At 48.6% G+C, this 71,688-nt stretch overlaps 2 protein-coding genes across 2 annotated transcripts; one reads left to right on the forward strand and one right to left on the reverse strand.

The window, feature by feature from the left end:
• The first annotated feature begins 27,670 nt into the window (after positions 1–27,670).
• Positions 27,671–28,295, forward strand: LOC542694 (thioesterase family protein). Its single transcript, NM_001112210.2, has one exon. It carries the CDS (start codon positions 27,688–27,690, stop codon positions 28,195–28,197), a length of 510 nt encoding a protein of 169 aa, NP_001105680.2. The 5' UTR covers positions 27,671–27,687; the 3' UTR covers positions 28,198–28,295.
• Positions 28,296–28,340: 45 nt separating this feature from the next.
• On the reverse strand, positions 28,341–31,994 carry LOC542748 (Thioesterase family protein, mRNA). Its single transcript, NM_001112257.2, has 9 exons — positions 31,805–31,994; positions 31,349–31,582; positions 31,127–31,205; positions 30,789–30,922; positions 30,573–30,671; positions 30,385–30,489; positions 29,718–29,792; positions 28,831–28,917; positions 28,341–28,748 (listed from the first exon to the last, which is right to left on the reverse strand). Exons 1-9 carry the CDS (start codon positions 31,886–31,888, stop codon positions 28,713–28,715), a joined length of 933 nt encoding a protein of 310 aa, NP_001105727.1. The 5' UTR covers positions 31,889–31,994; the 3' UTR covers positions 28,341–28,712.
• Positions 31,995–71,688: the final 39,694 nt, after the last annotated feature.

Consider the following 71,688-nt stretch of genomic DNA (forward strand, 5'->3'; position numbering starts at 1 on the left):
TAAGTAAATACCAAACCTTAATAATAATAAAGAACAGTAATAGTAAAATAATCCCAAATGCGATGCAAATGTCAAATTAAATTTAAGTTCCATAATTAATCATGTGAGGGTCCGAGCCGCTCATGACCGTGAGCACGGCTAGTATACTAGTTTTACACTCTGCAGAGGTTGCACATCTTTACCCACAAGTCATGTTACCCATCTGCCAAGAGACGGCCAATCCCATACACCTCTACCGAGGAGGCGAGGCAGGGTAACACTACGAGGCCTTTACAAAGTTCGACTAGCTTCAGAAATCCCGCTACAGTTTATAGGAAGCTCCAGTGCAGGGTTCTTGTCTGACCGCTATCGCAGCAAAATCAACCCAAGGACCTCCCTACACTGACCACTCCCCTACTGCCCTTGCCCCTTTCGGGTAAGGAAGACCTCCACTAGCTTTCCTAGTTAATCAGCCAAGGGCGTCCCATTAAACCCTTGTGGTAGCACTGTTTTCCCGGGTGGTCGCTCCATGTTCCCATTAGTTTAATGATCTTAACATGAACAGTAATAATAACAAGATAATAACAGAATAATCATGAGTAGTATATCTCCATACCCAATCCACATAAAGCAATAGCAAGTACTACCCAAAAATATTTCAGTGGTGAACAAGGTATAAAGATAACCAAAACTGGGGTAACATAAAGGGTCCCATCAAAATTAACCTATGCAGATCATTAAAATTAATAAGAACATGGCTGGGAAAAGTAAGTGATCAAGGGCACAACTTGCCTTCAATGAGCTCCTGCTCAGCTACTTCTACTTGTTGAACCTCAGATTCCACAGTGGCTTGCTCGTCAACTCGCATCAACACAATACATACATAGTATAGCAAAAATTAACATTGCACCAAACATATAAATAAAATGCACAGTAAAAATCTACACATTAAAATGAAATCATAGGAACTGGAATCACTAAATTTGGAGTTATAGAATTCAAGTTATGAATTTCTTAAGGTTTAATGTGCTTGAAATAGGATTAAATGATAAATTAATTTTCTTACTGTTTTCATGTAGAAACAGTGATACTAAATGGTAGAGAATATTATTACAAAATTTTTGAAATTGGAATGGTTCAATTTGGAGTTAAAATGAATTAGATATGAATTTTCCAAGTTCTAGCAATTGTTTTTGCATTAAAAATACATTTACTAATTAATTTATTCATTTTAAACAGGTTCTGGACTGGGCATCAATTCTCAGAAAGCTCAAGGGTCTCTGCGCAAGATAACCTAGACTCAGGGAACAGTGGCCAATGGACTGCGGGTTTGTTATTGAATTGTCCAGGGACTCATATGCAAGTTTCCAGGGCCGAAGGGGTATCTTCTAATCTAAGCCCTACGATCGCAGATGGACGTGGCAGATTAGCTCTGAGCCGCGTGAACCGGTATCCGAACACAACCATCCGATCTGCAGCGAACGTCCTGGATTTAAAGCAACCAGATCCAATCGCGCACGCCCGATCACAAACGGACGCCTCAGATCGATCCTACGAACCGGTACACACGCGATTTAATCGGAGCCGCTCCTGGAGGATCCAACGGCTACCACGCTACCCGCCCCAATCGACCCAAGTCCGCGGCGGCGCCGCCCCGACTGCGGCGCACCCTCGCCGGAGACATCCAATTCCAGGCCCCCCCGACGCCCAAAGCTTGATCTGAACGCGCCTACACGATGCCAGGAGAAAAGGGAAACCTAGGGATGGGGAATTACCAGAGTTGTCGCGGTGAGGAAGGCCAATCCGCGGCGACGGCGAATTCCTCAGGTTCACGCAAGGTCCGGCGAGCAATTCGGGCCGCTTCCCCGTCCGGCTCCACTTGGCTTGCCCGCGGACAGCTCCACCGCGAACCCGCGACGACCACCGACCCGAACCTCAGTTCACACGCTGCCCGAACGTCGAGATGGTCATGCGGCCGCCTCTCTCCCTTCTTTTCTCTCGGCGCACGGCAATGGTGGTTCACGTTATGCGCGACGAGTTGCGCGGACCGGTAGGAGAAGGAGCTTTATGTGGTCGACCGAGGTTGGATCGAGGCTTGGGTGGTTGGACGGGGTCCGAGCTGTTAGCGCTAGCGAGATCAGCGGCGGTAGCTACGGGTTGTAGCGCGCAAGGAGGAAGAACGTGTGACCGCACGCATGGGCAGATGACAAGGCGGACCCACTCGCCAGTGGGAGGAAGGGAGAAAGCGAGTGCGGCGTGCGGCCGACGGGCAGGGCCCACATGTCGGCGGGCGTCTGCGTAAGGAAGACGGGCTGCACGGTGTGATTCCTCGGGTGGGCCGGAATTGGAGCAGTCGGCCCAACTGGCTTTTAATCCTTTTCTTTTTTTTTCTTTTCTTTATTCTTTTCTCTATTTCCTAGTTCAATTTGAGTTAAAATTTTGAATCCAAACCTTGGGCAAATTTGTTATCAAATCATATTATGAAATGAAAAATACAAATTCTAGAAATATATTTATATTATTTATATTTATATCATTTCTCTTCTTACTTTCAAAACCCAAATTTTAATTTAGGGTTTGATTTAACTTCTAGTATTTATTATCTTATTATCCTTATTATTATTTTTATTATTATATTTAATGCACAAACATAAAAACTCCACATGATGCATTTTTCTTTTATTTTGGTATTATTGGTTTTAATTAATCACTCTCAATTAGATGTGTGCTCTTTTTATGATGCAAATAAGGCACATAAAATGAGAAGATCTCTCTATATTCTTTATTTAGAATTTTGAGTATTACAGTTGCCAGATGGGACGCATAATGATCTTCTTTATATCTTCTCGTGATTTCAAGTTATTCTTCACGTAAAACCATTCCGTCATCCAGTCGCCAGGCCACCTCTTTCGAAAGGTCGGCACGGGGCAGCTTGACCCAGACCGGGAGCCGAAGCTGTAGCAGCCAAAATTGTTGTGATACTGTTCCTTACCCCAGGGTTTTGTTTCGTACAGCAACTCATGTATGTTGCAGAAGCTTTTTGCATCAGGTTCCAAGCCTTGGCTTCTCACGGCCCACACGAAGATATTCATCCTTATGATTGCTTCGGGGGTAAGTTGGTGAAGGTAGATTTCAAATATCTTCAGCACCTCTACAACAAAGCTGCTTAGGGGAAATCGTAGTCCAGCTTTCAAGAAGCTTCGGAATACCATGACTTCATTTTCCTCAAGAGTTGGACAACCCTTCTCTCCTTCATCAGCCCTTACAACGGACAAGTCCCAGAAATATCTGCCCCTCATGTTGACAAGATGATTTTCTTTAATACTTGATTTGCCAAAAACCGCATGGCTTGGTCGCCAAGGTCGATCTTCGGAGTCTTCACCACCACTATCCACATCATAGCTGTCGCTGTCACCAGTATCTTCAGATAAACCCTCCAAAATCTCTTTAGTAATCTTCTCTGTATTAGTCTTCGACATTGATTGAAGGAAACCCAGATGCATCTCCTAAGAAAGACTTAGCTTCGAATCACCAACATCTTTTTTATCTTCAGACATCCTTGCAAACACTGAGAAAGTGCTCTCTAAACTGAAGCTTTAAAATCTAAAAGGCCAAGCGAGTGTTGTTGCGCGCAGGCTAAAAGTTGGGTGAGTAAAAGCAGTTGGCAAGAGAGCGTACCAAATAAACTCGGGATGAGCTCTTATTTATACGCCCAGAGCGTTGAAACTGGAGGGTCCCGCTTGTCAAAGACTGTTGCTATTCTAGCAAAGAGAAGGTGTTTTTTCGGACCTTCGGCTTAAGGCCTTCGTCCATATCGCAATATGAATTTATCATTACAGCAAATTAATTGCGAGGGGCTACTATTGGGGGCCTTCGGCTTCCGAAGGTCCTCAAAAACGTGATTTGACAATGTTTTCTAAGTATGCAAGCAGGTATCTTCGGAATCAGGTTGCGGGTATACAAAAGCATGGTCAAGACGAAGCTTGACTGAAATGGAGGACGATCATGACGAAGGATGAAACGATCACGAAGCTGTGTGCAAAGGAGCTTCGGCATGACAGCAGAAAGGGGAAACCGACTTAAAGATGAAAAGCCAAATCAGCCCTCGAAGAATTACTATAGAGTTATTGATAAAAGTAAAGGGCATTAATGTAATTTTATACGGGCTGCGTCCCGTGCCTATAAATAGATGAACAGTATTCCTGTACTGTTCACGTTGACTCAGCATTGACATCACACTTGTACCCTCACTTTCCTTCAAGCCGAAGGTACATTTGTAATTTGTCATCATTTATATAAAAAGAATGAATAGAAATAAATTAATAGTAATGTTTAAAGTATTTATGTTGTTTTCTGTATTTTATGCATAAAACTTTTATTATCTTTTATTATGATTATGAAGGTATGACCTTCATAACTTTCGTCCGAAATTTATTATACCCAAGGGGAGATAATGTTTCGAAGGACGAAGGGCTTTAATATTTAACATTGTGTGTTGCCTTGTTCTTGATTCATAGCATTTGAGAACAAGTCCCCAACAGCGGCTGTCATGGCCAAGTCTTTATGTGACAGCAACATTACATTTGTCTGATCATGTATTGGTTGGTTGCCTTTGCTTTGCCGATCGACCTAGCTAACACTGCACTACTAGCTACTAGCAGCCATGCCTCTTCTCGGCTCAGGGGGTCTATCTGTCTACTAACAAACAAGAGCACTTGCAATTAACTAAACAACCAGAAGCAGCATACAGGATCGTTCATTTTTAGTGCACCTGCCCACCTCCGGTGAACCCTTTTTCGACCACCTTCGGCAAGCACTGACCTTCGTCATACCACCGAAGAAAGCTTCAGCGCCAGGGGCTGCCGCACTGCAACCACTGGACCCAAATCAGGAGACCCTTTCTCTTCGAGAGGTCCGAAGCCAGAAGAGGAAGGCCACTAGTTGAGAGCACCTAGAGGGGGGGTGAATAGGTGATCCTGTGAAACTTGAAAACTTAAGCCACAAAACTTGGTTAATCTTTAGCACAATAATTGCCAAGTGGCTAGATAGGAATCCTCAATAAAATACAATAACCAACAAAGATCAATCACAGATCGAGATGACACGGTGGTTATCCCGTGGTTCGGCCAAGACCAACGCTTGCCTACTCCACGTTGTGGCGTCCCAACGGACGAGGGTTGCAATCAACCCCTCTCAAGCGGTCCAAAGACCCACTTGAATACCACGGTGTTTTGCTTTGCTTATCTTTATCCCACTTGCGAGGAATCTCCACAAATTGGAGTCTCTCGCCCTTACACTTAAAGTTCACAAAGAAGCACGGAGTAAGGGAGGGAAGCAACACACACAAATCCACAGCAAAATGCGCACACACACGGCCAAGAATCGAGCTCAAAAGACTATCTCAAAGTTCTCACTAGAACGGAGCTCGAATCACTGAGAATGACAAACGAATGCGCAAAGACTGAGTGTGGATGATCAAGAATGCTCTAAGGTTGCTTGGTGTACTCCTCCATGCGCCTAGGGGTCCCTTTTATAGCCCCAAGGCAGCTAGGAGCCGTTGAGAGCAATTCTGGAAGGCTGATCTTGCCTTCTGTCATCGGGCGCACCGGACAGTCCGGTGCACACCGGACACTGTCCGGTGCCCGATCTCCTTCCTAAAATGGCACAGCCGACCGTTGCAGATCTGGGAGCCGTTGGCGCACCGGACATGTCCGGTGCACACCGGACAGTCCGGTGCCCCCTTCTAGCCGTTGCCTTGGCCACGTGTCGCGCGCAGATTTCGCGGCCGACCGTTGGCTCACCGGACAGTCCGTGCACACCGGACAGTCCGGTGAATTTTAGTCGTACGCCGTCGGCGAATTCCCGAGAGCGGCCACTTTGCCCGAGCCAGCCTGGCGCACCGGACACTGTCCGGTGCACCACCGGACAGTCCGGTGTGCCAGACAGAGCTGAGTCTTGGCTGTACACAGCCAAGCCTTTTTCACCTCTTTTCTTTTCTTCTTCTTTCTGTTTCTAACACTTAGACAAGTATATTAGTACACAAAACCAATGTACTAAGGCTTAGAAACATACCTTTACTCTTGATTTGCACTTTGTTCATCCATGGGCATAGATTCACGTTTAAGCACTTGTGTTGGCACTCAATCACCAAAATACTTAGAAATGGCCCAAGGGCACATTTCCCTTTCAATCTCCCCCTTTTTGGTGATTTATGCCAACACAACATAAAGCAACTAGAACAAGTGCAATATCACTTCAAATAAAAACTCAAATTTATTTTGATTCAATTTGGCATATATGGATCATCCTTTGCCACCACTTGGTTTGTTTTTGCAAATCAAACTCAAAATCCTATCTCTAAGTCAAATCCACTTGTAGAGACATAAAGAGAGGTTTTCCAAAGACAATTGATTCAAGATTCCAAAAACTCCCCCTTTTTCCCATAATCAACACTTCTCCCCACAAGCGGCCAACTTTTAACAAAAGAGACAATGCAAGAGTTTTGACAAACCAAAAGCTCTATCCTACTGTTTTCAAAGTTTCTCAAGTGGTAGCTGATCCATTTATTGCTTTGGCCTTTATTTTCTCCCCCTTTGGCATCAAGCACCAAAACGGGATCAAACTTGGCCCTTTAACCCCATTGCCTCACCAACATCTTCAAATAAGAGTACAAAGGCAATAAGAGTTAAAAGATGAACTTGGAAAAGTTACTCTTTTCATCGGAGTGCAGTGGAAGTCTTGCATGGTCCAAGTCCACCTTTTCCCTTTTAATTCTCCTTCGAGACTAAAACACGCAAACTCAAGCATATGGTTAGTCTCAAAGGGTCAAGTTGTAACACATCTCCCCCTAAAACTGTGCATCACTTTGCAATGGACTTGTGAGGTCCAGGGAGTGTTTGTACAACTTGAGCACCATACTAAACAACAAAATGCAAAAAGTAACATGATCAAGAGCATAAATACATGTATGCTACAATTCAATCCAAGTTCCGCGAATCTAAGACATTTAGCTCACTACGCAGCCTGCAAAAGGTCTTCTCATCTAGAGGCTTGGTAAAGATATCGGCTAGCTGGTTCTCGGTGCTAACATGAAACACTTCGATATCTCCCTTTTGCTGGTGGTCTCTCAAAAAGTGATGCCGGATGTCAATGTGCTTTGTGCGGCTGTGTTCAACAGGATTTTCCGCCATGCGGATAGCACTCTCATTGTCACATAGGAGTGGGACTTTGCTCAGGTTGTAGCCAAAGTCCCGAAGGGTTTGCCTCATCCAAAGTAGCTGCGCGCAACACTGTCCTGCGGCAACATACTCGGCCTCAGCGGTGGATAGGGCAACGGAGGTTTGTTTCTTAGAGTTCCACGACACCAGGGACCTTCCTAAGAATTGGCACGTCCCTGATGTACTCTTCCTATCGACCTTACATCCAGCATAGTCGGAATCTGAGTATCCAACCAAGTCAAAGGTAGACCCCTTTGGATACCAGAGCCCGAAGCAGGGCGTAGCAACCAAATATCTAAGAATTCGCTTCACCGCCACTAAGTGACACTCCTTAGGATCGGATTGAAATCTAGCACACATGCATACGCTAAGCATAATATCCGGTCTACTAGCACATAAATAAAGTAAAGACCCTATCATTGACCGGTATGCTTTTTGATCAACGGACTTACCTCCTTTGTTGAGGTCGGTGTGTCCGTCGGTCCCCATCGGAGTCTTTGCGGGCTTGGCGTCCTTCATCCCAAACCGCTTTAGCAGATCTTGCGTGTACTTCGTTTTAGAGATGAAGGTGCCGTCTTTGAGTTGCTTCACTTGGAACCCAAGGAAGTAGTTCAACTCGCCCATCATCGACATCTCGAATTTCTGCGTCATCACCCTGCTAAACTCTTCACAAGACTTTTGGTTAGTAGAACCAAATATTATGTCATCGACATAAATTTGGCACACAAACAAATCACCATCACATGTCTTAGTAAAAAGAGTTGGATCGGCTTTCCCAACCTTGAAAGCATTAACAATTAGAAAGTCTCTAAGGCATTCATACCATGCTCTTGGGGCTTGCTTAAGTCCATAGAGCGCCTTAGAGAGCTTACACACGTGGTCGGGGTACCGTTCATCCTCGAAGCCAGGAGGTTGCTCCACGTACACCTCCTCCTTGATTGGCCCGTTGAGGAAAGCGCTCTTCACATCCATTTGGAACAACCTGAAAGAATGGTGAGCGGCATATGCTAGCAAGATACGAATTGATTCTAGCCTAGCCACAGGAGCAAACGTCTCCTCAAAGTCCAAACCTGCGACTTGGGCATAACCTTTTGCCACAAGTCGAGCCTTGTTCCTCGTCACCACCCCGTGCTCGTCCTGTTTGTTGCGGAATACCCACTTGGTTCCCACAACGTTTTGCTTGGGACAAGGCACCAGTGTCCAAACTTCATTGCGCTTGAAGTTGTTGAGTTCCTCCTGCATGGCTAACACCCAGTCCGGATCTAGCAAGGCCTCTTCTACCCTGAAAGGCTCAATAGAAGAGATAAAGGAGTAATGCTCACAAAAATTAACTAATCGAGATCGAGTAGTTACTCCCTTGCTAATATCACCCATAATTTGGTCGACGGGATGATCCCTTTGAATCATCGCTCGAACTTGGGTTGGTGGTGCCGGTTGCGCTTCTTCCTCCATCACATGATCGTCTTGTGCTCCCCCTTGATCACACGCCTCTCGTTGATGAACCTGTTCATCGTCTTGAGTTGGGGGAAGCACCAAAGTTGAGGAAGAAGGTTGATCTTGCTCCTTTTGTTCCTGTGGTCGTATATCACCAATCGCCATGGTTCGTATAGTGGCCGTCGGAACATCTTCTTCATCTACATCATCAAGATCAACAGCTTGCTCTCTTGGAGAGCCATTAGTCTCATCAAATACAACGTCGCTAGAGACTTCAACCAATCCCGATGATTTGTTGAAGACTCTATACGCCTTTGTATTTGAGTCATAACCTAACAAAAACCCTTCTACGGCTTTGGGAGCAAACTTAGAATTTCTACCCTTCTTCACTAGAATGTAGCATTTGCTCCCAAATACACGAAAGTAAGATACATTGGGTTTGTTACCGGTTAGAAGCTCATACGACGTTTTCTTGAGGAGGTGGTGAAGGTAGACCCTGTTGATGGCGTGGCAAGCCGTGTTGACGGCTTCCGACCAAAAACGCTCGGGGGTCTTGAATTCTCCAAGCATCGTCCTCGCCATATCGATTAGCGTCCTGTTCTTCCTCTCTACCACACCATTTTGCTGTGGTGTGTAGGGAGCGGAGAACTCGTGCTTGATCCCTTCCTCCTCAAGGAACTCCTCCACTTGAAGGTTCTTGAACTTGGACCCGTTGTCGCTCCTTATCTTCTTCACCTTGAGCTCAAACTCATTTTGAGCTCTCCTGAGGAAGCGCTTGAGGGTCCCTTGGGTTTCAGACTTATCCTGCAAAAAGAACACCCAAGAGAAGCGGGAAAAGTCATCAACAATAACTAAACCATACTTACTTCCTCCTATGCTTAGATAGGCGACGGGTCCGAAGAGGTCCATATGTAGCAGCTCCAGGGGTCTTGATGTGGTCATCACATTCTTGCTGTGATGCGCTCCTCCCACCTGTTTACCTGCTTGACAAGCTGCACAAGGTCTATCTTTTTCGAATTGCACGTTAGTCAAACCTATCACGTGTTCTCCCTTTAGAAGTTTGTGAAGGTTCTTCATCCCCACATGTGCTAAGCGGCGATGCCACAGCCAGCCCATGCTAGTCTTAGCAATTAAGCATGCATCTAGACCGGCCTCCTCTTTTGCAAAATCAACTAAATAAAGTTTGCCGTCTAATACACCCTTAAAAGCTAGTGAACCATCACTTCTTCTAAAGACAGACACATCTACATTTGTAAATAGACAATTATATCCCATATTGCATAATTGACTAACAGATAACAAATTATATCCAAGAGACTCAACTAAAAACACATTAGAGATAGAGTGCTCATTAGATATTGCAATTTTACCTAACCCTTTTACCTTGCTTTGATTCCCATCACCGAATATTATTGAATCTTGGGAATCCTTATTCTTGACGTAGGAGGTGAACATCTTCTTCTCCCCCGTCATATGGTTTGTGCATCCGCTGTCAATAATCCAGCTTGAACCCCCGGATGCATAAACCTGCAAGGCAAATTTAGGCTTGGGTCTTAGGTACCCAACTTATGTTGGGTCCTACAAGGTTAGTGCAAATATCCTTAGGGACCCAAATGCAAGTTTTGTCTCCCTTGCATTTTGCCCCTAACTTCCTAGCAACTATTTTCCTATCCTTTCTACAAATAGCAAAGGAAGCATTTAAAGCATGATATATTGTAGAAGGCTCATTAACTTTCCTAGGAACATTAACAACATTTCTCCTAGGCATATTATGAACAACATTTCTCCTACCAACATTCCTATCATGCACATAGAAAGAACTAGAAGCAAACATGTCATGAGAATCATAAACATGTGAATCAAAAACATTATAACTTCTATTTGCATTTCTAGTATGTCTCCTATCATGGTACATAAAAGCATGGTTCTTTTTAGCACTACTAGCCATAGGAGTCTTTCCTTTCTCCTTGGCGGAGATAGGAGCCTTATGGCTTGTCAAGTCCTTGGCTTCCCTCTTGTAGCCAAGTCCATCCTTAATTGAGGGGTGTCTACCAATTGTGTAGGAATCCCTTGCAAATTTTAGCTTATCAAAATTACTCTTGCTAGTCCTAAGTTGAGCATTAAGACTAGTGAAAGGGAAATGTGCCCTTGGGCCATTTCTAAGTATTTTGGTGATTGAGTGCCAACTCGAGTGCTTAAATGTGAATTTATGCCATGGATGAATAAAGTGCAAATCAAGAGCAAAGGTATGTTTCTAAGTCTTAGTACATTGGTTTTGTGTACTAATATACTTGTCTAAGTATTGGAAACAGGAAGAAAAAGAAAAGAAAAAAGTTGGTTGTGTACAGCCAGAAGGCTGCTTCGGTCTGGAGCACCGGACTGTCCGGTGGTGCACCGGACAGTGTCCGGTGCGCCAGGCTGCCTCGGCCGAAGAGGCCGCTCTCGGGAATTTGCTGACGGCGTACGGCTAAAATTCACCGGACTGTCCGGTGTGCACCAGACTGTCCGGTGAGCCAACGGTCGGCCGGGCCAACGGTCGGCCGCGGATTCTGCGCGCGACACGTGGCCAAGCCAACGGTCGGAAGGGGGCACCGGACTGTCCGGTGCGCCAACGGCTCCCAGATCTGCAACGGTCGGTTTCGCCATTTAAGGAAAGGAATCGGGCACCGGACACTGTCCGGTGTGCACCGGACTGTCCGGTGCGCCCGATGACAGAAGGCAAGGATGGCCTTCCAGATTTGTTCTCAACGGCTCCTAGCTACCTTGGGGATATAAAAGGTACCCCTAGGCGCATGGAGGAGAACACCAAGCATTCCTACAACATTCCTAAGCACCAAGACATCGATCTCGCGCATTCGTTTCATTGTGATAGCATATAGAGCTCTTGTGGAGTTGTGAACTCTTTGAGTTGTGTTGCGAGCTCTTGTTGCGACTTGTGTGCGTGTTGTTGCTCTGATCTTTTGAAGTCTTGTGTGCGTTGCTCATTCCCCCTTGCTCTGTGTTTCTTTGTGAACTTCAATTGTAAGGGCGAGAGGCTCCAAGTTGTGGAGATTCCTCGCAAACGGGATTGAGAAAAAGCAAGCAAAACACCGTGGTATTCAAGTGGGTCTTTGGACCGCTTGAGAGGGGTTGATTGCAACCCTCGTCCGTTGGGACGCCACAACGTGGAGTAGGCAAGCGTTGGTCTTGGCCGAACCACGGGATAAACCACTGTGTCATCTCTGTGATTGATCTCTTGTGGTATTGTGTTTTGTTGAGACTCCTTTCTAGCCACTTGGCAATCATTGTGCTAACACTTAACAAGTTTTTGTGGCTATAAGTTTAAGTTTTTACAGGATCACCTATTCACCCCCCCCCCCCTCTAGGTGCTCTCAATTGGTATCAGAGGAGTTCTCTACAAGAAGGGACTAATCGCCCGAAGAGATGGATCCTAAGGGGAAGGGAATCGTGATCAACGACAAGGAGAAGGAGTCCTTCGTCAACGAGCCGAAGGATGACAAGCCTACTGACTCGGGGTCGGGCCACAAGCGTAAAGATGGGAAGAAGAAGAAGACAAGGCGTATCAAGGAGATCGTCTACTACGACGATAGCGATGAGTCGACTTCTTCCCAAAAGGACGACGACAACGACTACAGGAAGACGGTCAATTCGAACTTTTCATTTGATTATTCTCGTATTCCACATAGTTCGAATTCGCATTTGCTTTCCATTCCTCTTGGCAAACCTCCACACTTTGATGGGGAAGACTACGGATTTTGGAGTCACAAAATGTGTAGTCACTTATTCTCTCTCCATCCAAGCATGTGGGAGATTGTAGAGAATGGAATGAAATTTGATAGCTCGGATAGCCCTATGCTTATAAATGAACAAATCCATATAAATGCACAAGCTACTACTGTTCTATTAGCATCTTTGTGCAGGGAAGAGTACAATAAGGTGAGCGGCCTGGACAACGCCAAGCAGATATGGGACACCCTCAAAATCTCTCACGAGGGGAACGACATCACCATGCTCACTAAAATGGAGTTGGTGGAGGGCGAGCTTGGACGATTCGCAATGATAAGGGGAGAAGAACCAACCCAAACTTACAACAGGCTGAAGACCCTTATCAACAAAATAAGGAGCTACGGAAGCACGCGATGGACGGACCACGACGTCGTCCGCCTAATGCTAAGGTCCTTTACCGTTCTTGATCCTCATTTGGTGAACAATATTCGTGAAAATCCTAGGTACACCAAGATGTCGCCCGAAGAAGTTCTTGGAAAATTTGTAAGCGGGCGAATGATGATCAAGGAGGCAAGGTACGTGGACGACGCATTGAATGGTCCAATCCATGAGCCTCAACCCATTGCTCTCAAGGCAACAAGGAGCAAGGAGGCGCTACCAAGCAAGGTGGCGCAAGTTGAGGCAGCCGGGCTAAATAATGAGGAGATGGCCCTCATCATTAAGCGCTTCAAGACAGCGCTTAAAGGTCGCAAGGGACAGCCAAGCAAGACCAAGACAAAGGAGAAGCGCTCATGCTTCAAATGCGGTAAGCTTGGTCATTTTATTGCTAACTGTCCCGATAATGAAAGTGACCAGGAACAAGGGAGCAAGAGGGAGAAGAAGAAGGCATACAAGAAGGCAAAGGGTGAAGCACATCTAGGCAAGGAGTGGGATTCGGATTGCTCCTCCTCCGACTCCGACAATGAAGGACTCGCCGCCACTGCCTTCAACAAGTCATCCCTCTTCCCCAACGAGCATCACACATGTCTTATGGCAAGGGAGAAGAAGGTGAGTACTCAAGACTCCACTTATGCTTCTTCTAGTGATAATGAGTCTAGTGATGATGATGACATAGATTATTCATGCTTGTTCAAGGGCTTAGATAGATCTAAGATAGATAAAATTAACGAATTGATTGATGCCTTGAATGATAAGAATAGGCTTTTAGAAAAGCAAGAGGATTTGTTGTATGAAGAACATGACAAATTTGTAGAAGCACAAAAATCACTTGCATTAGAGATTAAGAGAAACGAAATGCTTTCTTTTGAACTAACTACTTGTCATGAAACTATTGCAAAGTTAAAGAGTTTTAATGATGATTTAAATGCTAAATTAGAAGTTGCAAATAAATCTAATTCTTGTGTAGAACATGTTGTAATTTGTACTAGGTGTAAAGATTTTGACATTAATGCTTGTAGTGAACACCTAGTTTCAATTTCCAAGCTTAATGATGAGTTGACTAGTCTTAATGCCCAACTCAAGACTAGCAAGAATGAATTTGATAAACTAAAATTTGCAAGGGATGCCTACACGATCGGTAGACACCCCTCAATTAAGGATGGACTTGGCTTCAAGAGGGAAGCCAAGAACTTAACAAGCCATAAGGCTCCCATTCTCGCTAAGGAGAAAGGGAAGGCCCCTATGGCAAGTAGTACAAAAAGGAATCATGCTTTTATGTATCATGATAGGAGACAAACTAGAAATGCTTATAGGAATCATAATACTTATGATGATTTTGACTCTCATGCCATGTTTGCTTCTAGTTCTTCCTATATGCATGGTAGAAATATGTCTAGGAGAAATGCTATTCATCATGTGCCTAAAAAGAATATTATTCATGCTCCTAGGAAAGTAGTGAATGAACCTTCTACAATTTATTGTGCTTTAAATGCTTCCTTTGCTATTTGTAGAAAGGATAGGAAAATAATTGCTAGGAAGTTAGGGGCAAAATGCAAGGGTGATAAAACCTGCATTTGGGTCCCTAAGGAAATTGTGACTAACCTTGTAGGACCCAACAAGAGTTGGGTACCTAAGTCCCAAGCCTAAATTTGCCTTGCAGGTTTATGCATCCGGGGGTTCAAGCTGGATTATTGATAGCGGATGCACAAACCATATGACGGGGGAGAAGAAGATGTACACCTCCTACGTCAAGAATAAGGATTCCCAAGATTCAATTATATTCGGTGATGGGAATCAAGGCAAGGTAAAAGGGTTAGGTAAAATTGCAATTTCAAATGAGCACTCCATATCTAATGTGTTTTTAGTAGAGTCTCTTGGATATAATTTGCTATCTGTTAGTCAATTATGCAACATGGGGTATAACTGTCTATTTACAAATGTAGATGTGTCTGTCTTTAGAAGAAGTGATGGTTCACTAGCTTTTAAGGGTGTATTAGACGGCAAACTTTATTTAGTTGATTTTGCAAAAGAAGAGGCCGGTCTAGATGCATGCTTAATAGCTAAGACTAGCATGGGCTGGATGTGGCATCGCCGCTTAGCACATGTGGGGATGAAGAACCTTCACAAGCTTCTAAAGGGAGAACACGTGATAGGTCTAACCAATGTTCATTTCGAAAAAGATAGACCTTGTGCAGCTTGTCAAGCAGGGAAACAGGTGGGAGGCTCTCATCACACCAAAAATGTGATGACAACATCAAGACCCCTGGAGCTGCTACATATGGACCTCTTCGGACCCGTCGCCTATCTGAGCATAGGAGGGAGTAAGTATGGTTTAGTTATTGTTGATGACTTTTCTCGCTTCACTTGGGTGTTCTTTTTGCAGGATAAGTCTGAAACCCAAGGGACCCTCAAGCGCTTCCTCAGGAGAGCTCAAAATGAGTTTGAGCTCAAGGTGAAGAAGATAAGGAGCGACAACGGGTCCGAGTTCAAGAACCTTCAAGTGGAGGAGTTTCTTGAGGAGGAAGGGATCAAGCACGAGTTCTCCGCTCCCTACACACCACAGCAAAATGGTGTGGTAGAGAGGAAGAACAGGACGCTAATCGATATGGCGAGGACAATGCTTGGAGAATTCAAGACCCCCGAGTGTTTCTGGTCGGAAGCCGTGAACACGGCTTGCCACGCCATCAACAGGGTCTACCTTCATCGCCTCCTCAAGAAGACTTCGTATGAGCTGCTAACCGGTAACAAACCCAATGTATCTTACTTTCGTGTATTTGGGAGCAAGTGCTACATTCTAGTAAAGAAGGGTAGAAATTCTAAGTTTGCTCCCAAAGCTGTAGAAGGGTTCTTGTTAGGTTATGACTCAAATACAAAGGCGTATAGAGTCTTCAACAAATCATCGGGCTTAGTTGAAGTCTCTAGCGACGTTGTATTTGATGAGACTAATGGCTCTCCAAGAGAGCAAGTTGTTGATTGTGATGATGTAGATGAAGAAGATGTTCCGACGGCCGCTATACGAACCATGGCGATTGGAGAAGTGCGGCCACAGGAACAAAATGTACGAGATCAACCTTCTTCCTCAACAACAGTGCTTCCCCCACCTCAAGACGATGAACAGGTTCATCAAAAGGAGGCGTGTGATCAAGGGGGAGCACAAGATGATCACGTGATGGAGGAAGAAGCGCAACCGGCACCTCCAACCCAAGTTCGAGCGATGATTCAAAGGGATCATCCCGTCGACCAAATTTTGGGTGACATTAGCAAGGGAGTAACTACTCGATCTCGATTAGTTAATTTTTGTGAGCATTACTCCTTTGTCTCTTCTATTGAGCCTTTCAGGGTAGAGGAGGCCTTGCTAGATCCAGACTAGGTGTTGGCCATGCAAGAGGAGCTCAACAACTTCAAGCGCAATGAAGTTTGGACACTGGTGCCTCGTCCTAAGCAAAATGTTGTGGGAACCAAGTGGGTGTTCCGCAACAAATAGGACGAGCACGGGGTGGTGACGAGGAACAAGGCTCGACTTGTGGCAAAAGGTTATGCCCAAGTCGCAGGTTTGGACTTTGAGGAGACGTTTGCTCCTGTGGCTAGGCTAGAATCAATTCGTATCTTGCTAGCATATGCCGCTCACCATTCTTTCAGGTTGTTCCAAATGGATGTGAAGAGCGCCTTCCTCAACGGGCCAATCAAGGAGGAGGTGTACGTGGAGCAACCCCCTGGCTTCGAGGATGAACGGTACCCCGACCACGTGTGTAAGCTCTCTAAGGCGCTCTATGGACTTAAGCAAGCCCCAAGAGCATGGTATGAATGCCTTAGAGACTTTCTAATTGTTAATTCCTTCAAGGTTGGGAAAGCCGATCCAACTCTTTTTACTAAGACATGTGATGGTGATTTGTTTGTGTGCCAAATTTATGTCGATGACATAATATTTGGTTCTACTAACCAAAAGTCTTGTGAAGAGTTTAGCAGGGTGATGACGCAGAAATTCGAAATGTCGATGATGGGCGAGTTGAACTATTTCCTTGGGTTCCAAGTGAAGCAACTCAAGGACGGCACCTTCATCTCCCAAACGAAGTACACGCAAGACTTGGTGAAGCGGTTTGGGATGAAGGACGCCAAGCCCGCAAAGACTCCGATGGGGACTGACGGACACACCGACCTCAACAAAGGAGGTAAGTCCATTGATCAAAAAGCATATCGGTCAATGATAGGGTCTTTACTTTATTTATGTGCTAGTAGACCGGACATTATGCTTAGCGTATGCATGTGTGCTAGATTTCAATCCGATCCTAAGGAGTGTCACTTAGTGGCGGTGAAGCGAATTCTTAGATATTTGGTTGCTACGCCTTGCTTCGGGCTCTGGTATCCAAAGGGGTCTACCTTTGACTTGGTTGGATACTCAGACTCCGACTATGCTGGATGTAAGGTCGATAGAAAGAGTACATCAGGGACGTGCCAATTCTTAGGAAGGTCCCTTGTGTCATGGAACTCTAAGAAACAAACTTTCGTTGCCCTATCCACCGCTGAGGCCGAGTACGTTGCCGCAGGACAGTGTTGCGCGCAACTACTTTGGATGAGGCAAACCCTCAGGGACTTTGGCTACAATCTGAGCAAAGTCCCACTCCTATGTGATAATGAGAGTGCTATCCGCATGGCGGAAAATCCTGTTGAGCACAGCCGCACAAAGCACATAGACATCCGGCATCACTTTTTGAGAGACCACCAGCAAAAGGGAGATATCGAAGTGTTTCATGTTAGCACCGAGAACCAGCTAGCCGATATCTTTACCAAGCCTCTAGATGAGAAGACCTTTTGCAGGCTGCGTAGTGAGCTAAATGTCTTAGATTCGCGGAACTTGGATTGAATTGTAGCATACATGTGTTTATGCCTTTGATCATGTTCATTCTGCATTTTGTTGCTTATTGTGGTGCTCAAGTTGTACAAACACTCCCTGGACCTCATAAGTCCTTTTTGCAAGTGATGCACACATTTAGGGGGAGATGTGCTACAACTTGACCCTTTGAGACTAACCATTTGCTTGAGTTTGCTTGATTTAGTCTCGAAGGAGGATTGAAAGGGAAAGGTGAACTTGGACCATGCAAGACTTCCACTGCACTCCGATGAGAGGGTAACTTATTCCAAGTTCATCTCTATGATCTTATTGCCTTTGTACTCTTAAGTGAAGATTTTGGTGAGGCAATGGGGTTAAAGGGCCAAGATTAATCCCGTTTTGGTGCTTGATGCCAAAGGGGGAGAAAATAAAGGCCAAAGCAATAGATGGATCAACTACCACGTGAGAAACTTTGAAAATAGTAGAATAGAGCTTTTTGTTTGTCAAAACTCTTGTATTGTCTCTTTTGTCAAAAGTTGGCCTCTTGTGGGGAGAAGGGTCTCTTGTATTGTCTCTTTTGTCAAAAGTTGGCCTCTTGTGGGGAGAAGGGTTGATTATATAAAAAAAAAGGGGGAGTTTTTGAAATCTTTGATCAATCTCTTTTGGGCTAACTCTCTATATGCTTCAACATGTGTGTTTGACTTAGAGATAGAGATTTGAGTTTGATTTGCAAAAACAAACCAAGTGGTGGCAAAGGATGATCCATATATGCCAAAATTGAATCAAAATCAATTTGAGTTTTATTTGAAGTGATTTTGCACTTGTTCTAGTTGCTTTATGTTGTGTTGGCATAAATCACCAAAAAGGGGGAGATTGAAAGGGAAATGTGCCCTTGGGCCATTTCTAAGTATTTTGGTGATTGAGTGCCAACTCGAGTGCTTAAATGTGAATTTATGCCATGGATGAATAAAGTGCAAATCAAGAGCAAAGGTATGTTTCTAAGTCTTAGTACATTGGTTTTGTGTACTAATATACTTGTCTAAGTATTGGAAACAGGAAGAAAAAGAAAAGAAAAAAGTTGGCTGTGTACAACCAGAAGGCTGCTTCGGTCTGGAGCACCGGACTGTCCGGTGGTGCACCGGACAGTGTCCGGTGCGCCAGGCTGCCTCGGCCGAAGAGGCCGCTCTCGGGAATTTGCTGACGGCGTACGGCTAAAATTCACCGGACTGTCCGGTGTGCACCGGACTGTCCGGTGAGCCAACGGTCGGCCGGGCCAACGGTCGGCCGCGGATTCTGCGCGCGACACGTGGCCAAGCCAACGGTCGGAAGGGGGCACCGGACTGTCCGGTGTGCACCGGACATGTCCGGTGCGCCAACGGCTCCCAGATCTGCAACGGTCGGCTTCGCCATTTAAGGAAAGGAATCGGGCACCGGACACTGTCCGGTGTGCACCGGACTGTCCGGTGCGCCCGATGACAGAAGGCAAGGATGGCCTTCCAGATTTGTTCTCAACGGCTCCTAGCTGCCTTGGGGCTATAAAAGGGACCCCTAGGCGCATGGAGGAGAACACCAAGCATTCCTACAACATTCCTAAGCACCAAGACATCGATCTCGCGCATTCGTTTCATTGTGATAGCATATAGAGCTCTTGTGGAGTTGTGAACTCTTTGAGTTGTGTTGCGAGCTCTTGTTGCGACTTGTGTGCGTGTTGTTGCTCTGATCTTTTGAAGTCTTGTGTGCGTTGCTCATTCCCCCTTGCTCTGTGTTTCTTTGTGAACTTCAATTGTAAGGGCGAGAGGCTCCAAGTTGTGGAGATTCCTCGCAAACGGGATTGAGAAAAAGCAAGCAAAACACCGTGGTATTCAAGTGGGTCTTTGGACCGCTTGAGAGGGGTTGATTGCAACCCTCGTCCGTTGGGACGCCACAACGTGGAGTAGGCAAGCGTTGGTCTTGGCCGAACCACGGGATAAACCACTGTGTCATCTCTGTGATTGATCTCTTGTGGTATTGTGTTTTGTTGAGACTCCTTTCTAGCCACTTGGCAATCATTGTGCTAACACTTAACAAGTTTTTGTGGCTATAAGTTTAAGTTTTTACAGGATCACCTATTCACCCCCCCCCCTCTAGGTGCTCTCAACTAGCCAATTCATCATTAAGTTTGGAAATTGAAACTAGGTGTTCACTACAAGCATCAATGTCAAAATCTTTACACCTATTGCAAGTTTCAACAATTTCTACACACGATGTTGATTTACTAGCTATTTCTAACTTGGCATTCAATTCATCATTAACACTTTTTAACTTGGAGATGGATTCATGACAAGTAGATAATTCACTAGAGAGCATTTCATTCCTTTTAATTTCTAGAGCAAGAGAATTTTGTGCATTAACAAATTTATCATGCTCCTCATATAAAAGATCCTCTTGTTTTTCTAGTAATCTATTCTTGTCATTCAAAGCATCAATCAACTCATTAATCTTATTAATTTTAGATCTATCTAATCCCTTGAATAAGCATGAGTAATCTATCTCATCATCATCACTAGACTCATCCTCACTTGAAGAAGCATAAGTACTAGCATCATGAGTGCTTACTTTCTTCTCCCTTGCCATGAGGCAAGTGTGACGCTCGTTGGGGAAGAGGGATGACTTGTTGAAGGCGGTGGCGGCGAGTCCTTCATTGTCGGAGTCGGAGGAGGAGCAATCCGAATCCCACTCCTTTCTGATATGTGCCTCGCCCTTGGCCTTCTTGTAATGCTTCTTCTTCTCCCTTTTGTTCCCCTTTTCCTGGTCACTTTCATTATCGGGACAGTTAGCAATGAAATGACCGATCTTACCACATTTGAAGCACGAGCGCTTCTCCTTTGTCTTGGTCTTGCTTGGCTGTCCCTTGCGACCTTTAAGCGCCGTCTTGAAGCGCTTAATGATGAGGGCCATCTCCTCATTATTTAGCCCGGCCGCCTCAACTTGCGCCACCTTGCTCGGTAGCGCCTCCTTGCTCCTCGTTGCCTTGAGAGCAATGGGTTGAGGCTCAAGAATAGGACCGTTCAACGCGTCGTCCACATATCTTGCCTCCTTGATCATCATTCGCCCGCTTACGAACTTCCCCAGAACTTCTTCGGGCGACATCTTGGTGTACCTAGGATTTTCACGAATATTGTTCACCAAATGAGGATCAAGAACGGTAAAGGACCTTAGCATTAGGCGGACGACGTCATGATCTGTCCATCGCGTGCTTCCGTAGCTCCTTATTTTGTTGATAAGAGTCTTGAGCCGGTTGTATGTTTGAGTTGGCTCCTCGCCCCTTATCATTGCGAACCGTCCAAGCTCGCCCTCCACCAACTCCATCTTGGTGAGCAAGGTGACATCATTCCCCTCATGAGAGATCTTGAGGGTGTCCCAGATCTGCTTGGCATTGTCCAAGCCGCTCACCTTATGGTACTCGTCCCTGCACAAAGAGGCTAGCAACACAGTAGTAGCTTGTGCATTTTTATGAATCTGTTCATTAATAAACATGGGACTATCCGTACTATCAAAGTGCATTCCACTTTCTACAATCTCCCATATGCTAGGATGGAGAGAGAACAAGTGACTACGCATTTTGTGACTCCAAAATCCGTAGTCCTCTCCATCAAAATGAGGAGGTTTACCAAGTGGAATAGATAATAAATGAGCATTAGTACTTTGAGGAATACGAGAGTAATCAAAAGAAAAGTTTGAATTGACCGGTTTCTTTCTCTCGTATTCGTTGTGGTCGTCGTCCTTTTGGGAGGAAGTAGACTCATCGCTGTCGTAGTAGACGATCTCCTTGACGCGTCTTGTCTTCTTCTTCTTCCCATCTTTGCGTCTGTGGCCCGAGCCCGAGTCGTTGGACTTGTCATCCCTTGGCTCGTTGACGAAGGACTCCTTCTCCTTGTCGTTGATCACGATTCCCTTCCCTTTAGGATCCATCTCTTCGGGCGGTTAGTCCCTTTGTGAAGAGAACGGCTCCTATACCAATTGAGAGCACCTAGAGGGGGGGTGAATAGGTGATCCTGTGAAACTTGAAAACTTAAGCCACAAAACTTGGTTAATCGTTAGCACAATAATTGCCAAGTGGCTAGATAGGAATCCTCAACAAAATACAATAACCAACAAAGATCAATCACAGAGATGACACGGTGGTTATCCCGTGGTTCGGCCAAGACCAACGCTTGCCTACTCCACGTTGTGGCGTCCCAACGGACGAGGGTTGCAATCAACCCCTCTCAAGCGGTCCAAAGACCCACTTGAATACCATGGTGTTTTGCTTTGCTTATCTTTATCCCACTTGCGAGGAATCTCCACAAATTGGAGTCTCTCGCCCTTACACTTAAAGTTCACAAAGAAGCACGGAGTAAGGGAGGGAAGCAACACACACAAATCCACAGCAAAATGCGCACACACACGGCCAAGAATCGAGCTCAAAAGACTATCTCAAAGTTCTCACTAGAACGGAGCTCGAATCACTGAGAATGACAAACGAATGCGCAAAGACTGAGTGTGGATGATCAAGAATGCTCTAAGGTTGCTTGGTGTACTCCTCCATGCGCCTAGGGGTCCCTTTTATAGCCCCAAGGCAGCTAGGAGCCGTTGAGAGCAATTCTGGAAGGCTGATCTTGCCTTCTGTCATCGGGCGCACCGGACAGTCCGGTGCACACCGGACACTGTCCGGTGCCCGATCTCCTTCCTAAAATGGCACAGCCGACCGTTGCAGATCTGGGAGCCGTTGGCGCACCGGACATGTCCGGTGCACACCGGACAATCCGGTGCCCCCTTCTAGTCGTTGGCTTGGCCACGTGTCGCGCGCAGATTTCGCGGCCGACCGTTGGCCCGGCCGACCGTTGGCTCACCGGACAGTCCGTGCACACCGGACAGTCCGGTGAATTTTAGCCGTACGCCGTCGGCGAATTCCCGAGAGCGGCCACTTTGCCCGAGCCAGCCTGGCGCACCGGACACTGTCCGGTGCACCACCGGACAGTCCGGTGTGCCAGACAGAGCTGAGCCTTGGCTGTACACAGCCAAGCCTTTTTCACCTCTTTTCTTTTCTTCTTCTTTCTGTTTCTAACACTTAGACAAGTATATTAGTACACAAAACCAATGTACTAAGGCTTAGAAACATACCTTTACTCTTGATTTGCACTTTGTTCATCCATGGGCATAGATTCACGTTTAAGCACTTGTGTTGGCACTCAATCACCAAAATACTTAGAAATGGCCCAAGGGCACATTTCCCTTTCACTAGTCCAACACTCCAGGAGGAGGAGTTGGACCAAGAAATCATAAACATGGAGATAATCCATCAGTAAGTACAAAAGAAGAAGGAGAAGATGGCTCGACTGGTTGATCTTCAAAGGAAGATCGACGAAGCCACTGAAGAAGTACGCCATCTTGCTCAAGACGAACAAGATCGAAGGCCCCAACACAGGGAGCTTCATCAAGAAGGCTTGTTCAACGACGATGGATGGTATGATGATTTTAATCATGATACATTTACTTTTGATGATGCTTCTCCCTTGACAGCAGAACTGTAGGCTATTCCATGGCCCTCATCATATAAGTCACCTCAGCTTCCCATGTATGATGGGCATTTAGACCCGAAACAGTTTTAATGAGTTATGAAGCAACTATATCTTCATATGGAGGCAATGCGACTGTCATGGCCAAGTCTTTATGTGACAGCAACATTACATTTGTCTGATCATGTATTGGTTGGTTGCCTTTGCTTTGCCGATCGACCTAGCTAACACTGCACTACTAGCTACTAGCAGCCATGCCTCTTCTCGGCTTAGGGGGTCTGTCTGTCTACTAACAAACAAGAGCACTTGCAATTAACTAAACAACCGGAAGCAGCATACAGGATCGTTCATTTTTAGTGCACCTGCCCACCTCCGGTGAACCCTTTTTTCGACCACCTTCGGCAAGCACTGACCTTCGTCATGCCACCGAAGAAAGCTTCAGCGCCAGGGGCTGCCGCACTGCAACCACTGGACCCAAATCTGGAGACCCTTTCTCTTTGAGAGGCTCGAAGCCAGAAGAGGAAGGCCACTAGTCCAACACTCCAGGAGGAGGAGTTGGACCAAGAAATCATAAACATGGAGATAATCCATCAGTAAGTACAAAAGAAGGAGAAGATGGCTCGATTGGCTGATCTTCAAAGGCAGATCGATGAAGCCACTGAAGAAGTACGCCATCTTGCTCAAGACGAACAAGATCGAAGACCCCAACACAGGGAGCTTCATCAAGAAGGCTTGTTCAACGACGATGGATGGTATGATGATTTTAATCATGATATATTTACTTTTGATGATGCTTCTCCCTTGGCAGCAGAACTGCAGGCTATTCCATGGCTCTCATCATATAAGTCACCTCAGCTTCCCATGTATGATGGGCATTCAGATCCGAAACAGTTTTTAATGAGTTATGAATCAACTATATCTTCATATGGAGTCAATGCAGCTGTCATGGCCAAGTCTTTATGTGACAGCAACATTACATTTGTCTGATCATGTATTGGTTGGCTGCCTTTGCTTTGCCGATCGACCTAGCTAACACTGCACTGCTAGCTACTAGCAGCCATGCCTCTTTTCGACTCAGGGGTCTGTCTGTCTACTAACAAACAAGAGCACTTGCAATTAACTAAACAACCGGAAGCGTTCATTTTTAGTGCACCTGGCTGCAAACAACACCAATGACACTGATGTAAAAATGACTAGCAACTACTTACTGGGCTAGCTGCTAGCTAGCTGGTGCTGGACCATGGATCCTTCTTGGATCTGCTAAGTGGCGCGTGCGTCTCGGTCCAATTGATGCAAACGCTTTTCCTTTTTCTTTGTCTTTTTCTTTTCTTTCTTTCCCGAGCAGAGCAACGCGGCCTTGAAATTTGAAGAAAGTGTCCGGCCGGCAGAAAAATATTCTAGTTTCTTGAAGAATGCACAGATCGACCAACCGATGCTGTAGACAAAATTCATGAATATTGATTAATTAGTTAGAATTAAACATATATAGTAGAGATCAGACGAAGAAGCTAGGCACAAATTAAAGTAATAATATATCTGTAGCTGCTGTTGTGTCGTGGTCGTTGCATTGTACTACTACAAGTAACAAAATAGAAAGAGAGCCCTTGGAAATGGTGCAAATAAAGCAAAGTAGATCGCCAAAGCAGATCCCAGCTAGCGGCTGCCATACCATCTATCTATCTATTCTTTCTATACGCACGAACGCATGCTGGAGACTGGAGTGGAGTATAATACTAGCTAGCCATTGTAGTAGAGTATTTGTTCCTTGTTGGATTTATTCTTCTTCTTCTTCTTATTTAGTACTAGCAAGCACCAGAATGATGATGATGCTTAAACAGCTATCAGTAATAAGCAGGAAGGTGTGGGTCGACAGCAACATTACATTAGGTAACCCTACGCTAGCTAGCTACTAGTACGAGTCAAATAAATAAAGCAAGCATGTGGCTGCCTGTCTCTGCCCTGCTTGGAATAATAATCGATCATGATGCATCCTGTTTGTTCTTGGGAGTATTATCATCACCATCATTATTATCTAGCATGCATGCATGGTTGGCTTGGCCACCCCTGGCCGGGTCCATCCAGCTACCTAGCTGCCTCTAGTCTTGCCATGCCTGTGCCTGCCATATGATCGACTCGATCGACACACATGCATCGTCACATTCAGAAGAAGATGAAAGAAACGGAAACCGGGCGTGTAGACAAGACAAATGTTTGTGTGTAAACCGAGACGGTGACGAAGCAGCAGTAAAGCAAAAGAGAAAGCGTAAAGAAGGTGGTAGCATGCGCCAGACTAAAAAAAAGGAAAAGGGGACAGCGGCTACTCTCTGCGTGTGTCCGCTCTCAGCTCAGCTCCTGTCTGTCTCTCTATAGCATTAGCAATAGCATCCATGGATGATCGATCGATCCATCCATCCATCCTAGCAGACTGTCAGGCAGTGTCCCTCTCGTTCTCGTCCATCTTCTTCCTTTCCTCCATTCCATGAAGGAGAAGAAGACATATATATCATAGAATGATAGTATGACGGAGGCTTGACAGCAGCAGCAGCCGCACATCACATGGATCCTTCTGTTTCCGTTTGCCGCCTCCACCCGGGCGTCGCCGTCACCGGCTTCTGCCCCGCCTGCCTCCGTGACCGCCTCTCCGGCCTCCACCCTCCCTCCGCCGCTGACCTACGCCGCTGCAAGTCCTTCTCCTACGCGCGCTCTGCAGCCGCGGTGGAGCCGCAGCGCCGCTCATGCGACCTCTTCCGCCACGGTCAGCCCATCGCAGCGGCGGTACCGGAGGAGGAGGAGGACCAGCAGGAGCACGGCCGCTCACACAGTCACCAGTCCAAAAAGTCGTCGTCTTTGGGTGGCCTCCTGGGCAACAAGCTGCAGCAATGGCGCCGCAAGAACAAGAAGGAGCCGGAGATGGAGGTGCCCTCCAGCTGGGACGCCCGGTTGGGACCCGTGCCGGCGCTCGGCCGCCTGCCGGCCACGATGCTGTCCCTGCCCGTGGAAGAGGACGACGACAGCATGGCAGCGCCGGCGGTCCCGCGCTCCGATGGGCAAATCCCCGTGGAGGAAGACTACTGCTACTACTACGACAACGCTAACAATATCAATGCTGCGGCGGCGGTGCCCGGCGGCTCCGAGCAGACGAGGGACTACTACCTGGACTCGTCCAGCTCCAGCAGGAGGCGCCGAAGCGTGGACCGCTCCACCACCTCCGGGCGCAACTCCTTCTCTGACGCCAACAGCAGCGAGGCGGCGTGCAGGATGATGATGATGATGAATGCCGCCGCCAATGGCAATGCCAGGGTGTCACCGGCGGGCATCGCCGCCGCAGAGAGTCTGCACCACTACCACGAGTCCCATCATCATCACCATCACCAGAGCGTGCTTGTCCATCATCAGTGCTACAGAGAAGAAGATGAGCAGCAGCAGGAGGCCTATAATCTCCGCGCCGGCGACTTCTCCGGTAGCAATGGCGTGCCGGCGAGCAAGCCTAATAAGAAGGGGATTAAGGGGTGGAGCATCTGGGGCCTCATAAGCAAGAAGAGCAGCAGCAGCAGGAAGCACTCTGCAGCTGGGGGAGGAGCAGTAGCAGGAGGAGGAGGAGGAGGAGGAGAGTACGAGTACCCATGGCCGGAGCTCCGGGCAAGGGGGTACAACGGGCAGATGCTCCGGTGCAACAGCAGCATAAGCGCGAGAAGCTCCTTCAGCGGCACAGGCACTGGGAGCGGGAGGAGGAGCGTCTCTGGTGTGGACATGCGCGATAAGTATAACAGTAACAATGGCGGCTTGAGGACGAGGAGGGACGAGGTCCTTCTGGAGAGGCACCTCAGCACGAGGTCGTCTTCTTACTCGAGATCAGGACATCATGACCTGGATCCAGCAGCTATGGCACCGCCGCAGATGGGAATGCAGTTGAGCAGCCGGCCGCCCAACATCCCGAGGCGCTCCTCTTCCAACTCCAAGCATGAATTGGGCAAGACAAGGAGGAGCACACTTGGACTCTAGCTGCCTGTTCCATCCCAAGTGCCCGTAGCATTCAGCATGACGTACGTACGTAGTCTGTTCTGGCTGACAAGGTGGACCATAGCTGGTGAACTGAACTGCAACTCATAGTCAGTCCTTCTTGTGTTGGGTACTGTACTCTCTAGCTCTTAGACTGTTACATAAACACTCTACAACAGGTACTTTAGGTGGGAGGGGGACTTATATATTTATCACAGGCACAGCCTTTCTTTCTCCATGATTAAGCATGACTTGCTCTTCCCTTGTCTATTCAAGTCAAGCACTGTGTCAGGCCAGGATCATTCAGGGACAAAGATGCATCAAATGGTTCTCCTGTTTGCACTGGCAACCAAAAGAGCGCCAGCCCCAGCCCCAGCCATGGACGGCGGCGGAAGCGGATACATCCCAAATCCAAGCGACAGCTAACACACATAACGGCAGGGGCAAAAATGTCATATCGCTTGCAGTTGCGGCAGCTGGCATCAAAAGAAAAAAAACTAGTTCCAACTAGTCCCTCTCCCCAACCACCATGGCCGCTTCTGATGACCATGACCCGAAGGCGCTGCTGCAGGTAAGGGTGAGCGATGAGGATGGTGCGCTGGTGGACGCGCTCAACCGTCGAGCTGCTGTTTCTGCCGCCGCCCCCAGCTTCTTCGAGGGGTTCGCGCTCCACGGGATCCGCGTGGAGAGCATCCGCCCAGGCCACATCCTCTGCTCCTTCACGGTCCCCGCACGCCTCACCTCCGGCAGCGATCACATAGCCCCCGGCGCCGTGGTGGCCCTGGTGGACGAGATCGGCTCCGCCGCCTCCGTGTCCGACGGCCACCACCTCAAGGTCTCCGTCGACATGTCCGTCAACTTCGTTGACCTCGACGCCGCCGCGCCCGGGGACGCCCTCCGCATCACCGCCAGGGCGCTCGGCCACAAGGGCGCCTACTCCGGCACGCACGTCATCGTCGCCAACGCCGCCACGGGGCTGGTGGTCGCCGAGGGGAGGCACTCGCTCTTCGGCAAGATGAAGATCAGGAGCAACATCTGAATTGGAGCATGTGTGCACACAGTGCTGTGTTTGTTGTCGTGTGCTCTGCTTCTCGACTCCTTGTCAGGAATGTAATGGCAGCAGCTTGCTTCTTCAGTAAAAAATAAAAAAACAGCTCCATTATTATGTTTATTCATTCTCATGATACCACATAACAATCAAGCACTTCACACACAGTGATCGTTACCGATCAGAGCACTTCAGTACAAGGAAGAAAAAAAACGAAACATTAAATCCATCCCAAGCATGCAACAACAGATGCCCACTGAACTAGAGCAGTTCAAGTTCCAACATTCACCACATGTTGTTTACTGACATCTGTTTTCTAGTTCTGAATTTATTCGTTCAGGGATCATGCAACTGTCGGCTGTTATTTTTATTTCTCGCAATTGAGGTGTCAGATCTGTCCTTGTTCCCCAATTCTCGAGGGGGGAGGTGTCATTTCTCCCCTTTTGTCTATAGAAGAAAAACCCTGTGCGTCAATTGTACGCCACCTGACTGCAAAAACTCTATCTTCAGCTTGTCGCTTTCCTCACAAACAGCTTTTGAACCTGACAAGATCAACAGACAATGTGTTAATATTGGATTTAACATGCTCAAATACTTCCACTCTCTCTTCAGCTTTTCATTTACCTGCTCCAATGTCAAGAACATAATCACATTCCAAGATCCCAGTCTTGCAAAGTTTGGCAGGAAGCCTTTGTAAAATGCCAAAGGGCCCTACAGAGTAAGCCACTTAATCATTAGCTAATGCTTGCCTCCTGGAATTCATTGTACACTAACCAGGTACAATAGAGCAGCTCTATATTATAAACAGAATTTTCAGTTCACGGACAACACAACTAAATTGACAAATCAAAGTTCAAATACGCCACAGCAACTCTGGAAGGCACAAAAATAATGGTACAAAAGGAAGATAGATCCAGTATATTGTGAAGAACAAATTTACCCAGACCATATATTAGTTGCACCATGCTAGGGCACAAAAGGCAACTCCTATGTCCTGTCAAGAAACAAAATGGACACTACATGATGGATTAAGACAGTGCACTACTCCACACACTTCGACTACGGAGACAAATCCTTGTTCAATAAGGTCAAATTCTCTAAAAAGAAAAAAAAACTGTCTGCTCCTAGAATGTCAAATATTGAGGAAATGCCACATGGTTGTCACCATGGTACAATGATTACTATTATCAGCTCAAATAAACTCCAAGAGAGACAACTGTTGATGAACGCATTAGGCTATCCCAGCAGATCCCCTATCCCATCCCCTATTTCAAACTTCTCTCTGCAAACAGTTGTCAAACAGTGTCATCTACTGTTCCACGTCCCCTATTTTACAAGCTCTATTGGAGACAGTCGTACACGCTATATGATTTTTTTTAAGGGGTTACACCTTATATTCCTACTGGAACTATCAGATATTTTCAATGGAAGGTCATGTCTGTATATTTTCTGCTCATCTAAATTTGAACCCAGAATCATAACATGAGTAGAAGTGTGGAACTTAGACATACATCATTCTTTAGCGTCTTCACAAAACAATCGAGAGTGCTTTTGTAGGCTGAGTCACCCATCATTCTCGACTTAACCTGCAAGAAGATAACTGTTTGTCAGTCTCAGTCGCACTTGAGGAAGGTATCACCTACAGGCAGAGACTGAAGCCATTAATTCAGAGTCCAACGTTTTTTCAATAACACCGAATATTCCAGGGATATGGCCACAAGAAAGTACTAGATAACTTCCATAGAAATGATCAGCATCCACAGCGACAAATTAGAATCCGCGAATGAAAGGCAGAGTTAAATTGTAACTTTGTAAGAGTGGACCTCACAAATACATGAAAGAGGGGAAACGGCAGCTATGGTTGAAGACTACGGTTGATGTCAAATTCTGAAGCTGTGGCATAAAGGGACAGTCTAAACTGAATTTCCTTGGTGGGAATTTCGAACACATTATAAACTTCAGTTGGCACGATTCCTGAATATGTTAACTGGCAGGGGTTCAAAAGAGAGACTGACATGTTTTATCATGTGCAGCATGTCCTCAGTTCAATACTGGGAGTTGATATACCATAGGGAGTATCAGTAGGGCAAACAAGAAACAATGTTTGACTACACTTCCACAAAAGGGAAATGAACACAAACAAAGGGATAGTTAATTGAGGGCCAGAGGACATCTTACCACATCAACTGGGGAACCAACACAAACAGCAAAGAAGCCAGCACCAAGACCAGCAAAAAGGTGGGTGACCACATCATCTTTGAACCCAGGGAGTTTCAAAATTGACTGCAGCAAGGACAGTATGTATAGGCAAGTGAGGAAGAGCCGATGGAGTTATTCGAGGAGAATTTAAAAGAAGCACACAACACCTGCTTGACTTGATCATAACTGGCCAACTCAGCAGCATTGATGATAGCATTCCGCGCTACATTTGGTCCAAGGCCAGTCCACAGAGCGGCAACCCCTTCCTAAGGATGAGCCAAGCACATCACACATATAATAAGAGCCAAGCTCTAATTTTATTGATTGGTAGCAAAACAAAGAAAGCGAACGGTTAGCTGGGAGAAGAGCATGCCAGCACAGACCTGTCTAGCAATCTTGGAATAAGCATCCATTGCGCCAGTGTAGCGGCGTGGCACACCAGGCGCAAGCTTGCCCTCGGCCTGGAGCCTGACCTTGACAAGGTCAGTAGGGTTGGCGATGCTGATAGCGATGGCACCTTCAATTCAGAATAGAGTTTCTTAGTTTTGTAATCAGATTATATTACTCGTAATAGGTATTTAACATCCAATGCGGCACGTGCTAAATTTTAGTCCCTAGAACCAAACACCCCTAATAACGGATGAATGGAAGAAATAGTAGCTGAAGGTGAACACAACATGTTCGCAGGTCTGGGTGCCTAGCCATCCTATTCCTACCATACCAGTTGTGAAGCCGGCGGCTATCTTCTTGGACAAAGGGACATCCCCAACGTGGTCTTTGCCGACGTAGAAGGATTTGACCTGTAAGTTCAGGCAAGTGGTTGGTTGGACTGGCATTGGGAAATTAGTAGCAGTAGCACAGCAAGTGTTGGAGGAAACAAAATGCATCAGAAAGTTAATTAATGATATGCAGAGTAAATAGTTGACTGCGGTGAGGACCGTACAGGCTCGTAGAGGCCAATGCGGAGCCCCCCGTAGATGCACTGTCGGTGGAGGCCCGGGACGATGCCCTTCCAGAGCGCTGCGGCCCCTTCCTCCCTAGCGATGGTGGCGGCAGTTCCGAGCAGGCCGCGGTACTTGGGAAGCGCTGGCGCGGCGTCCCCGGAGGCGGCGGCGGCGACGACGTTCTTCTGCAGCTGGAGCCTGACCTTGGCCGTGTCGAGCGGGATGGTACATATCTGCGAGAAGATGCAGCAAATTAAAGGGGATAGGATGGGATGGGCGGCGTGATCCTGCCATCCCCCTTCTCTCTTGGGTCTCGGCGGCAAGGAAAAGGAGAAGGAAATGGAAGGAATCGAGTCAGATTTGGGGGCGATGGCGATCCAACAAGTGAAGCCGCGTGGGGAGATGGAAAACGGGTGGGAGTGGGAGGGAGGGAGATGGGTAGGTAGACGAGTTACCTCTGCGAAGCATGCTGCGATGGCGCTGGCCGTGAAGCGTCCGGCGAAGGAGATGTCGCCCTTGGAGCCGTGGTCCCCTGGCATGGCTGCTCCCTGCTGCTGGGCGAGGGGGAGGCAGCACTGCAGCAGCAAGCAAGCAGAGAAGGGAAAGGGTTGTGGCGGGGTGGTGGGCAGGAGAAAAGGCAAAAAGGAAAGGAGAGATCGGACGCCGGCGCCGGCGCCGGACGGAGATCAACGACACAAGGATGTCAACTATTTTTTTCTCCTCTATGATTGTCAATTTTCTTTTCGGCTATAATTTTTATTTAGATATTGCTTATTAATTGTTAGCTATATATTAGCTATAGATATTTAAAATCTACGTATAATTTTAGCAGCTAACTATTACATCTACGTGCTCCATGTTCTTGATTTACTCGTACAAACTACAGCGATTGTACTTATGGGAGAGGAGGGCAAGTGATAATTGATTATTTCGGCGGGCGTCATAACAGCAGTGCGTTCTTTGTGGCAGGATAACGGAGATGACTCAGGCGTGCATCAACACAGCTCAACGCCAACTAGTCGTGGAGGGAGTCGACATTAAGGCCCTTTTTCTATACAATGCAGCTTATAATTATATAAGTCTGGCTCCAGCAAGATTAGCTAAAGCAGTTTATTCGCTACATATAATGGATGCTGGCTTCCGGTACGTCTTCAGCAAGGGCTGCTATAGGCTCCTGTAAATTTAGTACACGCTGCCAGAGACGCCAAATATAAAGTTTGTCGGCCGTCCGCTATGCACTGTTGCTTACGTACGGTCACCCTCTGTAATACTCAAAATTGAATAAGAGGATTATATAGTAAATTCCTTATTTTGTGCGCCCTATTTACATCATGAAAAGAACATACCTATAATTAAGAGATGAACTAAAACAAAGTTTGTCGGCCATCCGCTATACACTCTGCTATGCATTGTTGCTTACGTACGGTCGCCCTCGCCGGTCAAGAACTGTTGCCTGTTTGGTTTTCGTATACGTCTTTGGTTTTCGTGTACGTCTGATAAAAAAAATATATGCAATATAAAGTTTACTTAGAAAACTTTCATGTTTTCTTTTCGGCTATAATTTTTATTTAGGTATTTTATACTATACTTAAAGCACTAGTTTCAATGGTCGTCCCGCGTCATTTTTTTAAAATAATCCCTCATAATTATTTTAAATTAATCTGTTGCACGTCTATAAATGGTCAAACGACGGCCCGACATGGGCCAGACGCCCGTGGGCTACAACTCTGGCTCAGGCACGTCATGCCGGCCTGCTGACTGTGTCGAGCCAGCCCGTTAGTTCGTCAGCCCATTTGATTAAATCAGCGTAAAATGTTAAAAAACGGTGCAGGAGTTGGGGTTCGAGCCCATGCGGAAGAAGTACGGGTGATACTAGGTGAAGTTGTCTAACCAGTAGAACATCATGCTTAAATATTTTTAATATTGAATATAAATTATATATATACGCTTTTTGTAAAATAAATATATATAATCGTGTCGGGCCAGGCCAGCACTATGAGCCGAGGCTACAGCCCAAGCACGGCACAGCGTTCTTGGCTCTTGCAAGCATTAGGTCGTTTCTGAGACCACATTAGCGCAATGGACTTCATGGTGTTTGAGGTTGCTGAATTGGATGGAGCAACAATGACTTGTCACGCTAACAGTAAAATGAAAGGTTATTTGTTGGTTTTAAACGTTAGTAAAATTAATACTAGCAAAGAAACGTTAGAGAGGGAAAACAAATCAAACGAGAATAAAAGCGAGTGAACACGATGATTTGTTTTACCGAGGTTCGGTTCCAAAGAACCTAGTCCCCATTGAGGAGGTCACAAAGACCGAGTCTATTTCAACCCTTCCCTCTCTCAAACGGTCACTTAGACCGAGTGAGCCTTTTCCTTAATCTCACGGGTCACTTCGACCCCGCAGGGACCACCACACACTTTGTGTCTCTTGCTTCGATTACAAGTCACTTGAGAAATAGGAGGGAAAAAGAAAAGGCCAAACCAAGCAACAAGAGCAACAAAAGAACACAAGTAATCCTCTCGCAAGCCCTAATGCACTAAAGTTGATTTTGGGGCTTTGAGTGGATTGATTGCTTTGATTGTGTCTTGGATTGTTGGGCTTTTGCTCTTGCAATGAATGAAGAATTCAGAAGGCTTGGATGGGAGTGAATGAGGTGGTTTGGGGTATTTATAGCCTCCCAACCACTTCTAACTATTGGCTAGTTTCTGTTGGCGATAGGCGCACCGGACAGTCCGGTGCACCACCAGACAGTCACTGTGCACTGTCCGGTGCGCGCCACGTCAGCGCAGCCGTGACCGTTGGGATGTCTTGTCGTCTTGCTGCACCGGACAGTCCGGTGCCCTCTGACTTCTGCGTTCTGACTTCTGCACGGCACTGTAGCGCACTGTAGCACTTTGTAGGGAGCCATTGGCGCGCAGGGAGCCGTTGCTCCACTGGCTCACCGGACAGTCCGGTGAATTATAGCGGAGGCTGCCCTGGAATTCCCGAGAGTGGCTGGTTTGGAGTTGTACGGCCATGGTGCCCCGGACATTGTCCGGTGGCACACCGGACAATCCGGTGCGCCAAAAAACAGCACACTCTAAGTCCTTTGCTTCATTTTAAATTGTGTCCCTAACTTGATTTCTTTCTTGGTTTGTGTTGAACCTTATGCACCTGTAATTGATGAATTCTAGACAAACTAGTTAGTCCATGTGTTTGCGTTGGACATCAACCACCAAAGTTAATTATATGAAATGGTTAACCCTATTTCCCTTTCAGACAGATTATACAATCCATTATAACTATTGGTTGGGTTAGCTCTCATGCATGTGGCTGAGTTGGTTTTATGCACTAATTTAGATTTAAGTGCATGAGGGGAAAAACAAGGTTTATAGGAGTAGGATCTAGTTTATTTCACTAGTGTTAACTTGTTAAGTGACCCACATGTAACACCCCGTCCATCCCTGGACCGACGGTACTTACTCCTGGCAACTCTCTAGGATCATATATTGTCCCCACAGACCAACACTGGTCTTTTGTGCACACTTTGTCCTCACTCATGCGCACCCGAGAAAACTTCCCGGTCGGTCACTCATCCCAAATTGCTCCAAGTCAAGCACGCTTAACTTGGAGGTTCTTTTGAGATAGGCTTCCGAAAAAGAAGATGCACCTTGTTGATATGATTACTCTATTAATTCTGTTAAGCCTTGGGCCAGGATATCCCATCCCAGAGACCAAGATATCACACCACATTAGATTGAATAAGCTCTAGATTAGTACAAGTTGAGGGTGTTATATCAAATTTCAGTTGGGTGACTTTGTTTTAGGTAGGGCTTGGAAAAACAATGATGTATATCGTTAAAAATATATAGGTCAAACTAGTATATTAGAATTTTTTTAGACAGTTTAGGCAATTTATCAAGAATGTGTAGGTCGTTGGTATATGGCTGAGTTGGCCGAGTTGATCGAAGTCACCAATTTATGCTTGAGTGAATTAGGAATATGGCATTATCCTTTGTATCAGCATTAATTAACTCACACTGAATTAGATCATATTTAGATTAAATCACATTAGATTTTATAATCCTTTTTAAGAATACCATTTAGTTGAGCATATACTTTATATTTATGAAATATATATATATATTAAGTGGAACTTCCAATCAGTATGTTTTTTATACCAAAAATTTTCATGCCACTAGTAGGTGTGGCATAGAAAACAAGTGTACACCAGGTTTTAGCTATTAGGTGAGTGTAGAGAAGATTTGGAGGGTAAAAGAAAGTTAGGTAAGGGAGACTTTTTATTCCGAGTGGTGGATCTTGATTTACCCGAAGATCTATTTCTACTCATATTCTTCATTGTCGAGGTTAACCTTCTTCTTGGGTCTGATTTAGGGACCATCAGTCATGGTGTTAGATGCCATCTGAGTTGGGATAACAATTGCGTGTACATGGGGTAGATAGGTTAAACATAATTTTTACATTGCTTTTGAGATAAATGGGTTGGGCAACCTATAATATAGGTTAGGTCGTAGTTCCACGGACAAGTTGGTCTAAGACACCAATTTAGGTTTAAAACCCATTTATAGGAATATGGTCTAATCTATATTACCAGTGTTGATTGATTTGTTTAAGTAACTCCCTTTAGATTAGATCATATCAGATTAGGTAGGGTCTAGGTTAGATAAAACTAGATTAGACTAGTTTAAGTTAATTAGATCTACCAGGGTAGGATATGTATTATTAGGATATGTTAGAATCTTTTGAGATGAGATGGATTATAGGTAGATCAGTATCTCTGTTCTGTTGTTAGGTTAAAACAGAGGGGTTATGCAACCATAGAATGGTTAAGGTAGTTGCATAAGGCCGAGTTGGTCGGTCATTCTTAATTTAGTGCAGAGTGAATTAAGTTAAAACATATGGATAGGGTCTAATCCATTTTGCTAGTATTAACTAACCTATTTGAGTGGATCACATTGGGTTAGTTTAGATTAGATGGGAACTAGATTAGTTTAGCATAACTAGATTTGATAAATAAGACCTAATTAATTTTGGATGGGGTCTAGGTATGACTAGATTAATCTAGATAAGATCTAGAATATATTGATATGACTGGTTTAGTCTAGGTAAGATCCAATTATTTTGGATAAGATCATGGTTGTTATCCATAATGAGATAAACAAAGTGGTTGGGACAAGTATACATACTAGGACAAGATGAATTTATAAGAATAAGATAGAATCTTTTGAGATTAGTTAGATCTATTGGGATAAGACGAAAATCTTTTCGAGATGAGATGATTCTATTAAGGTAAGAGAGTATCTTTTAAAATAAGATGGATCTATTAAGATAAAAGTGAGTCTTTTAAGATAAAAGGGATCTATATAAAATAGATACACTTTAACGGGGGATAATTCAAGTTTATATAGTCATCTTATGATTTTTTTATATTTATGCCTATATGTATATGCAGATGTAATTGTGGACATTACTCCACAACTCATCACACTCAATCAAAAATCCAAATCAGACTGTATCACAAGAACAAACATTCAAGCGTATAAATACCTATAACAAAAAAAAGTTTTATTTTTGTTCCTGAGAGTAGGTCTCCTATTCCTAAAGGTCACTTTAGACACAGGATTTCGAAGTGTGAAATCCACATTTGTCTTTAGAAGGAAAAGGTAAGAATAATCAGAGTAAAGCAGAAATAGATGAGAAAAGATTAAGAAAAGTTTAGAAAAGAATCAGAGTAGCAGAGGTAAGTAGACAGTGGTTGTCCAGTTCTATCTAGGTTTCGTCCTACAGTCAACATTTCCTCTGATACCACTTCTCATACATGCGCCAAAGAAGACAACACATATAATAACAGAGTGTATATAGATAAATGTCACAATATCATCAGAGTACTTATTACATAGCGGAAGTCTTACAAAATAAAAGATAAATATAAAGCGAACTAAAGTCCATTCTTGGTGCCCTAAAGTCGACTGGGAGACGCCACCTAGATCAAGTCGAACTCCTTGCTGTTTGGCTCCTCTTGAACCACTTGTTCTTCTCCTGTTGGGGGTGTGAGACAGCAAGGGTGACCTCACACATGTTCATCGCTCAACAAGTTGTGGGGAATAATGCGCATGAACTGACCAAAGGTGGGAGCTCATCAAGTGTAAGGCTTACCAAAGAGGATGGTTGAAGCTGAGCATTGCTTTTAAGGTTGGTCAAAATTTTATTAGCAATTACTAAGTGTAAGTATATACCATACCAGAATAATAATAGAACAAAATTAATAAATAATCACATGCAAATGCAAATGACGAATTGAATTTAGTTCCATAATTTAATCATGCGAGAGTCCTGAGCTACTCATGACCGTGAGCTCGGCTAGTATACCAGTTTTACACTCTGCAAAGGTTGTACCCTTTACCCACAAGTCATGTTACCCATTTGCCAAGGGGTCATGAGTCCCATACACCTCTACCAAGGAAGCGAGGCAGGGTAACACTACGAGGCCTTTACAAAGTTCCACTAGCTTCCGAAAACCCGCTACAGTCTGGGAAGAGCACTTGCAAGAATTCCTCATCTGACCGCCATCGCAGCAAAATCAACCCAAGAACCTCCCTACATGCCTACTCCCCTACTGCCCTTACCCCTTTCGGGTAAGGTGGTCTTCCACTATCTTTCCTAATTAGTCAGCCAAGGGCGTCCCATTCCACCCTTGTGGTGGCACGTGTTTCTCAAGTTAAGCTCCATGTTCCAATTAACAATAATGATCTTGACATGAACATAAATAAAATAACAGAATAATTGGAACATGGATATAATGTAATATTGAACCCAAAACCATAGAGCAATAGCAAAACTACCCAAATGATTCAGGGGTGAACAAGGTAAAAAGGTAAGCAGACTAGGGTGACCTATTAGTCCCATCAAAATTAAACCTATGCATGAATAAATGATTGTAAAGAACATTATTGGGTAATAAAAGTGATCAAGGGCACAACTTGCCTGGGACTTGAGATTTCAGGTAACAGGATGATCCTCAGGTGACTCGTGACCTCACTGCTAATCGTAGCAATACAAACAAACATGGCATAGACAAAATTAACATCACAACAAACATGTATACAGAATACATATTAATAATCTACATATTAAAATAAGATCACAGGAACATGAATCATTAATTTTGGAGTTATAGATTTTAAGTTATGAATTTCCAAAGGTTTTATACATTTGATACAAGATTAATTAGGATATAAATTTTAATGTGGCTTTCGTGTCAAAATAGTGGCACTATTTGATAAACAATATTATTACAAAATTATAGGAACTAGAATGGATTAATTTGGACTTCATATGAATTTTATATGAATTAAACAAATTCTAGCATTTATTTTTGCACTAAAAATCATTTTCTAATTACTTTTACTGGATTTTCTATTTCCTGGACCGGGCGCATAAAAACAGAGAAGCATGGGGTCTCTGCACAAGAAATACCAGACTCGGGCTATAGTCCATATGGATTGCGGGTTGATTCTAACTAAACTCAGGGGCTCATGTGACAATAGTGCGCACTGCGCAGCGAAGGGGTATCGGCCAATCCTAGCCACACGATCTAAAATCTATCGTCCAGATTAGATTATTCTTATTACAAAACAACGCGCGATCACGGATGAACGACAACCATTAAATTCGAGATCTGCGTACCGGATCCGTTCTAAACCTATGATCTGTGCCAACCGCACGATTAGAGATCCAATGACTCAGATCATAAGCCGTGAAGGGGTATGCGGCCACCAATCTCAGCCATTCGAAGGGAATCGGACGGCACCAGGGGATTCTCCCCACAAGCCGGCCGGCCGAGGACGGCGACCCGAGATCTCACGACGGTCTCTAGCCGGAGAAAATGCCAATCGTGCACTCGAGCCCTAATTACCCTCCCGAAAGATCCTACGTGTAGAGGAGATCATTGCGAGCAAGGTGGATGACGTCTTACCGAAGGTGGGGCGGCGAGGTTGTCCGACCATAGAGCAGGCGGGTCCACGGCGGAGCAGTAGGTACAGTGAGAAAATCTGATGGCCACAAGCACAACCCGCCCAAGGTGAGGCTTCTCACACCCTCTGTGTCGTCGTGCGAAGTTCCTGGTGCGGCGTTTGAGGGCGTAGAGGCGGGGTAGCGCCGTTTCGTTGGTGGCGGCCGAAGTCCTCCTGTGTACTGGGCAAACCCGCTGACCACCCGAGCACAGGGGCAAGGGAGGCTTGATCCGGGTGAGGGCGTCGCGGGGAAGGTCGGTTTTATAGCTGGCCGGTGGACACAGCCCGAAATCCTAGCACGGGCTACAGATCTAGCGAGCTTGCCCGGAAGCTCCAGCATTTAGTTGAGGGAGAAGCCCCCCCCTGGCGACGCCCCTGGAGTCTGGCCAAGTGGTCCCACACGACATTGACTTGGGCGTGGGGGAATCGCTGGCGCATGCGGGCGCGGCGTGGGAAACTGATGACCCGGACCCACATGTCATCGACCCGAGCCACGGGATACATCCAAGTGGCTGACACATGGGTCCCACGAGCCAGAAAACGTGTGTCGGTTTGGTTATGCGGGTGAGTCGGGTCGAGGCTGACAGAGCGGCCCCAGTCGTCAGTCGCGTCCGCCACGCGCGCGAAAAGCCAGCCCTGTGGCCCAGAGCGTCAACGGAACAGACACGAGTGCACCAGTGTGTGACTGGTGCGTGGGCCCGTGATGTCGGCGCCTATTCTTGGAACTAGGTTGCACGGAAGGTGAGGCTATGTGGGCCAAAATGAGGCATAACGAGCCCAGTTTGATGTTTTCCCTTTTTCTTTTATATTTCCTCTTTTCTTTTCTTTTCTTTTCCTTTTTATTTCTAAATTCATAATTTAAATTCAAATTTCGTGGTAGATTTATCTTCACAATAATTGCCCAACTTAAACATGGCATGGTGAATTTATTTATTTTTGATATTTGTTTTGTGATAACTAATGCTTCTCTTTCTCCAATTCTAGAATTACAAATTTAGGACTAAATTCCCAATTTGAACATTGATGTCTTTCTATAGATTTTTATTACTAATATATGTACACACAATTAAACTCCAATATGATGCAATAGATATATGTTTATTTTAATTATTTCATTTGTTTGGTAGATGTTTGAAATATGAAACACACTCATATTGTTTTCTTTTTTTTAAAAAAAAATAGTATTTTGAATGTGGGATAAGAAGTAAAAGTTACTTCAAAATTAAATATTCATGTAAATAAATGCTTATGGTGCATCATTTAATGTTATGCATAATCATTTAGTTGAATAGAAAACTTTTCTATATTACTTCTTTTATAAAATAATTCTTGGTTTTCAAAAATCCAGTCCTCAAGTTTCAACACTCAAGTATAACTTGAGATATCACTCAAGTATAAATTGAGATACCTGAATTTGCTATTTTATTTTCTTCATATATTTATTTTATTATTATTTTTCTTATACAAATTTTAGGCTTTACAGTTGGCCTCCGGTACGCTTCTAGCAAAGGCTGCTATAGGCTCCTGTAAATTTAGCACACGCTGCTAGAGACGTCAAATGTAAAGTTCCTCGGCCGCCCGCGATGTTGGCCTCAGTTAAAGACATTCAAATAGTACAACTAATAATTCAGTTATTAGCTATTTTTAGCAAATTAGCTAATAGTTAGCTAACTAATTCCACTAGCAATTTTTTAATCAACTATATATTAGCTCTAGTGCATTTAAACATCCTCTAAATTATATAATCCACCTAATAATTTGTGTTGTAGTATGAAACTGACATTTCAACGCATCATTAACTAAACATGTGATTAATTATATTTTCAAATGCATAAACATATAGCTAATCAAAAGTAATGAAAACAGACTAATTAAACAAACAATTAGGCATAAACATTGATTGAATAAACTATTACTCACTAATTTTGGGCGGCAGCAACTGCTCGGGCCGGGCGGGCGGAGCAGGGAGGCCGTGTCGAAGTTGTGCCCGCGTGGGGCCGGTCGGATTTAGGCAGGGAGGCGGCGGTCGGAGGCATCGATGGGAGCTGCACGCGGCAATGGCGAAACGACGGCGGCTGGGGGCGGTGCGGACCGCGCGTGCAAGCGAACAGAAAGAGAAGGTTAATTTTCGGTTAATTTTCGGCGTCTCGGGGTAGTGGTCGTCGAAAATACTATTAATTTTGACAACTTGGGTAGTGGCCACTGAAAATTATGCTAATTTCGATGGCCTATAAAAACCGCTAAAAGTAACCCTTAATTTTGACTGTTGTCTCAGGGCCGCCAAAAATTATGTGGGCCACCAAAAATGAGCATAATTTTTTTTGTACAGGCAAAGAAGAAGAATGTTTCTGATGCTCTTAGATAGGGTTTGGTTCTAAAGCCAGTTGGGATGGAACGACACCGTCCGAGAGATTTTGGAAGCTAAATAATTCAACATTTTAGTATAGTTTTTTATTTTTGGAACCACTTCGTCTTATATAAAATCAATCCAGACAACAATAAAATTAGACGCGGAACGGTTTTGTCTGACCATACTCCGAAACCAAAAGCTACCTTACTAAATTAAGAAGGGTTCAGGACATTCAAGGAGCTATCGCTGTGGCTGTGTTGACAGAATATCTCGAGTCCCAAGTAGATGACTTGCATGTTTCATGTTTGGCAATTCTAAGATTTTAGCGGTTTGTAGGGCTCCTAATTATTTTAATGCTTTGACTTGCCCATCCCTTCGTTTAGTTGACATTTATTAAAGTCAGGCTATGTTTTGGTGATGGTTAGTATATGTAATGTTCCTCCTTTGGTGGACTTGTTTTAGGGGCTGTTTGATTTGCTCACCGTCGAACTCGACGAGCCCAGGCAGGGCTCCCAGACGTTCGATTTCAAGCGTCTGAGATCGGCTGCTTGGCAGGGCATGAACCAAACATGTCTTTAGTCTTGAATTGCTAGTGTAGTATTAGTCAAGACCCCATGAGTTTCGTATGGTATCCGTGCTTCATTCATAGCTCCTAGTTGTTAGTTCAGCACTTGTTGGATGTCCTATTGAAGAAGAGCTGTATTGGATAGCCCAGAGTTTTGATCTAAATCACATGCATTATTTAGTTGATTACCATACCAGCACTTGAATCATGTGCTCTTCGAGATAACTTTGAACTCGCTCCCTATGTTTTTAGTACATTACATGCACTATCAACTCTTGTGGAACATAAATACACACTCTGTTGACGATTGCTGTTGGCGTATGTGCTGCTGGACGCGTGAGTTGTAGTGATAGGAAATTAGTACATGGCTGTTGGAGGGGAATTTGAATGTGGAAGAAAACATGCATGCTACACTTGGAGCAGCTCATTCATGATCCTGCTTATGATGATTACATGGCCAAAAAACGCTTGTCATCCTGGGCTGAAATGTTCCCCACCAACTCAGATTTTATTCCTGTTCCAAAAATGTGGGCTGCTTTCTTTATGGGCCGGATTCTTTTGAGTGGGCTAAAAAAATTCTGTTGTATGGTGCTCTTTCTGCTTTCGTTGAGCCCAACATGAAAACTGTTCCCATCAAGATTCCCTCCAAATCTCTGCTCCCTCCTAGTCAGGATTTGCATGAGGATTCTCAGTCCCCTGTGCCTGCTGAAGCCGACAACAGAAAGAAGCGTCCAATCTTGGTTGGCACTGAAGTTAGGAGTGCCAGGCTCAGAGAGAAGGCTAGAGGTTTTAAGTCTTGCTATGGAATAAGGAAGAATTGCTCGTGCTGTGCTAGGCCATCGCCTCCCTCTATCCCCTACAAGATTATTAAGAAGTTGGGGACTGAGTTTTGCAAAGTTGATCCATCCAAGTTATGCCCTGATGCATTAAACAGATCCAGATCCTCCAGTTCTGCTATTCAGAGGCCACATTCCTCGTCTAGTAACAGGGCTGAGCTGCGAGCAACATCTGAAGACCTGAGGGATGAATCAGAAGATGAAGATGATGTGGGGTCTCGTCCCTCGGTTGGGATGTAAGGCTTTGCCTTCTTCCTTAGATCAGCCAGTCTTTGCTGTGCTTCGGTTGGCGATATCTTTTGGTGTTATTATGTATCTCACCAAAACTTCTCTTTCTGGTGATGGGCTTGTCGTGCCCTTTTTGTCTGCCTCAACAAACTTGGCTCGAGATTATATCTTTTGGGTGGTTGGCACGAATATTCATGTTATGCGAAAATTACGTGGTTTGTTCTGGTCCTTCTGGGAGATTTCATGTTCGAATTTCGGGGGGAGTTTTCACTCGCAGCATTTTATTTTTGCTGGCTTTTCTGAACTTATTTGTTCTCGCCATAATTTATGCTTGGGTCTCTGCCGACGTATGCTATGCGTACTCGTGCCTTCTAGTGAAATGATTATGGTTTCCAATGGATAATCCCTCTCAGAATATGCATCGGTCCCTGAAAATTTTGTCTCACAATATCAGAGGCATCAACTCTGACACCAAGTGGAATTCACTGCGGAATAATATTTTGGAATCCAACTGCGACATTGTTTGTATTCAGGAAACAAAAAGGAGTCCTTTGTTGACTCATATATTCGCCTTTTTTGCAACAGAACTTTAGACAAGTACGCCCACGACCCTTCTCTTGGAGCTTCTGGAGGTTTTATCACAATTTGGAAATGATCCCTCTTTGATGCTGAGGTAATCGATCAGAATTTGTTTGGCCATACAATCCATTTTCGGTCTAAATTAACAGGTCAAGATTGGTGGCTTACCAACATCTATGCCCCTTGCTCCCCTCAAGGAAGAGAGGCCTTTCTTGCCTGGTTTTCTAACCTTGAAATTGATGAAGATAAGCTCTGGATTTTTCTTGGAGATTTCAACATGATTAGATATCCTGAGAACCGCAACAAACCGGGTGGAGACCCTATTAGAATGCTCAATTTTAATTCAGCAATCAGCCAGCTGGGCTTACAAGAGATCCCCCTCAAAGGGCAAGCCTTCACTTGGTCTAATATGCAACGTCAACCTTTACTTAAAAAGCTAGACTGGTGTTTTGTCTCGCAGGCCTGGTCCTCCAACTTCCCTGCCACTTCTGCCCATACCTTGGTTAGGGGTGCCTCAGACCACGTTCCCTGGGTGGTCAATGTCCAAATCAACGTTCCCAAACCGCCCATCTTCAGATTTGAAAATTATTGGCTCCAATTGGAAGACTTTCATTCAATTTTCCAAGGCTCTTGGTCCCAAGGGTTGTTTCAGCCTGATCCAGCGAAACGACTTATGGCTAAATTTAAAAGGGCAAGAAAGGTGATCCAAAGGTGGCAAAAATCCGTGCCCAATCTAACTAAGTTAATTGATAAGGTGGAAATGATCATTCAGTTTATGGACTTCATTGAGGAAAGCAGAGACCTAACGATTCAGGAATGGAATTTCAAGGATGCTCTCGTTCATCATCTGCAGGATCTTCTTTCCAAACAGCGAACTTACTGGAAACAGAGAGGCCAAATCAAATGGGCTACGTTGGGGGATGCTGGCACGAAATTTTTTCACGCAAATGCCACTATCAAGCATCGCCACAACTTTATTTTGTCCTTAGTAGGCGGTAATGGCACCGTTGTTACCTCTCATGTGGACAAAGAAGATGTGCTATTTCAATCCTTCAAAGATAGATTGGGGGACTTCTCAACTAACATCTATGATGTTCAACTTGTCTTCGCTGATTCAGCCTGTTAGCAACTTGTCCTCATTGGAGATGCCCTTCTCCCACAGTGAGATAGACCAGATCATCAAGAACTTACCTTCAAATAAGTCGCCTGGTCCAGATGGTTTCAACATGGATTTTGTGCGTAAATGCTAGCCGGTGATTGCTTCAGATTTTTATGAGCTTTGTGATAAATTTTTTGATGGATCAATCTGCCTGGACAGTATTAATGGATCTTATGTGACTCTCATCCCTAAGCACAGCTCTCCTGTATCGGTGGGAGATTATAGACCGATATCTCTCCTTAACACAAGTATGAAAGCGCCGACTAAACTTCTGACCAATCGTCTGCAGTTGGTGATTACCAAATTAGTACACCAAAATCAATACGGCTTCCTGAAGGCTTGGACAATTCAGGACTATTTAGCATGGGCCTTTGAGTACATCTCTATCTGTCATAAGTCAGGTAAAGAAATGGTCATTTTAAAACTGGATTTTGAAAAAGCTTTTGACAAATTAGAGCATGCGGCTATCATTGAGATTTTGAGGCATAAGGGTTTTGGGGACAAATGGATCCAATGGATTTCATTGATTCTTGGTTCTGGCACATCGCAAGTTCTTTTAAATGGTGTCTCGAGAAGACGTTTTCATTGCAGACGCGGAGTCAGACAGGGGGACCCCTTGTCCCCCCTTCTCTTTGTTCTAGCAGCAGATCTCCTTCAGTCAATTATTAACAAGGCTAAAGATTGTGGCATCCTCAAGCTCCCAATCCTGCATTCTTGTGGGACTGATTTCCTGGTTATCCAATATGCAGATGATACTATTCTAATTTTGGAAGCCTGCCCTAGACAACTTTTCTTCCTCAAAGTGATGCTTAATTCATTTGCAGACTCCACATGCCTCCATGTGAACTATCACAAATCTAATATTTAGCCCATCAATGTCTCTGAACAGAAAATGGCAATTCTAGCAAATATGTTTCACTGCAAGGTTGTAACTATGCCCTTCATGTATCTCGGGCTTCCTTTAGGGCTTTAAAAACCCAACTTGGGAGCATTCCTCCCCCTCATTTAGAAGATTGAAAGAAGACTTGCATCAACATCCCTTTTTATCACAGGTTGACGGACTACAAATGGTCAATGCGGTATTCTCTTCTCTTCCAACATACTTCATGTGCACCATGAAGCTCCCAAAAACTGTGATCAAACAGATTGACAAATTTAGACGGCACTGCCTTTAGAGAGGAGCAGACATAAATGCAAAAAACCATCTCAAGTTGCTTGGAAAACAGTTTGCAAACCAAAAGCCCAGGGGGGCTTGGCGTCATAAATCTTGAGTTGCAAAATAAAGCGCTCCTTATGAAATGTCTCCATAAATTCTATAATAAAGACAATATTCCGTGGGTTAACATTATCTGGGCCACTCATTATAGCAATACTCTACCTTCAGTTAAACTTGTAGGTTCGTTCTGGTGGAAAGATATTCTCAAACTCCAAGACGTATTCAAGGAAATAGCCCGGGTGGAGATTGGAGATGGAAAAACTACTTTCCTGTGGTATGATCGTTGGGATGGTCTGCGCAAATTTGAAAAATTCTTGGAGCTTTGGTCTTTTGCATCCCTCAGAGACATCAACATTAATCAAGCAAGGCTGGCTTCACCCAATGAAATGTTCCACACCCCCCTCTCTACAGAAGCGTTTGAGCAGCTGCTTACACTTCGGGACATCCTGGCAAATATTCAGTTGCATGATCACAATGATAAATGGCGCTGCAATGGCTCTTCCAAGTTGTTTTCCTTGCGGAAGGTCTATTCTCACTTGATTGGCAACCAACAGTCTCATCCCCTCTTCTCTTGGTTATGGAAATCTAAATGTCAACCTAAACACAAGGTGTTCTTCTGGTTGATGCTCAAAAATAGATTGAATACCCTTTCCTTCCTCAGGCGGCGTTCAATGCCTTTGGATTCTTTTACTTGCGATAATTGTATTCTCCAGTTAGAAGAGACGGTTATTCATCTCTTTTTCAGATGTAACTTTGCTCGGAGATGTTGGATATTTTTGGACATCCGCCCGCCGCGTATAACGGATCTTCTGCATACCTTAATAAGGATTCGAAGGAGATTACAAGTACCATGGAGATTAGAATGTATCATCATTCTGACGTGGTGCATTTGGAGGAGCAGAAACAACTGGATTTTCAATGAGATTCCTCCCACGATTAATGAGTGCAAGGCAATGTTTAAGAAAGAATTTTTTCTGGTGTGTCATCGAGTCAAGCCGTCTCTTAGAGAGGAAATTAATATCTGGTTGCAAACTTTTGATCTGTAATCCTTCCCCTTCCTTTTATCCTCCCCTTCCTATGTAATTTCCCTTTTCTTTTCTTGACACTAGTTATCCTTTGAGTTAATAAAATTACTGTAGGTCCTCCCTACAGTACCTTCACTTCAAAAAATAGGAAATTAGTACCTACCACTACTAGTCAGGGGCGGATCTACGGGTATGCCATGGTACCCTATGTGTGCGACGTGTATATATATTGTATATTACGAGCCTTAGACTTCCAATAACTAAAGAAAGCATAGGTCAGACGATGCAATCCGGTCGAGCCGGACCAGATCCGAACATTTATAAAAGAATATCCGAAGTGCTAGTGTTCAGTTTTTCACGTCCCATCCCGATTCATTAGCGACGGTGGCGGTTGCCCGAGAGTGCACGCAGCGGTGGACCCTCGGCCGGTGGTTGCGGTGGCCGTGGCTCCTCAACCTTGACGCATGGTGGTGCCGGTTCCTCGATCCGGAGTAGTGGCGGTGGTTCCCAGGCCAGTGGCGCGGTGGCGGCGGTGCCCGAATCCAGAGGGCGAGCGATGGCAGGGCCCTTGTGTGGGCAGGCGGCGGCACTCCCAAGGCGGGCGAGCAAGCGACGCCCCCCGACGTGTGAGTAGCGATGGTGTCGCACGAGGCGTGAGGTTCGAGCGGTGTCACGGAAGGCGTGAGGTGCGCGCAGCGATGATCGCGCTTGACATCCTCCGATCCGGCGCAGTTCGGGCGGCTCGAGTGACGACCTCTATTTGTTCTTGTGTCGTCGACGACGTCCTCCGGCGACTACCCCTACCGATTCGTGTTCTTTCGATTATTGTGTTTTATGCCTACCATATGCACTATTTACGCTAAAAATTGTACGATTTTATACTTTAACATGGAGTTCATATATCAGTTTACTGCATGCACATTAGAAAGACAATTCCTTAATTTATGTTGTTCGTAATTACCATGAAAAATCAAACGAATCATTTATGTTTGTAACTACCAGATTTTTATGTCTGCCATAAAACTGTCCCTAATTCCCGTATGTTCGTAATTACCATAAAAAATCAAATCAAATCACTTATGTTCGTAACTGCCAGATTTTTAGGTCTGCTTTAAAACTGTCCCTAATTCCTGCTGGTGTCCTTAGTTGGACCGATATTAGTTTTTTTATCAATTATGCTACACGATGTAAGTATTTATGCAACGTTGTATAAGAATTTATGCTCTGTGTGACTCTTGTCATCCAATTTTTTTGCGCGCGTGTAGTGGAAAGGAAAATATAATCCAAAATTTGCGTGCATGCAATAGAAACTCCCACAATTTGCCATAATTTTTGGATATATATAAAAATAGAAACCGCATGCATGCGAGTCCCATGTTTTCGGATCTACCATAAAAATAGGATCATAAATACAACCCATTAGAGGTATCAATCTCTCACATTAGCTTGATATTTACGCTTATAACTGAGGGGTTTTATGCTCACAACTTAAGGTTTTTACGCTCGAACCTGGAGATACGTCCACCAGTGAACCACATGCCATATTTTTTTACGAAGTGTATCACACTACATAAATATCTACACCGTATAGTAAAATTTGTATAAGTATATGCATACATTCCTTTTTTTGTGTACACGAACGTGGGTTGGGGATGCACCCGACAAGCTGGCTTAGGAAGTGGGTGGGCGCGTCAGGCTGGACCAGGTCGCAGGGTGGTTGGTATGGGTTTCCTCTAACTATTTAAATCTCAGGGCTCCTAATATACCTACCATATATATATATATTACTTATTAAGGCTGCAAGAGTAGCCTGCCATTCCGTGTTCTACCACTATTCCCTATTTTGCCTTTCCCATTCCCCCTCCGCGCACAACTCAATTCTTATGTTCTGTCATCATTCCCTGTTCTGCCATTCCCATTCCTTGTTCTGCCTTTACCATTCTCTCCTTCCCGCAAAGCTCATTCCCATTCCCCCGTATATCCCACATCTAGTTAAAATTAAAAAAAACACATGGCTCCAAGGGAATTCGAACCCACGACCCCCATGCAAATGCGAGCAGTAGCTACCGCTACACCACATGTGTGTTTATGTCTACATCTATAGACAGGAAAAACATCTACTACATCTCTCCCAAGCCCACCTGCTAGCCTTGTACAATGCGTAGTAGTAGATAAGTATCACCGAGATTCTTGAATTATATTTTTGGAGGGATGGAGTAGTATTTAAAGAAGAGCCTTGCATGCAATTTGTTTTGTTTCAATATTGTTTTCAACTTAATTTTTTTGCATGTGTGGCATTTATTCTTCGTTAATGGATATGACTTGTGAGTCATTTTCATAAACCAATGCCAAGAATGAATTCATGTTTCTTACTTAGAAACCTCGAACAAACACCACTAGCAGGAGGCGCTCGTGTTGGCAAAGCTCATCGCCGACGAGAAGAAGCTTGGCGACTATCAGTTCAACAACTGGAAGCTGTCCTACGTGGTCGCATGCGCCGCTATGTACGACAAGCTCCGGCGAGCCGCCTCTTGGACGCGGTCCAGAGCGGCTGCACCGCGCTGTCCATCGTCAAGCAGGGGGACCTCATGGTTATCGCCAACGTCGGCGACTCTTGGGTTGTTCTAGGCACCGCATTCGACGATGGCGCCATCACGCCGTCCAGCTCATCATTCACCTGAAGCCCAACCTACCACGTAAGTCGCTACTGACCGGCAATTAATTCTTGTGCGCTGGGACGATAGCCGTTGCTGACGTTGTGTGGGTGTCCTCGAACATGGTGTATGTAGAGGAGTAGTGCATCTGGTGGTGCAACGACCAGGTGTACTACCTCGCTGATGAGCCCGGGGTGCACTTCGTCTGGCAGCCCAGCCAAGAGTCATCGGCACTTGCCATGTCGCGCGCGTTCGACGACTACTATATCAAGGACTGTGACGTCATCTCGGCGCCGGAGTTGACATAGAGGAGGACCGACAACGATGACCAGTTCGTCATCCTCAGCACCGTCACGGTAGCTTTTGTACCGGTCTGCCTTTAATTCTCTTTGCAAACATACGTACTTGTCTTTTTGTTTAAGCAAGCACATATGGTGGTACGTGCTTGATGACTGACGATATATGATGAAACTTCTTTTGACAGGTGTGGGACATGCTCTTCAATGATGAGACCATGTAAATCATGGTATATATCGAAGTCTGCATGATATTGATGGTTGCAATGTAGTGGTGAAACGACTAGATTAAAATAACAAAATTTATATATAGTCGGAATTATAAATAGATTATTAAATATTTTCTTATAACAATATAACACACATTATATTTATAATTTATCATGATATTATATGTTTTCATTGCAACATACTTATATATATATATTGTTGACGCCTTTTCGGAGCGCCAAACACTCAACAAGAACCGTGGCGGTGCCCTCTGCACAGGGGCGGACGGTCCGCGCGCAGGGGCCGGACGGTCCGCGGCCTGGTGCGAGGCGCGGTGGTACTCTCTGCGCAAGGGCGGACTGTCCGCGGCCTGGGGCCGGACTGTCCGCGACCTGGTGCGCGGCTAGGGCTCCTGCCTGACGGCCGGACGGTCCGCGCCCTGGGCGGTCCGCGCGTACGCAGGGACGGCGGAAGATCGCCGACGGCGCCTAGATCTCGCTCCCGGGAGGGACCCCGTCAGGGAGTAGAGATCCTAGGTGGTGTCTAGGCTCGGGCCGGCCGACCTAGACTCCTCTAATCGACGTAGAGCCGAAGAGAGACGAAGAATTTGGGGATTGGATAACTAAACCTAAACTAGACTAGAACTACTCCTAGGATAAAATGCGAAATAGAAGTTGTATTGATTCGATTGATGATTACAAATCGGCCGTATACCTCTCTATTTATAGAGGAGGGGGGCTGGACCCTTTACAAACTAATTCCCGAGCTTATCCCGCGATTTTAGCTAACAACCGTAGCACAAAACTCGGAACCCTAATCTGCTCTGCGCACGCGCGGACCGTCCGGACCGCGGACCGTCTGGCCTCAGGGCCGGACAGTCCGCCGGCTCATTTCTGGTTCGAACATATGCCCCCCTGCCTTTTGGTGGAGCTGGGCGAACCAAAAGCAACTAACTCGATGTGATCACATCGGTTTTCTTAGGCATCTTGCCACATACTAGGATGGTACTGTTTGAGGAAACGCCCATTCAAAGCCTTAGGTAAATCCTTGCCTTGTAATGTTTGTAGTAAATAAGCGTTACCAGACATCACCTGTTTCACTTTATAAGGACCCTCCCAGCTTGGCGACCATTTTCCGAACTTTCGGTCTTTATTCCTTAGAGGCAGAATGGTCTTCCACACCAAGTCTCCTACTTGAAATGATTTTGCTTTGACCTTCTTGTTGTAAGCCCTGACTACCATGATCTTGTCCTTTTCTATTGCTCCCAAAGCTATCATCCTCTTGTCGGTCACCTCATCAATATTATCCATCATTGAATTATAATAATCAGTAGCAGTTAGATCATTTTGTCTGGCAAACCTGACAGCATTCAAACTTATTTCCACAGGTAGCACTGCTTCCTGCCCATAGACAAGCTCAAAAGGAGATACTTTAGTAGCACTATGTTTAGATATTCTATGAGCCCATAAAGATTCAGACAAAATCTTATGCCAATGTTTAGGATTATCAGATACCTTCTTCTTTATCAAATTAATCAACGTCCTATTACTAGACTCGGCCTGTCCATTGGCCTGAGCGTAATATGGAGACGAATTAAGCAGCTTAATTCTGTATAATTCAGCAAATTCACATACCTCCTTTGACATAAAAGAAGTACCTTGATCTGTAGTCAAGGTCTGGGGAACGCCGAATCTATGAATAATATGCTCAGTTATGAACTCAATTACCTCCTTGTGCGTCATGTTCTTTAGAGCAACGGCTTCAGTCCATTTGGTGAAATAGTCAGTGGCAACTAACACAAACCGATGCCCCTTTGATGATGAAGGATGAATTTCTCCAATAAAGTCTAATCCCCATCCTCTGAACGGCCAAGGCTTGATGATAGGATGTAATTCGGCTGCAGGGACCAACTGTAGGTCGCCGAATTTTTGACACACTTGGCAACCCTTGTAGTACTTGAAACAATCAGCTATCATACTAGGCCAATAAAAACCAGACCTTCGCAACAACCACTTCATCTTTGGAGCTGATTGATGGGTACCACAAATTCCTTCATGTACTTCGGCCATGGCTAATATAGCATCATCTGGGCCCAAGCACTTAAGCAGGACATCATTAACCGTTCGGCGGTAAAGTTCATCACTCATCAAAACATACTTGAAAGCTGTTCGCCGAATGTTCTTATCTGTCCTGATATTGGGATTTTGCAAATAATTAAGTATAGGTGTCCTCCAATCACTTGCATCGGCTTCATTGTCAGCTGAATCGATTAAGAGAACATTTCTGGTAACCTCGGACGGTCCGGTGTCATCACGCGGACGGTCCGCGACCTGGGAATTTGGCTCTGCACTGGTTATCAGATTTTCAGTTTTGTGAAATTTCCCTTTCTTTATCCGATAACCTGATGCATCTTGTGCCAAATCGTTAGCTCTATGATTCTCAACTCTAGAGATATGCCGAATACTGAATTCGTCAAAAGAATGGATTATGCTCCAACATTTCTCAAGATAACTATTTAGAGTACCATCAAGACATTGATATTCTTCTAACACTTGTTGGACAACCAGCTGAGAATCACCAAATACCTTCACATGTTTTACTCTCATACCATTTAAAAGTTCTAAGCCAAATAGGAGGGCCTCATATTCAGCTTGATTATTAGTGCAATAAGTTTTCAATCGGCTAGAGAAGTCAAAGGAGACATTTCTTGGTGAAACAAGCACAATGCCAATTCCTTGCCCTTCATTGCAAACCGATCCATCAAAATATAAAGTCCAAGGAGTAATAGTGAGGTATGACATGTCTAGTTCATGAATATCATTAACCCGATGTTCTACAATAAAATCCGCTACGACTTGGCCTTTCATAGATTTCAATGGTTCATAGGCCAAGTCATATTCTATGAGTGCATAAGCCCACTTACCAATTCTACCACTCATAATTGGGTTATGCAACATGTATTTGATTACATCGGCTTGACCAGAAACAGTGCAATGACTAGACAGTAAATAACATCTACATTTGGTGCATGCATAAAACAAGCATAAGCATAACTTTTCAATAAAAGTGTACCTTGTTTCAGCATCCACCAACCTTCAGCTTAGATATGTCACCACATGCTCCTTCCCCTCAGTTTCTTGTGTCAGAACAGCCCCAATAACCTTGTCTTCAGCTGCAATGTATAATCTGAATGGTGCTCCTACTTGTGGTGCTTTTAACACGGGAGCCGAAGACAAGTATTTTTTAATGAGATCAAATGCTTCCTGCTGCTCTGCCCCCCAAGTGAATTCAGCATCATTCTTAAGCCGAAGGATAGGGGTGAAGGCATCAATCTTCCCGGCTAGGTTAGAAATAAACCTTCGTAAATAATTCACCTTGCCGAGAAACCTCTGCACTTCGACCTTACAAGTCGGAGGCCCCACATTCCGAATAGACTTGATTCGGTCAGGGTCTATTTCTATACCATGTTCATGGATGACAAATCCTAAAAACTTACCAGCCGACACTCCAAAAGCACATTTACGTGGGTTCATTTTTAAACCATACCGACGCATTTTATCAAAGGCTTTGCGCAAATCAGCTATATGAGAACTAAACTTAGCCGATTTGACTACAATATCATCAATGTAGACTTCCACAGTGTTTCCTAACAACTCATGGAAGATCAGATTCATAGCCCTCTGATAAGTAGCACCAGCATTTTTAAGACCGAATGTCATGACAACCCATTCAAATAAACCAATGAAGCCTGGACATATAAAGGCCGTTTTAGACGCATCTTCTTCGGCCATGAAAATCTGATTATATCCGGCATTACCATCAAGGAAGCTAATAATTCTATTTCCTGATGCATTATTGATTAATGTGTCGGCTATGGGCATGGGATATTCATCTTTAGGAGTTGCTTTATTTAAATTACGAAAATCAATGCATACTCTAAGTTTACCTGACTCCTTCTTCTCCACCGGCACAATATTGGAGACCCACTCTGCGTATCTGCAAGGTCTAATAAAATTAGCTTCTAGCAGCCGGTGGATTTCGTCCTTGATTCATGGGAGAAGATCTGGACGAAATGTTCTAGCTTTCTGCTTGAAAGGTCTGAAACCAGACTTAATGGGCAGCCGATGTTCGACAATCTCTCGGCTTAGTCCAGGCATTTCAGTGTAATTCCAAGCAAAACAATCTGAATATTCCTTCAATAGACCGATCATCTCATTTCTAGAATCGGTCTCCAGGGTCTTGTTTACAAAAGTCGGCCTTGGAGTTTTACCATTTCCTATGTCAATCTCCTCCAAAGGATCAACCGATGTAAACCCCTGTCCTAGTTTATCAAGATCTCTGAATTCCTCTATCATGTCCCCCACAGAGGAATCAGATGATCTTTGTGTGATGGCGGACTTTCCGGTCTCGGGGACCGGATCATCCGTAATACTATATTTTCGCTGTGGTAGATGTTCGGTCTTAAAGTCCGAACTGTTCTGTGAAAGACCAGACCATCCGGCTTTGAGGGCCGAGTTGTCCGTGATCAAAGACTCATGAACTTTGTGTGTATTCATCATTTAAACTCTATTTAGGATTTAGCCGATTCTCCATCGGCTCTAGCATTACATGAATGAAACCTTTCTTATCTATACTTATGAACTGATAATCAGAAAAATCTACCCCTGTGAGACATGTAGCAGTCTCATAAGTCCAGAGTACAGGGGCATCGGTCGCAGCGATGCAGGCTGATACATCAGCATGTACTTGTTCTACCTCATCGCCTACCCATTGTATTAGCATTTGATGTAATGTAGAAGGTATACATTGATTGGCATGAATCCAATCTCTGCCTAGAATTAAACTGTAATTCCCTTCTACATCAGCGACGAAGAATGCAGCAGCAAGGGTCTTAGTCCCGATGGTTAATTCAACGGACGTGACTCCCCTGGCTTTAATCAAACTATCCCCAACACCACTGAAGGTCATGTTGGTTTTGACAAGTTCGTCATCTTGTTTACCTAATTTTCTGTATAATGAATAAGGCATTAGATTTACAGCCGCCCCTCCATCCACCAACATCTTAGCAATCAGTATTCCATCAATGTGACCGCGCATGAAGAGCGGCTTTAAATGATTTACCGATTCCTTTGGTTTAGTAAAGGCGGCTTCTTTAGGACCAAAATCAAACTGGGCAGCAACAGGTTCATCGTCGCCAATGATAGTACAATCGGAAGAAAATGTAATAATATTTACATCCATACCTGGGTGTTCTGGAGAAGCCTCGTAGTCGACCAGGTCTTCTCCTAGCAGGTCGTCCTCTTCCATTGATGTTGTCGTGTTGTTGGAGGCTTCCTGATGAACGGCGGACGGTCCGCACGCGGGGGCCGGACGGTCCGCGCCTGGTGCAGGTTGTCCAGAGCCTTCCTGGTGAACGGCGGACGGTCCGCACGCGGGGGCCGGACGGTCCGCGCCTGGTGCAGGTTGACTTTCTATTTCTGTGGCCGTTTGTTTTTTCTCAACGGCCTTCGGTCTCCATTTCTTTTGCGGTGGCGGGTATAGTGGATGTGTGTCATTAAATGTCTTTTCCGCCTCCTTCTCCTGGCTCTCCTTTGCTCTTAGGCGCTGTAATTTTCTCTTTTGGGATCGTGTCAATCCCGCTGGGCACCATCGAGGCATGGAGTATTTTGGATCGGCTGTTTTGATGGTAGCCGTATCCTTTTCGGTTGTGTTGGCCAATTCGCCGAAAATCATCGGCCCTTTATTGTCTCCCTGTATGACAACATCTGCAGTGCCTATTTTGATGATGTCCTTTTTTGTTGTTCTTTGAGTTGCTACAGGCATATGCCCCCCTGCCGGATTGGTCGGCCTAGGAGGCCGAGTAGTCCGGCAACCTTGTTGGGCCTGTGCCTGGTGACCGGATTCAGCAGTGCTCAATCGGTCTTGCACTGGCGGTGCCAACCTATCAAAAACGGATGTTTGGGGTGCCCCCAGGCGGGGTACTGTGGCATCCCAAATGGATATGGTGGCATGCCCCACATTTGATTTGGGACATATGGTGGAGGTAAGTATGTGTATGGATATGGCATAGATGGATAAGGAGGTGGAGGTGTCCATGCCGGCATGTTAGGTCTCAATTGTACAATAGGACCTTTCATTTCTTCCGATTGGTGATGTGGTCCAATCGGCCTGACCTGACGTTGCTCATGAATGGGTGAGCGGGGTCGCTTCGGTGGCCGGTCACTGGGGCCAGCTTTCTTTTTCACATATTTAGACAACAATTGATCGAAAGTCGGGCCAGGCTTGATCAGCCGACCAGCTGCTTTAAATGTATTTGTTTTCCACGTACCTATCTCTGGTCGTCGTGGTTTGAAGGTACGTGGTCGCTGCGAGTCCTGAGCATGGCCGGACCGTCCGCCGGAGCTATCCGAACCGTCCGGTGGGGTCCCGGACCGTCCGCGCCTACGTGCCGGACCGTCCGGGATACGCAGCACGGGTTCCTGTATCTGTCTCCCTGTCTGCGCTTGCCCCCCAGTACTGGAGGTTGTGATGGTCACCTTTAGGGTCTCCCCTCCATCGGGAGTCTTCTCGGCTACCACTTTCCTGCAAGAAACCTTATGATCCTCATCGGCCTTTTTAGAATTGCCGATGATTGCCTCTTTGCCTTTGCCTTTATCGGCCGTGTTTGGCCGAACCAGGACTTTCTTGCCCTCGAAGTCGATCACGTTCATTGGAAAGGGCTCCGTATCCACCTGCATTTCCTGAAATTTCAATCGTCCCTCATTAATGGCCGATTGAATCTGTTGTCGGAATACATTACAATCATTAGTGGCATGAGAAAATGAGTTATGCCACTTGCAGTATGCACGACGTTTAAGCTCGTCGGCGGATGGAACAGTGTGATTTATTTTAATATTGCCATTTTTGAGTAATTCGTCAAATATTTTATCGCACTTACCAACATTAAACGTAAACTTAACCTCCTCTTGCCGTTTCTTTTGAACCGGCTGCAAGGAGGAACAAGCCGAAGATTTGGTCTGTTTTGGCCAAACCATTTCAGCAGCATACACTTCTGCTGATTCGTCATCTGAGCTACTTTGGTCGCATTCTACTATATGTACGTTGTGACGCATTGTTTTAGCAGTTTCTTTGCTCCGGCTTTCGCAAGCCAAAGCCCTCTGGTGTAACTGTGCTAGTGTAAAAAATTGGATGCCTTCTAATCTCTCTTTTAAATAATATCGTAGACCATTAAAGGCTAATCCTACTAGCTGTTTTTCTGCTAAATGAATTTGAAAGCATCGGTTTCTTGTATCGCGGAATCTCCGGATGTAATCATTAACCGATTCATCTTTTGTCTGTCGCAATGACACTAAATCTACCAAATCCAATTCATAATCACCGGAGAAAAAATGATCATGAAATTTTTGTTCTAGATCCCCCCATGATGAAATGGAATTAGGAGGTAAAGTGGCATACCATGCAAACGCGGTTCCTGTTAGCGATAATGAAAATAAACGCACGCGAAATGCCTCTGTGTCTGCCAATTCTCCCAATTGTGCTAAGAACTGGCCTATATGTTCATGCGTGTTTTTCCCTTGATCACCCGAAAATTTTGCGAATTCGGGTATTCTAGTTCCCTGTGGGTACGGGTAGTGATCAAATCTGCTGTCATAAGGTTTCCGATATGATTGCCCCCCAGGGACCATGCTTACTTGTCGGCGTTTCGAGACAGGGGGGTCCCTAAGCCGACGAGTGAGTGTGCTGCGTGCCCCAGCCCAGATGGGTCGAGCGCGTGGGCGAGCGCGGAGGGGGGAGAGGCGAGGCGGCCGGAGCCGAGCGTGAGAGAGGTGGAAGTCCCGCGGCCTTCGTGTTCGTCCCGCGCCCAGGTCAGGTGCGCTTGCAGTAGGGGGGTTACAAGCGTCCACGCGGGTGAGGGAAGCGAGCGGCCCCAAGAGAGCGCCTGTCCCGTCCTCGGTCCCGCGCGGCCTTCCTTCTCTGAGAAGGCCCTGGTCCTTCCTTTTATAGTCGTAAGGAGAGGACCCAGGTGTACAATGGGGATGTAGCAGAGTGCTACGTGTCTAGCGAAGGGAGAGCTAGTGCCCTAGGTACATGCCGATGTGGCAGCCGGAGAGATCTGGGCATCCTGCTGGCGTGATGTCGTGGCTATCGGTGGTGCGGCGGAGCCTGATGGAGGGACAGCTGTTGGAGCGGTCGAGTCCCTGCTGACGTTGTCCTGCTGCCGTAAGAGAGCTGGGGGCCGCCGTCGTCATAGAGCTCGTGGAGCGCCATCATTGCCCCTCTGGCGGAGCTGGCCGGACGAGACGCCGGTCTTGTTCTCCGTGACCCGAGTCGATTCGGGGTAGGGTGATGATGACGTTTCCTGTTGACGTGGCGGTCTGTGCTCTAGGCAGGGCAACGTGGGGTTTCCTCCGAAGCCGAGGTTGAGCCTTGCCTTCAGTTGCCGTGGCCGAGCCCGAGCCAGGGGGTCGGGCGAGGCGGAAGTCGTCCGGCCGAGGCCAGGGCGGAGTCCGAGCCCTGGGGTCGGGCGAGGCGGAGTTTCGTCGTCTTCCGGGTCTTAGCCCGAGTCCGAGCCCTGGGGTCGGGCGGAGCGGAGTTCGCCGTCTTCCGGGTCTTAGCCCGAGTCCGAGCCCTGGGGTCGGGCGGAGCGGAGTTCGCCGTCTTCCGGGTCTTAGCCCGAGTCCGAGCCCTGGGGTCGGGCGGAGCGGAGTTCGCCGTCTTCCGGGTCTTAGCCCGAGTCCGAGCCCTGGGGTCGGGCGGAGCGGAGTTCGCCGTCTTCCGGGTCTTAGCCCGAGTCCGAGCCCTGGGGTCGGGCGGAGCGGAGTTCGCCGTGGCGCCTTTGGCAAGGCCTAGTTGCCTGTCAGACTCACTCTGTCGAGTGGCACTGCAGTCGGAGTGGCGCAGGCGGCGCTGTCCTTCTGTCAGACTGGCCAGTGGAGCGGTGGAGTGACGGCGGTCACCTCGGCTCTGCCGGGGGCGCGTGTCAGGATAGAGGTGTCAGGCCACCTTTGCGTTAAATGCCCCTGCAATTTGGTCAGTCGGTGTGGTGATTTAGTCAAGGTTGCTCCTGAGCGAAGCCAAGGCCTTGGGCAAGCCGGTGATGTGTCCGCCATAAAAAGGGGGCCTCGGGCGAGACGGAAGTCTCTCGAGGTCGGCTGCCCTCGGCCGAGGCTAGGCTCGGGTGAAGCGTGATCGAGTCACTCGTGTGGACTGATCCCTGACTTAATCGTGCCCATCAGGCCTTTGCAGCTTTATGCTGATGGGGGTTACCAGCTGAGAATTAGGCGTCTTGAGGGTACCCCTAATTATGGTCCCCGACAGTAGCCCCCGAGCCTCGAAGGGAGTGTTAGCACTCGCTTGCAGGCTTTTGTCGCACTTTTTTGCAAGGGGACCAGCCTTTCTCGGTTGCATTTCGTTCCGGTGGGTGCGCGCGAGCGCACCCGCCGGGTGTAGCCCCCGAGGCCTCGGAGGAGTGGTTACACTCCTTCGAGGTCTTAATACTTCGCTTATCGCTTCGGCTGGTCTGGTCGTTCCCTCATGCGAACTGGCCGTAGCCCGGGTGCACGGTCGGGGCCCAAGCTCTCGGGCTGGTATGTTGACGCTGTCAACGATTTGGCCGGAGCCGGTTTTTGCGAGAGCAGCCCCCGAGCCTCTGCACAGGGCGAGAGGACGATCAGGGACAGACTCGGCTTTTTACATACGCCCCTACGTCGCCTTTCCGCAAGGAGGAGGGGGGGAGTGCACCATGTTACCCTCGATGGGCACCGAACATGGTGTCTCCGGTGAGCTGCAAGCGGGTAATCCGAGTGGACGTCCGTGCCCCGTTCGTTGGGGGTCGGCTAGGGGCCCAGAGGCACGCCCAAAAGTACCTGCGGGTGACTTGCCGGACCCGGTCCCCTGGCGACGGGGTCCGAGGGCTCGATGCCTCCCTCCGATGGGATTCCGTTACAAGATCGTTCCCACTGGTCTCGGATATGTCCTAGGGTACCTCGGGAGCGCAGCCCGAGCCTCGGTTATGTATCGAACGTACCCCTGGTCATCCCTCGCTCGGTGTCTGAGGCGACTGTGAACCCTTCGGGGGCCAGCCTTCGAACCCCTGATCAGTAATGGGCGCGGAGCCCGAGTAGCCTGAGGCGGCCATGGAGCCCTTCGGGGGGCTGGCCTTCGAACCCCTGACCAGTAGTGGGTGTCGGGCCCACGCGATCTGAGGCGGCTGTTGAACCCTCGGGGGGCCAGCCTTCGAACCCCTGATCAGTAATGGGGGGCGCGGAGCCCGGTTCCTTCACGGAGAAGGATCCCTCTCGGGGTATCCCCCTTCCCCGGTCCCTGTTGCAAGAGATAGAGAAAGAGGAAAACGGAAAAGGATACGAAATCAGACGACGTGGCATACCTTTTCTGACGCGGTTATTAAGGCGAAGGTGAAGCGTCGCGCGCTCCTCCCGCCAGAAGCGCCGCGTGTCCTGCCGCGGAGTTAATGCGACGGGGCGAGTGGTTGGCGGGGCGGCCGTTGCGCGTAGGTGATCCGTTCGAGGAACGGGTCACGGGTGCACCGTCTTCACGCCGTGAGAGGAGGCTCTCTTGCTGTCTCAGGATGGGACATGAGCCTGGCTGACGACGTGACCGCTGCGCCCGCCCGCCTGCCACCGCTATTACTGCCGGCCCACTTTCGGTCGCTTTGACCGACGCGCCAGTCTGGCGCTGTTGGGTCGCCTCGAGTCGTGGCATAGGCTTCGCAACCGAAGAGGCGCGACGGTGGCACAAGTGGCGGTGCGGTTGCTTGCATGCAGCAACTGGCGTGCCGGTTGCTCGACGCGTGGGCCTGGGCCCCAGGCTGGCGTGTCAGAAGTTGGAGAAGCGCGTCCATCTGGCGCGGTTGCATGCCGCCTGCATGGCTGCTCGCCCCTTCTGCCCGTTGGTCTGGGCGGAAATGGGGGGTCGCCTGTAACCGCTGGACGGTCGTGCGCACCATGCGCGGCGGTTTGGCTTCTTCTGCCCTGAGCCGGCTTGCATGACATGCGGGACCCAGCCCCCGAGTCGCAGGGGAGGGCCTTGGAGCGTGTTGGAGAAGACTCGGCCCGCGGCGCCTGGGGGCGCACGTAGGGGAGTTGCCTTTAAAAGGAGGGAGGCTCCTTTCGTAAGGCGACCATGTCTTCTTCCTCCCTTAAGCGCCGGGTCTTCCCGTCTTCCAAGCCCCCGGATGGGGGATATCCGCCGCCTTTCCGCCTCCTCGTTGGAGGAACGCAACTCCATGGGAGTTGGTACCTCTCAGCCATCGTTCGGCTTCAAGGATTTTCATCACGCAGCCCGGTCGCACCCCTTCACCGGCGGTCACCCGAGATGGCGACCTCCAGCTTGATGGTGGGGGAAAGCGAGCCGGGCTGCGGCCTCTGCCCCTTCCTCAGCCTCAAGGATTTTCATCACCAAGGCTGGGGAGGGGAGAGTGCCGAGTTGGGGTCGGCCCCTGCGTGGGCGGTGGCCCGCTCCTTCACTCAGTGATGGGGGGAGAAGCGGGCATTGCCCGTGGCGTCCGGCAGCTGCAGCGTGCCTGGTCTTCAGCCGCGAGTGGCTTCGGGGCCCCTTGCGGCGTCGGCGTCTGCCACGGCAGCCGGAAGAGGTTCTTCCGCCGGCGCGGCGGCCGGGACCGGCCACGGGCTGACCTCCATCTTCTACGGCCTTCTGCCCGTCCTTGCCTCACGAGTTTTGGCACGGGCGGGGGCCTCCTGACAGCGGCATCCACCCTGAGGTCAGCGTTGCCGCTGTTCGGCCCCCCGGAGCAGAAGTCGCCGTCGCCGCCACTGCTGGAGCAGGTGACGACGCGCCGTTCGTCGGTCTTCCGTTGCTCCGCAGGCCTTCCCCCTCGGAGTGGGGTTGTTCGTACCTGCGGAGGGGGAACCGGAGTTCCGTTTGTAATGGCACTTCGAATGCCAGTGAGTTCGTTCATTGTGGCTGTCGAGGCCTGAACATGTATGTAATTTTGGCACGGAGCCGTGTTTTTTCCTCATTTCCGAGCACTAAGTCTCGCCTGTTTTATTATCTAAACCGCTTTACCAAGCATGAGTTGCCCCGTGTCAAGGTGACGGGTGAGGTATCCGTATCCCGGAGGCGTAGGAATCCCTCGGCCCGTTCGGCCTTGTTACGTGAGGCTCTTCTAGCTTAGTTGAAGGGACCCCTCGGCCGCCCTTTGGTGGATCGAGGCCGGGGGTAGCGATATCAGTATGAACAGAGGCGGAGTTGGCTCGAGAATGGGGAACCTGGTTGGCCGGAGCCTAGCCGTGTCGCCCGTCAGCGGTGCCGACGCCCAAGTCGGTCAGTCGAGGCCTCGGATCGGGCTAGCGCCCTTGGAAGCCGGTTGCCCGAGGCCCCAGGGGTAGCCGGTTGAGCCGCCTGCTCGGGCCGGATTCCTGGAGGAGCCCCTGGACCTCGGCGCCGCCCGAGGCTGGGTCGGGCTTTATTGTAGACGTCGTCGATGCCGAGGGTGCTGCGGCTCCCCTCGGCGTGAAGACCCGAGCCTGCAGGATCAGATCATCTTGTAGCGTGCGCTTTCTGCGGCCGCCGAGGCCAGAAGAACACGCCCTCGCCGCGCTTGCGAAGCTGCGTCCTTTTTTCCTCTTGTTTCGAGCATCTGGACTCTGTCGGTAATAGGGATGTTTGTGTGAGCGAGAGTTGCTTTTCGCAGAAGGGACGAGTGAGGTATCCGTATCCCAGAGGCGTGGGAATCCCTCGGCTCGGTCGGCCTTGCCGCTTACGCGTACTTTCACCCGTCCATGAGGCCCTGTCCCCGATTTAGTCGAGAAAGCTTGAAGGACTGCTTCGGCAGGAGAGCTTCCGAACGTGATGACTCGTTCGGTCCACGGAGTCGCTTTATCCGAGCGCAAGTTACTTATCGCAGAAGGGGACGAGTGAGGTATCCGTATCCCGGAGGCGTAGGAGTCCCTCGGCTCGGTCAGCCTTGGCTGCTTACGTGTACCTCGTCGTTTCCAGGATCCGCTTTCCAAAGTAGTCAAGAAGCACGGAAGAAATCCTGCTAAAAAGAGGTCCTTTTTCGAGGAAAAAATTCGACGCAGAGGGGGGGGAGCTCCCCCCTTTTAGCCCCCGAGGGAGGGTCGGGCTTTGCCGAGGCTAGGCCGACCCTTCCTTGACAACTAAACTTTGCGTAGGTGCGAGGTATGTGAACAACTTGAAAACATCTTAAGGGTAGAAGCGACGTAGCTGTTTGATGTTCCAAGCGTTGCCGTAGATCTCGCCTTGACTGTTGGCCAGCTTGTATGTTCCGGGCTTCAGAACTTTGGCGATGACGAACGGCCCTTCCCAGGGGGGCGTGAGCTTGTGCCTCCCTCGGGCGTCTTGTCGCAGCCGAAGCACCAGGTCGCCCACCTGGAGTTCTCGGGACCGGACCCCTCGGGCGTGGTAACGTCGCAGGGACTGTTGGTACCGCGCCGAGTGTAGTAAGGCCCTGTCCCGAGCTTCCTCCAACTGGTCCAGCGATTCCTCTCGGCTGGCTTGGTTGCTTTGCTCGGTGTAGGCCCTCGCCCTTGGGGAGCCGTATTCCAGGTCAGTGGGCAGGATAGCTTCAGCCCCGTAGACCAGGAAAAACGGCGTGAAGCCCGTGGCACGACTCGGCGTCGTCCTTAGGCTCCAGACCACCGAGGGGAGTTCCTTCATCCATCGCCTGCCGAACTGGTTGAGGTCGTTGTAGATCCGAGGCTTGAGCCCTTGTAGAATCATGCCGTTGGCACGCTCTACTTGCCCATTCGACATGGGATGAGCCACGGCGGCCCAGTCCACCCGGATATGGTGATCCTCGCAAAAATCCAAGAATTTTTTGCCGGTGAACTGGGTGCCATTGTCGGTGATGATGGAGTTCGGGACCCCGAAGCGGTGGATGATGTTGGTGAAGAATGCCACCGCCTGCTCGGACCTGATGCTGTTCAGAGGTCGGACCTCGATCCACTTGGAGAATTTGTCGATGGCGACCAGCAGGTGCGTGTAGCCCCCGGGCGCCTTTTGCAAGGGACCGACGAGGTCCAGACCCCATACAGCGAAGGGCCAGGTGATGGGTATTGTCTGCAGAGCCTGAGCGGGCAGGTGTGTCCGCTTCGCATAGAATTGGCACCCTTCGCAGGTGCGGACAATTCTAGTGGCGTCAGCCACCGCCGTTGGCCAGTAGAAGCCTTGTCGGAAAGCATTTCCAACAAGGGCTCGGGGTGCTGCGTGGTGGCCGCAAGCCCCCGAGTGTACTTCTTGCAGCAGTTCCCGACCTTCGGCGATGGAGATGCATCGCTGGAGGATGCCCGAGGGGCTGCGATGGTAGAGCTCCTCTTCGTCGCCCAGCAAGACGAATGACTTGGCGCGTCGCGCTACCCGCCGAGCCTCGACTTGGTCGAGGGGTAGCTCTCCTCGACGGAGATATTGCAGGTACGGGGCCTGCCAATCCTGGTCTGGCGTGGCCCCGCTCTGCCCTTCCTCGACGTTCAATGCCCCGCCCTCGGGGGCCGAGAGTACCTCGGGCTGGGCCGAGGGTGCCTCGGGCTGAACCGAGGGTACCTCGGGCTGAGCCGAGGGTACCTCGGGCTGAGCCGAGGGTACCTCGGGCTCGGGCGCGTCGTCGAGCTTGACGGAGGGTTGATGCAGATCCCGGGAGAAGACGTCCGGGGGGACTGTCGTTCGTCCCGAGGCTATCTTCGCCAGCTCGTCTGCGGTTTCGTTGTAGCGCCGAGCGATATGGTTGAGCTCGAGCCCGAAGAACTTGTCTTCCAGGCGCCGAACCTCGTCGCAGTAGGCCTCCATCTTCGGGTCGCGGCAGTGGGAGTTCTTCATGACTTGGTCGATGACGAGCTGCGAATCACCGCGGGCGTCGAGGCGTCTGACCCCTAGCTCGATGGCGATCCGCAATCCGTTGACCAGAGCTTCGTACTCGGCCACATTGTTGGACGCCGGGAAGTGGAGGCGCAGCACGTAGCGCAAGTGCTTTCCGAGGGGCGAGATGAAGAGTAGGCCCGCACCGGCCCCCGTCTTCATCAGCGACCCGTCGAAAAACATGGTCCAGAGCTCCGGTTGGATCGGAGTCGTTGGTAGTTGGGTGTCGACCCATTCAGCCACGAAATCCGCCAACACTTGGGACTTGATGGCCTTCCGAGGGGCGAACGAGATCGTTTCGCCCATGATCTCCACTGCCCACTTTGCGATCCTGCCCGAGGCCTCTCGGCACTGGATGATCTCCCCCAGGGGGAAGGATGACACCACAGTCACCGGATGGGACTCGAAGTAGTGTCGTAGCTTCCGCCTCGTCAGGATCACAGCATACAGCAGCTTTTGAACTTGCGGGTAGCGGATCTTAGTCTCGGACAGCACTTCGCTGATGAAGTAAACCGGCCTCTGAACGGGCAATGTATGCCCTTCCTCCTGCCTTTCGACCACAATCGCGGCGCTAACCACCTGAGTGGTCGCGGCGACGTAGACCAAGAGGGTTTCTCCGTCCGCCGGCGGCACCAAGACTGGCGCCTTTGTAAGGAGCGCCTTTAGGTTGCCGAGGGCTTCCTCGGCCTCAGGGGTCCAAACGAAACACTCGGCTTTCCTTAAAAGGCGGTACAGGGGCAGACCTCTTTCGCCGAGGCGTGAGATGAAGCGGCTCAGGGCCGCGAGGCATCCCATGACCCTCTGTACCCCTTTTAAGTCCTTGATGGGCCCCATGCTGGTGATGGCCGCGATCTTCTCCGGGTTGGCCTCGATGCCTCGCTCAGAGACGATGAACCCTAGGAGCATGCCTCGGGGCACCCCGAAGACACACTTCTCAGGATTAAGCTTGACTCCTTTCGCCTTGAGACACCGGAATGTCACTTCAAGGTCGGAGAGGAGGTTGGGAGCCTTCCGTGTCTTGACTACGATGTCATCGACGTAGGCCTCGACTGTGCGACCGATGTGTTCGCCGAACACATGGTTCATGCACCGCTGGTACGTCGCGCCTGCATTCCTCAGGCCGAACGGCATGGTGACGTAGCAGTACATGCCGAACGGCGTGATGAAAGAGGTCGCGAGCTGGTCGGACTCTTTCATCCGGATCTGGTGATACCCCGAGTAGGCATCGAGGAAGGACAGGGTTTCGCACCCAGCAGTGGAATCCACGATTTGGTCGATGCGAGGCAGAGGGTAGGGAACCTTCGGACATGCTTTGTTGAGACCAGTGTAGTCTACACACATCCGCCATTTCCCCCCTTTCTTCCTCACAAGCACAGGGTTGGCAAGCCATTCGGGATGGAATACCTCTTTGATGAACCCTGCCGCCATTAGCTTGTGGATCTCTTCGCCAATCGCTCTGCGCTTCTCCTCGTCGAATCGGCGCAGAGGCTGTCTGACGGGTCGGGCTCCGGCCCGAATATCCAGCGAGTGCTCGGCGACATCCCTCGGTATGCCGGGCATGTCCGAGGGACTCCACGCAAAGATGTCGGCGTTTGCGCGGAGAAAGTCGACGAGCACTGCTTCCTATTTGGGGTCGAGCCCGGAACCGATCCGGATCTGCTTGGTGGTGTCGCCGCTGGGGTCGAGGGGGACGGCCTTGACCGTCTCCGCTGGCTCGAAGTTGCCGGCATGGCGCTTCACGTCTGGGACCTCCTTGGAGAGGTTCTCCAGGTCGGCGATGAGGGCCTCGGACTCGGCGAGGGCTTCGGCGTACTCCACGCACTCCACGTCGCATTCGAACGTGTGTTTGTACGTGGGGCCGACGGTGATGACCCCGTTGGGGCCCGGCATCTTGAGCTTCAGGTAGGTGTAGTTGGGGATGGCCATGAACTTCGCGTAGCATGGCCTCCCTAACACGGCGTGGTAGGTTCCTCGGAACCCGACCACTTCGAACGTCAGGGTCTCCCTTCGGAAGTTGGAGGGTGTCCCGAAGCAGACTGGGAGGTCGAGTCGCCCGAGGGGCTGGACGCGCTTCCCAGGGATGATCCCGTGGAAGGGCGCAGCGCCTGCTCGGACGGTGGACGGATCGACGCGCAGGAGCTTGAGGGTCTCGGCGTAGATGATGTTGAGGCAGCTGCCCCCGTCCATCAGGACCTTGGTGAGCCTGACATCGCCGACAACGGGGTCGACGACGAGCGGGTATTTCCCCGGGCTCGGCACATGGTCGGGGTGGTCGGCTCGGTCGAAAGTGATGGGCTTGTCGGACCAGTCTAGGTAGACTGGCGCCGCCACCTTCACCGAGCAGACCTCCCGGCGCTCTTGCTTGCGGTGCCGAGCCGAGGCATTCGCCGCATGCCCTCCGTAGATCATGAAGCAGTCGCGGACCTCGGGGAATTCTCCTGCTTGGTGATCTTCGTTCTTGTCGTCGTCGCGGGCCCTGCCACCCTCGGCGGGTGGCCCGGCCCTGTGGAAATGACGCCGAAGCATAACACACTCATCGAGGGTGTGCTTGACGGGCCCCTGATGGTAGGGGCACGGCTCCTTGAGCATCTTGTCGAAGAGGTTTGCACCTCCGGGGGGCTTCCGAGGGTTCTTATACTCGGCGGCGGCGACAAGGTCCGCGTCTGCGGCGTCGCGTTTCGATTGCGACTTCTTCTTGCCTTTCTTCTTGGCGCCGCGCGGAGCAGACGTCTCGGGAGCTTCTTCCGACGGGCGGCCCTGGGGCTGCTTGTCCTTTCGGAAGATAGCCTCGACCGCCTCCTGGCCGGAGGCGAACTTGGTGGCGATGTCCATCAGCTCGCTCGCCCTGGTGGGGGTTTTGCGACCCAGCTTGCTCACCAGGTCGCGGCAAGTGGTGCCGGCGAGGAACGCGCCGATGACATCCGAGTCGGTGATGTTGGGCAGCTCGGTGCGCTGCTTCGAGAATCGCCGGATGTAGTCCCGGAGCGACTCCCCCGGCTGTTGCCGGCAGCTTCGAAGGTCCCAGGAATTCCCGGGGCGCACGTATGTGCCCTGGAAATTGCCAGCGAAGGCTTGGACCAAGTCGTCCCAGTTGGAAATCTGCCCCGGAGGCAGGTGCTCCAACCAGGCACGGGCAGTGTCGGAGAGGAACAGGGGGAGGTTGCGGATGATGAGGTTGTCGTCGTCCGTTCCACCCAGTTGGCAGGCAAGGCGGTAGTCCGCGAGCCACAGCTCCGGTCTCGTTTCCCCCGAGTACTTTACGATAGTAGTCGGGGGTCGGAACCGGGTCGGGAATGGCGCCCGTCGGATGGCCCGACTGAAAGCCTGCGGACCGGGTGGTTCGGGCGAAGGACTCCGATCCTCCCCGCTGTCGTAACGTCCCCCACGCCTGGGGTGATAGCCTCGGCGCACCCTTTCGTCGAGGTGAGCCCGACGGTCGCGTCGATGGTGCTCGTTGCCGAGGTGGCCCGGGGCCGCAGGCGCGGTGTTGCGCGTGCGCCCGGTGTAGACCGAGGCTTCCCGCATGGATCGGGAAGTCGCGGCGTGAGGTTCCGAGGGATATCCTTGCCTTCGGGATGCAGTGCTCTCGGCCCGCCGGGCCGCGGCGCCTTCCAGGAGATTCTTGAGTTCTCCCTGGATCCGCCGACCCTCGGTGGTTGACGGCTCCGGCATCGCGCGGATGAGCATTGCTGCGGTTGCCAGGTTCTGACCGACCCCGCTGGATGCGGGCGGCGGCCTGATCCTGATGTCGTTGGCGACGCGGTGCTGGAGACCTTGGGGCAGATGACGTATTTCTCCGGCCAGGGGTTGGCCCACCCATGCCTGTCCGACGTCCCGACGGATCGGCTCAAGCGCTCCCGTTCCCTCGTTGAGCCTGGCCTGCGCCTCGCGGACTTGCTCGAGTTGTGGGTCGTAACCCCCCGCCGGAGCGGGGACCACAGCTAGCTCCCGTGGGATGTCGGCGCGAGGCACCGGCCTAGGGAGATCACCATCCTCCGGCATGCCGAGATGGTTGCCTTCGGTGGGATTCCCTAGCTCGATGTGGAAACATTCGCGGCTTGGGCCGCAGCTCTCGTCGCCAAGGCTGCGGCTTGCATCGGAACAGTCGGACAGACAGTAGTCACATGCGGCCATGAAGTCCCGCACGGCACTGGGGTTGCCAAGTCCGGAGAAATCCCAACCGATGCTGGGATCGTCATCTTCCTCGGACCCAGAGGGCCCGTAGGTCGAGACGTCCGTCAGTCGGTCCCAAGGCGATCGCATACAGAACCTCAGTGGGGTTGCACTCGCCTCAATGAGAGCGCCCGCCAAATCGAGGTCGTTTGGCGGGTGGAGGCCGAGTCGAAATGACGCAAGATGGGAGTTAGTCGTTACCTTTTGGTCGACGAGGAACGACGTAGTCACATCGGGGTCTGGTTGCGCCGTCATCTCTGGTTCGAGGGCGACGTCCTGCAGGCTTTCCGCGAGCGCGCCGGCGTCGTCTTCTTGCTCGGGGTCATCGTGCCGCGGGGGGACGGCGCTTGCCTCCGTCTTGAACGCGAGGTCGATGTCCGGCGTGCCTTCCGTCGGGGCGTCGGGGGCGTCGATTCGCTTGACGGCCGGCGAAGCGCGGCCTCCCGTCTGGCCTTGACGGCCCCGCCTCCTCCTCCGTTGGCGGGGGAGAGAACGGAGCGAGCCCGAATGTTGCTTTTCCACCACGCGGGGTAGACGTCGTCGATTCCGCCGCCGGCGGGCGGGTTGTCGGCCGCCATTGTCGTGGTCGCACGGCGGTGGAAGAAGTATCATGTCGTAGCTGCCGTCGAAGGACATGAACTCGAGAGCCCCGAAACGAAGCACCGTCCCGGGCCGGAGAGGTTGCTGGAGACTGCCCATCTGGAGCTTGACGGGGAGCTATTCGTCAGCACGCAGCAGTCCCCTACCTGGCGCGCCAACTGTCGGCGTTTCGAGACAGGGGGGTCCCTAAGCCGACGAGTGAGTGTGCTGCGTGCCCCAGCCCAGATGGGTCGAGCGCGTGGGCGAGCGCGGAGGGGGGAGAGGCGAGGCGGCCGGAGCCGAGCGTGAGAGAGGTGGAAGTCCCGCGGCCTTCGTGTTCGTCCCGCGCCTAGGTCAGGTGCGCTTGCAGTAGGGGGGTTACAAGCGTCCACGCGGGTGAGGGAAGCGAGCGGCCCCAAGAGAGCGCCTGTCCCGTCCTCGGTCCCGCGCGGCCTTCCTTCTCTGAGAAGGCCCTGGTCCTTCCTTTTATAGTCGTAAGGAGAGGACCCAGGTGTACAATGGGGATGTAGCAGAGTGCTACGTGTCTAGCGGAGGGAGAGCTAGTGCCCTAGGTACATGCCGATGTGGCAGCCGGAGAGATCTGGGCATCCTGCTGGCGTGATGTCGTGGCTATCGGTGGTGCGGCGGAGCCTGATGGAGGGACAGCTGTTGGAGCGGTCGAGTCCCTGCTGACGTTGTCCTGCTGCCGTAAGAGAGCTGGGGGCCGCCGTCGTCATAGAGCTCGTGGAGCGCCATCATTGCCCCTCTGGCGGAGCTGGCCGGACGAGACGCCGGTCTTGTTCTCCGTGACCCGAGTCGATTCGGGGTAGGGTGATGATGACGTTTCCTGTTGACGTGGCGGTCTGTGCTCTAGGCAGGGCGACGTGGGGTTTCCTCCGAAGCCGAGGTTGAGCCTTGCCTTCAGTTGCCGTGGCCGAGCCCGAGCCAGGGGGTCGGGCGAGGCGGAAGTCGTCCGGCCGAGGCCAGGGCGGAGTCCGAGCCCTGGGGTCGGGCGAGGCGGAGTTTCGTCGTCTTCCGGGTCTTAGCCCGAGTCCGAGCCCTGGGGTCGGGCGGAGCGGAGTTCGCCGTCTTCCGGGTCTTAGCCCGAGTCCGAGCCCTGGGGTCGGGCGGAGCGGAGTTCGCCGTCTTCCGGGTCTTAGCCCGAGTCCGAGCCCTGGGGTCGGGCGGAGCGGAGTTCGCCGTCTTCCGGGTCTTAGCCCGAGTCCGAGCCCTGGGGTCGGGCGGAGCGGAGTTCGCCGTCTTCCGGGTCTTAGCCCGAGTCCGAGCCCTGGGGTCGGGCGGAGCGGAGTTCGCCGTCTTCCGGGTCTTAGCCCGAGTCCGAGCCCTGGGGTCGGGCGGAGCGGAGTTCGCCGTCTTCCGGGTCTTAGCCCGAGTCCGAGCCCTGGGGTCGGGCGGAGCGGAGTTCGCCGTGGCGCCTTTGGCAAGGCCTAGTTGCCTGTCAGACTCACTCTGTCGAGTGGCACTGCAGTCGGAGTGGCGCAGGCGGCGCTGTCCTTCTGTCAGACTGGCCAGTGGAGCGGTGGAGTGACGGCGGTCACCTCGGCTCTGCCGGGGGCGCGTGTCAGGATAGAGGTGTCAGG

The sequence above is a fragment of the Zea mays genome, chromosome 4 (genome assembly GCF_902167145.1).
Source record: "Zea mays cultivar B73 chromosome 4, Zm-B73-REFERENCE-NAM-5.0, whole genome shotgun sequence".
NCBI classification, from domain to species: domain Eukaryota; kingdom Viridiplantae; phylum Streptophyta; class Magnoliopsida; order Poales; family Poaceae; genus Zea; species Zea mays.

Bases quoted from the DNA above. Each gene is read 5' to 3' on its own strand.
- LOC542694 (NM_001112210.2), top strand. From the start codon at position 27,688: ATGGCCGCTTCTGATGACCATGACCCGAAGGCGCTGCTGCAGGTAAGG.
- LOC542748 (NM_001112257.2), bottom strand. From the start codon at position 31,888: ATGCCAGGGGACCACGGCTCCAAGGGCGACATCTCCTTCGCCGGACGC. The intron at 31,583-31,804 runs GTAACTCGTCTA...ATCTTCTCGCAG, and splicing joins TCGCAGCATGCTTCGCAGAG to ATATGTACCATCCCGCTCGA. The intron at 30,672-30,788 runs GTCTGTGCTGGC...GCTCATCCTTAG, and splicing joins ATTCCAAGATTGCTAGACAG to GAAGGGGTTGCCGCTCTGTG.